Here is a 72,089-nt window from a genome sequence, read left to right on the forward strand (position 1 = left end):
TCTATTGTTTGGGGAAATAAGTGTGGGTGTCTTGAGTTGGCCTTGAGATAGCCTAATTGGGACTCACCCTTCCATTGCTCGTCTAATCAGTTGAGCACATTTTATGCCAACTTATTCATGCTCTCATATCCTTGACTATGATTCTTGCTAGTGTTATTGGGGCACCCTTAGATGCAAAGGCTCTGGCTTGCGCTATTTATGTTCACTTTTACAAGCTCAATTTATTACTTCATACATGTATGTATGGATTACTTGCACAGAATCAAATAAAATTCAGTATGTTATAGAGAGCATCACATGACCCATGACATATGGTGCATGAACTACGCACATGATACATCATTGAATGTGTCCCGCTTTATCACATGTTGTAAAAGCTAAGATTGCATTCACAAACTTCTATTTGTTGTGTTGAGCATCTCATCCACGCTGCACAAACTACAAGCTTTATTGATACAAATAGCTTAAGTACCAAAAGAGAACTGGAACATAGACAGGATACACTGAAAGGAACAGATACTGAAGCCCCCTATACATACCAATAATACTTTCTGCACGCCACATGCACCTTTACCACTAGAGAGAGGCTAGCTTATACACTACTACGCCTCACAAAAAGGCTAGCTGCCCCTGCCTTTTGTCAGGCCAATGCATTGCACAAGCCTTTTAGCACCTTTACCACTAGAAGGAAAATAGCCCAAGGGCTTTCTGCCATGCTTGCTGCCCCTATCTTGTGCTATCCTTTTCCCAAGGCCATGCCTTCTGCCCCTATCTTGTGCTATCCTTTTCCCAAGCCAATGTATTGTGCAAGCCATTTTCCTCCACTGATACACGAACCAAACCGTGTACCCACTATCACATTTCTCATCTTCAAAACACACTCATCAATTTAATGCCAACTACCAATTCCTTGGAATTGCAATGCAAGTATTTGTAAATACAAGGCTTGACATGGAGAACTACTATTGTAAGTGTATAAAAAAGGCTTCCTATCATTTCTAAGCAAGACATCTTAAGAGAATTTTACTCACAAGTTGCTTGCATACACAAGCAAATACAAATTAGAGCTCTCAAAATGAGAAACATCAATGTCATCTATTTGACCACTGAAACTCAATCTGAAGAGTTCGTGAACTGCCATCCCGATTAGTGTCTGGAATAAGTGTGTATTGCCCACTGACTTTTCCAAGCATCACAACACGATCTATCTGAATTGTTACTTTTCCCAATGAGCCCTGAATCCCCACCCCCCCCAAAAAAAAGGTTAGGTAATCTCTCTCTCTCTCTCTCTCTCTCTCGCTCTTGGCAAGCACATTTAACATAGCCCTCTGGCATGGCTTCCCACCCTCTTGTTCTAGTTACACCAACACCACTATCCATAATGCCAGGGGTCCATAATCACGTGACTATTCTTTTTTCCCGGGAAATAGATCCTTCTATTAGGTAACAGAAAACCAGCCACAAAGGGCTAAATACAACCACGAAGGGCTAGATACAAACTCACCACGCTGTACGGGGCGGGGATCAAAGAATCAAGGGGTGGAGAAAGATATCAGGCCTCTTTCCTGAACCTCCAAGGGCAGCTACCTGTGTGCAAGCCAATCTCCAAGGGACCTAGCAAGTCCTACCTATGCTCAACGCTCCCCATGATACATGAGGTCGGGCCCCCAACATATGGCCACAGGGTAAACGGATCAAGGGGTTCCATATTAGTGCCTGCCGAAGACGCTCCTCTGAGGCTACTGGAGCTAGCTGCCTAAGGGTTGGCCTAAGGTGATCCCAAGCTCGGAGTGAGCTGGCTGTAAATCTGTCCTCAAAAGCAGGGCTAAATCTGCGGGCCCGCAACTCTGTGAAGATCCATCTAGTACTCTGCGGTGGCCAGGGGCCCCTAGGCTCGGGGTACACTGAGATATGAAGAAATATATATACCTACACGAACATGCCCAAATTCACCTTATAAGAAACTGCAATTTATAACCTCATGGTAATCATCCACAAGACAATAAACCATCAACTAGATCCATCATGCATAGTATGAAGGAACACAAAGAGCACCACCTCCCTTTGGCATACAAGGCCTAGAATGGTGAGACACCAAACAGATACGAATGGGAGCTATTGTCTCCTCAAAAATATGTGCCATCAACTCGAATACATCGGAAGAAACGGTAATCCACATGCAGCCCCATGATCCTGGGGACTCTAGCGGGAGAGCCCTCACAAAAGCGGCAATGGTTATCTCTACCGGCTCCAAGAATCGATGAATCAAGCAGCGGACGGAATGACACGACTATTCTAATAGGTCACATATTGGCAAAATTCTACCGATATGCGCTAGAGTCAAAAATCAGTTCTCTAGCAAAGAGAGACAGCTTTAGGATGAGGGCAGGCAAGCTTCCAGAGGCCCTACTCCAGATACATTGGTATCTGTCTTGTATAGGCAGATGATTTAGTGCTCATCTCAGACTTGGCGGAGGAGTTGAGGCAACACCTAAAGCATAGTTGCTAGGCGTTTTTTGAAACGCGTTTCAAACACGTTTCTTTCAAATCCCAGACGTTTCAAAAAAGTTTCATACAAGAAAGGGGGGGAGGAGGGGGAGGGGTACTGCGATTGGGATATGAAGATATATATATACCTACACGAACATGCCCAAATTCACCTTATAAGAAAGTGTAATTTATAACCTCATGGTAGTCATCCAAAAGACAATAAACCATCAACTAGATCCATCATGCATAGTATGAAGGAACACAAAGAGCACCACCTCCCTTTGGCGTAGAAGGCCTAGAATGGTAAGACACCAAACAGATACGAATGGGAGCTATTGTCTCCTCAAAAATATGTGCCATCAACCGGAATACATCGGAAGAAACTGTAATCCACATGCAGCCCCATGATCCTGGGGACTTATGCGGGAGAGCCCTCACCAAAGCGGCGATGGTCATCTCTACCGGCTCCAAGAATCGATGAATCAAGCGGCAGACGGAATCACACGACTATTCTAATAGGTCACATATTGGCAAAATTCTACCGATCTGCGCTAGAGTCAGAAATCAGTTCTCTAGCAAAGAGAGACAGCTTTAGGATGAGGGCAGGCAAGCTTCCAGAGGCCCTACTCCAGATACATTGGTATCTGTCTTGTATAGGCAGATGATTTAGTGCTCATCTCAGACTTGGCGAAGGAGTTGAAGCAACACCTAAAGCATAGTTGCTAGGCGTTTTTTGAAACGCGTTTCAAACATGTTTCTTTCAAATCCCAGACGTTTCAAAAAAGTTTCATACAAGAAAGGAGGGTATAGGCCTCAAAATTTACATATAAGTTTATAATATGCAAAAGATATGTTGCCTTGCCTGCAAAACAATATTGAACATGCATCATTACACATTAAAACATGTTTACAAGTTAAAACTAAAGATTCAGGGTGACCCACTTACAGTGGGTACCCAACCAACCAATTGGCATAATTAAACTAGTGACATCAAGAATCAAGATCCGGATTCCATCATGGCAATTGCTCAAAACTCAAGAAACAATATATAAAGCAAGCAAGAGTGGCATAGTCCACTGAGCACTCAAAGTGATCACAAAAAGTCTAAATCCTCACCTGATAAAAAAACAGAAAACTAAAGTTTGAAATACACGAAGTAAAGCATGCTGATAGATGCATGACAAACTAAACGAGCCTGATAGCCCCAAAGGCTAGAGTCCTAAATCATCAATAGCCTCCTGGATTAAAAACGCCCAAATTGTACTGATAAAAAGTGGGAGGGAATGAAACAGGTTTCATTCGAAAGAAACGTTTTTGAAACGTTTCGTTTCATAAAAAATTAATGAAACGCGTTTCTTTGCAACTATGACCTGAAGGAACTGCAGGTGTTTCATGAGAAGCAAGAGCTTACAGTGAACCTTGGCAAAACCAAGGTCTTGATCACACCCAGTGGTATCCAAGCACCAATTAACATATGCAAGAAATTTTGTGGAGATAGTCACACCCTATGTCTGCCTCAGAGTTACTTTCACTGGCTTGGTTTTCACCATGTGCCCTGCAACCCAGGCAAGGTTGATCAAGGGATATGCTGTCCTAGCCCTCCTTGATAGAGTGCTTTCAAGCTTCATCCCAAGAACCCAGTACTAAGGGGTGACTCTTATGACACTTACGTGACTCCTCCGATGATGTATGGGGCTTCATTTTTAGTTGACTCAAAGCAGAAGTAGGGCTAGAGTCCAATGGCCATGGTATGTGATCCTGGGTTCTCTGAGTTGCCCCTCTGTTAGATACTTGGTCCAAACCAGTTCATCTTCAATTGTAACTGCTTGTCAGCTGGATGATGTTTCATGTTGATGAAGGTGAAGCTTTGAAGAGCTGTTATTGGGTCTAACAGTGGGAGGAAACTGGAAGTTTGCTTGTTTTTTTCTTCATTTTCCTTTGTAGCCCCAAATCTCAAGGATGTTGAGACTGTTTGTTTGTTTCTGAGAAGAATATGGTATATGGAGCTCGAGTTTTTGTGAATTGATGAGTTTTTATGTCATGGCGCTATATTTGTGTTGTATTGAGTGAGATGATGGAGAAGGATCCCCTATGAGGGACAATCTGTTGTCTACTGTGTCAGAACTGATTCTGAGTCTAAATCAGAAGAGAGAGTACGTAGAGTCGGTTATGTGTCAGCAAAACGTCAGAGATGTCAGCTGAGAGTGTAGGGATCTTGACTTGACTTGACTTGTCTGTGTTTATGAGAAGAGCTTGTGAGTGTGGTCTGACAATCTGGACTGTTAGGAGTCAGGAGTCAGGAGTCAGGAAGGCTAGTGGTCAGAGAGTGTTTCTAAGGCAGCAGGTTGTCAGCTGCTATCAGCTGAGGGTTGATTGTGATGGATCTTGGTCAGTTTGGAGCGGTCGGAGGTTCTAGAAGGGTCAGCGGACAGAAAGGTGTGTAATTCTACTACACAGAGGTCAGTTTACTCTATTTTGGACAGCTAGGTCTGTCTCAAATAGAACAGTCTGAAGGGAGTCAGAGAAGTGTCACCAAAGGGCTGCCGGCTGATTTTGAGAGCTTCAAAAGCAAGGCTTTAAGGTGAGGTGACGATTGGGGAACATTCTAGGAACTTGGAGAATATTTGTCTGACTGGAAACGAAGATCAAAATTTGGAGTCAAATTTCAGATAGCTGGGGTGTATCCAGGTCAAAAGGTCAACAGGGAGTCAACTAATGGGTGCTAACGAGTGCAGTGAGGCTCTGGAGTAAGGTTTTGAGGGTGGCTAATAGTGGAGGAAAACCTTGGAGTCTGGAGGAGAGGATTCTGATTGGGAACAAGAGGGAGGATTTCGGAAGCAGAATCTGAATAGATCTGTGTCAATTGGGAGTGGATCTGGTCAGCTAGAAGTCTGCTGAGGTCAGGAGAGGCTCATACTTAGTAGATCAAAGCTTTTGGAGGTGAGAGCTGACCTGGAAGGACATTTGTAGGCATTAGCTAAATCTAATAGGGAGGTTGGGAGGATGTAGAAGTGTCCAATTGAGTCAGCTGAAGCTAGGAACAAGTGCAGGTCTGATAGGAGCCCTTGGAGCTGGGATTTCAACATCCCCCAGTTCTGATCCCTTTTGTTTTCTTCCTTGTGTGCCTACTGATGGTGTATAGAGGTCATCACCCAGAGACCACACATTGTTTTGGTTCCCCCACTGAGGTTCAAAAGGTTCATTAGGGCCTTGTTTGCCAAGTTGGAAACCACTTGGAAGTCAGCTCAAGGCTTTTGATGTGATCATGGGCTGTCCAAGGTTTAGGGGAATTGATGGAGAGGATCCAGCTAGGTTTTTGAGGCAGGTGCACTTGTTTTGTCTTGTGAGGAACAGGGACTGTGAAGCAAAATGGTTGAGAAGGCCTTTCCCTTGTTTCCGGAGGCCATGCATGTAGGTGGTTTGAAGATTTGTAGGATGATGTAAAAGACAAGTGGGCATTGCTGGAAACAAAGTTTCTCCAAAGGTTTGCAAGAAAGATGACTCGTATTGAAGCTTGGAGGAAGCTAATTGTGGGTATGCAAGCTGATGAGTGTGTAGCTGATTTCTAGCAGAGGTTTGAAAATGCATGGCATTCATGGGAGAAAGCAATTTTTCATACTAAAGAGCTGTCTTTGCCTGAGTTGTATGGTGGTTATGTGAAGAGGATGAAGTTGCAGACATGGATCAGTCTGTTAAGCCTAGTACTGAGGGAGAAGTTGGAGTATAGGGGACCCAGGAGCTTGAAAAAAGCTCTTGAGATAGCTTGCAGCAAAGAGAGGCGGCTGAGGTTCTATGCTAGCTTGAGTCACCTGTCAGTTGTTCAAGGTTTAGAGCTTGTAGATGCACCCTATGATTAGAGTATTGGAGCCAAAAGTTTTGCAGGTACGGGAAGAAATTACAATGTCAGACTCAGTGAAGGATCATGATATGTCTCATGTCTCTGTGAGCCTGGATACAGTGTCGTGTGATCTGAAGCCTGATGATGGTGAAGTGGCTGCTACTCCAGCACTTGAGTGTAAAGACAATGAGCGTTTGGTTTAAAGTGAAGCTGACCAACTACTAGTAGATATGGGAGATGATGCATGTGTTAGCATGGAGACAAATAGTGTCAGAGATGCCAATGACATCATGCGTAAAGATGTGTTTGAGTTAATTGAGGAAAGTAGTGAACAAATAGAGAAGTCTTTCACTGTGGGTCATGTGGATGCATGTGTTCTGCTTGGTCAAGAAAGCTTGGATGAGACTGAGTATGCTGAGCAAGGTGTGGAGAGCCTTGAAGAGATGGCAAAGTTTTGAAGCAGGAGGTACAAGGAAGTAGCAGTGAAGAGACTGCAGTGTCTGAAGTTGTTGATGAGAGTGATGTTGGTTTGGATATGGCTGACACTTGTTGTCTTGATTTTTCTTCTTTGTTTGATGTTGATAATGAGCCTTCATTGAATAGCTTGGGAGATAAGTCCTTTAAAAGAGATGATATGAAGGATGTTAACTCTGAGCTTGTTGAGCATAAGGATGTGGGTAGCATGATAGTTGATTCATGCGGGCCATACTTTGTTTGTGAGGATGAAGCTGAAGATGCTGTGGTGAATGAAGAGTTTACAGGTGTGCCTCATGGCGGGTTGTCAAATGTTATTGCAACAGAAAGCGCAAAGGTTATGTTTTTGTTCACTAATGGGAATGCATACAGTAGTGTTGGCGGTGTGGGTACTTATAAGAGTCTGGAGATAACCAGAAGAGCAGATGATTGGCCAAAATGAAGAGAAGGATTTGGGTGTTTTTGTGAGGGGTTTCTACCTCAGGTTGAAAAGATAGTACCATTTGACCCTGGGGGATGGGCTATAACAAAGTGTCAGTATGCATGGTGGATAGTTGTTTTTATTGTGGCTTTTTGGCATGTTGTCTGGAAAGATGGAGGTGCAGGTTGGTTGTAGGAAGACAAGTTGCAAGAAATAATATATGAAAACATGAATGTTTTCATTGGGGGGGGGGGGGCGGCGCCGCTAAATGTGAGGAGAATCCAGAGCCCTCTCCAAACAACACATGTAGATATCTGAAGTGTACATACTATCGTGTGAAGTAAATCCAGGGTGGCAAAATCAACATGGCCGATGAGTTGATAAGCGCGGGTGCGCAATTGGAAAATAGAAAGTGTATGGAGCTAAAAAGTTGGACGGCGCGGGTTGAAGAGGCACAAAGGTGACCATTTCACGTGACTCTCTAGTGGCGGTGGCGAGAGAGCACCAGAGAGAGTGGAGAACATCGTCTGTAGCGGAGTGGTCTCCTGCAGTATCGATTTTCCTGTTTGCAGTTTGCAAGCCTGAGAACTTCCATATTTTGAAGATTACAATGAAGCGGAGCAAAGCAATGAGAGAAGGCTGGTTGAATCAGAGCAGAGGTAGGACTGAGTCTAGAGAATTGGCCATGGTGTGTGATCCTGGGTCTCTAAGTTGCCCCTCTGTTAGTTACTTGGTCCAAACCAGTTCACCTTCAATTGTAACTGCTTGCCAGCTCGATGTTGTTTCGTGTGGATGAAGATGAAGCTTTGAAGACCTGTTGTTGGGTCTAACATTGGAGGACCTTGGAAGTTTGCTTGTTTTTTTCTTCTTTTTCCTTTGTAGCCCCAAGTCTCAGAGATGTTGAGACTGTTTGTTTGTTTCTGAGAAGAATATGGTATATGGAACTCGAGCTTTTAGTGATTTGATGAGTTTTTATGCCATGGTGCTATATTTGTGCTGTATTGAGTGAGATGATGGAGGAGGATCGCCTACGAGGGAAAATCTGTTGTCTACTGTGCCAGAACTGATTCTGAGTCTGAATCAGAAGAGAAAGTACATAGAATCGGTTATGTGTCTGCTGAACGTTAGAGATGTCAGCTGAGAGTGTTGGGATCTTGATTTGACTTGTCTGTGTTTGTGAGAAGAGCTTTTGAGTGTGGTCTAACAATCTGGACTGTCAAGAGTTAGGAGTCAGAAAGGCTAGTGGTCAGAGAGTGTTTCTGAGGCACCAGGTTGTCAGTTGTTGCTGTCAGTTGAGGGTTGATTGTGATGGATCTTGGTCAGTTTGGAATGGTCGGAGGTTCTAGAAAGGTCAGCGGACAGAAAGGAGTGTAATTCTGACACAGAGATCAATTTACTCTATTTTGGACAACTGGGTCTGTCTCAGATAGAGCAAGTCTGAAGGGAGTCAGAGAAGTGTCCACAAAGGGCAACTGGCTGATTTTGAGAGCTTCAGAAGCAAGGCTTGAAGGTGAGCTGACGATTGGGGAACATTCTGGGAACTTGGAGGATGCTTGTCTGACTGGGAACAAAGGTTAGAATTCGGAATCAGATTTCGGACAGTTGGAGTGTATCCAGGTCAAAAGGTCAACAGGAAGTCAGCTAATGGGTGCTGACGAGTGCAGTGAGGCTCTGAAGTAAATTTTTGAGGCTGCCTAACAGTGGAGGACAACCTGGGAGAACGGAGGACAGGATTCTGACTGGGAGGCAGAATCTAAACATCGCTGATGTGAGGAGACTCTACGTAGAAGAAGACCAATGCAGAAGCAAAGATGATGTCGGAGCTGAAGCACGGTCAATGACGAAGCCTTGCGTCAATGTTAGGCAAAGGCACTCCGTGAGGTGGTCGGTGTCGAAGGCTCGTGTCGGTGGATGCACAGGCACTCAGTGGTGGTAGTGAGCAGCGGAAGGGATGCAAACTCTGGTGACAAGGGTGCTGCGGTACCTGAGTGGTGATGAAGAGCAGAGAGGGCTGCCGTTGCGAGTGGTGCAAGCTATGGTGACAAGGGTGCTGCGATACCTGAGGGGTGGTGAGGAGCAAAGAGGGTTGCTGTCCCGAGTGGTGGTGGTGCAAGCTCTAGTGACTAGGGTGCTGCAAAACCTGAGTGAAGTGAGGAGCAGAGAGGGCTCCCGTCCCGAGTGGTGTCGATGGTGGGCAAAGAGTGGGCTGCCGTCCCGATGGTGTGATGTAGCAGAGAGTGGGCTGCTGTCCCATAGAGTGAACTGAAGATAAACGCTGATGTGCTGAAGTGTAGTAGAGAGTGGGCTGCTGTCCCATGAGCTGAGGTTAAACGCTGGTATGCTCTATTGTGGCAGAGAGGGCTGCTGTCCCATGAATAGATATGTAACGCTGATGTCATTTATGTGGCAGAGAGGGCTGCCACCCCAAAGTGTAGCCAAATGTAAAACGCTGAAGTACTGTGCTGTAGCAAAGGGGGCTGCTGTCCCAAGGTGTGACCTGATGTAAAACGCTTAAGTACCGGAGCTGACAGGCAATGATGAAAAGCCAGATGTGGTGTAGGGCCCACCACCACCACCACCACCACCAGCAGCAGCAGCAGCAGCAGCAGATGGTACCTAATATGATATATGATGTGGTACTACGTGAAGAGGCAAGGCAATATATAGTGTGTGGGGCTGCTGGTCGGCCAGGCTAAAGGCTGTCAGCCAGCAGCAAAGACCCACAAAACAAGAAATAAGACCTAAAAATCCAGAAAAAAACCCTTTTTAGGGCTGGACAAAATACTGTTTTCACACAGATAAATACACACACACATGTGTTAGCAGTCATCTCCTGTCTGTACACTATGTCAGGGCCTCTGGTGTGGGTGTGCCCGCCCAGTTTTGGTGTTTCCCCATTTTTTCCTCACTTCCTGTATTTTTCCCATTTTGCTACATGTGGGAGGTTGTCTGCTACCTCTCGGCTGTTCCATTTGCTGGCAACTGATGGTTGCATACCCGACTGCTGTCCAGCCCTGGCCGACTGCCCTTGTGCTGGCCGACTGCACTCTGTGCTGGTCGTGGGCATCTAGGCTGCTGTCGGCTGTTTTAGTGCTGGCCGACCAGCAGCTTGGGGCCATAGAAAATGGCCCCATGCCCCCCACACTTGTCATTGAGCACTCCGGGATTTCTTGGTGTATTTATAGCAGAGTTACACTATCTTCTCTCTCTTGCATCTGTGTATTGCTCTCTTCAGCACTTGTCTTCATTTCCGTTGAGCATTCTGACATGGTATCAGAGCCCCAGGTCGCTTGAAGCTTGGAGACAGTGGGACGTCGAGGGTTTGCTGATTTAGGTGCTGATTGGACACTGTTTTGGGCTGGACGGGACTTGGAGATCAGGTAGAAGGCGGCCATCACCATTGGACAGCCACCTTGCATTCTATTTGCAGCCTCTTCTTCTTCTTTTTTCGCACCCACCCTCCCTTCACAAGACCTTGTGAACCCATGAGATGGCAGATTTGCTTGAGATGGCTGAGAAGCACGTGAAGATCCGGACACTCCCCACGTTCCCGGTGGACCACCAGTTGGACGGGAACAACTACGGCATATGGAAGGTAATGATGGAATCTGTTTTGGAGTCTAATGACTTGGCTGATTTCATTGTTGTTGGGGTTCCAAGGCCGGAGTTAGAGGACGGGGAGTTACCCTCTATTCGGAAGGAACGGGAGGCACAGGCACAGTTATGGGATCATGTCAATGCCAGAGTCCATTCTTTCATCTTCCTCAATTGCACACCACAGGTGATCAATCATATAAAGCATATGACGCTGGCCAAAGGTATTTGGCAACATTTGGCTTCTCTCTATAACAGGGTATCACCCATGAAGAGAATCTCCTTGGAAGTTCAGATGCGGGTGAATCCTGCAAAGTCGTCAACGATGCGGGAGCACATCAACAAGCTGCAGGCTCTTCAGTAGGAAGTTCTCCAGGCAGGGAAAGAGATATCATCAAAGGATATGGCCATAATGTTGCTGTCAATGATGCGGGAGCACATCAACAAGCTGCAGGCTCTTCAGTAGGAAGTTCTCCAGGCAAGGAAAGAGATATCATCAAAGGATATGGCCATAATGTTGCTGTCACATTTGCCCTCTCAATACTCAGCCTTTTACTCTTTGTTGATCACCAATGGTAGGCTCAGCACCATCACATGGGAAGAGCTTGTGCCCATGGTCTTGGACCAAGAAGAGCGGTTCACTAATCCTCCACAGGGCGGAGGTTCTGAGGCCTTAACTGGCCAACGGTCGAAAGGCCGTAATAACAACAACAAGGGCAAAGGGAAGGCTTCATCGGAGAAGTTTTGTGAGAAGAAGCCTGATTCAGACCGAGAGAAACTGAAGGCCGAGGGGACTTGTAATGATCGTGGCGAGAAAGGCCACTATTGGGAGAAGTGTCCCAAGCGGACTGGGAAGAGTGCTGATTCTTCAGCTTCAGCTGCAAAGACTCCAGCCTTTGTGCACTTGGGAATGTTGGACACGGATGCTTCCTCTTCTTTGAGCGAGGAGGCAGTTGGCTTCACCCCAAAGGATACTCAAGAATGGATTCTTGATAGTGGTGCTTCCAGGCACATGACTCCTTCCCGTGACTTCTTTCAAGGTTTGAAACGACAGTCAGGTCGCATCTTCATTGGCGACAATTCCACCATACTGATACACAATGAGGGCCGGATGGAGATCATTCCCGATGGAAGAGGGGGGAAGCATTCCTCTCGTGTTTTTTATGTCTCCGCACTTGGTTTTCATCTATTGTCAATACATGAGGTGTGCAAGATTGGCTTCCGGGTGGAGTTTGAGGAGCATTCTGTTGCTCTACGGGACCACGAAACTGGCTAGGCTGTTTGGGAAGGCGGCGTGGAGAATGCTATATACAAACTCTCTGCACTCTCCTCTTTGCACTCTCCTCTTTGACAGGTTCTCAGATTGGTGATTTGTGGCACTTCCGGTTCGGCCATTTGAATGTGGATGTGTTGCGGGGCGAGCTTTCCAAGACAATGGTGGTTGGCTTGCCAGATGTTGGCAGCAAGCAAGGACGTTGTAGTTCTTGCATTCATGGTAAGCAGCACAAGGAATCTTTTCCGAAGCAAGTTTCTAGACGGGCTTCGAAAACTTTGGAGTTGGTACACATTGACTTGTGTGGATCTATGCAGAGAGCATCCTTGAGAGGTTCTTTGTACTTTATGCTACTTGTTGATGATTGTTCCAGATTCACATGGGTTTATTTCCTTTCACAGAAGGACCAAGCTTTTGCTTGGTTCAAGGAGTGGCATGTGATGGTGGAGAAAGAGTATGGCTTGCAAATTAAGACTCTTCGGGCTGACAAAGGAGGTGAATTTTCTTCCAATGCTTTCGTGAGATTTTGTGCGGAACATGGCATCAAGAGGGAGCTGGCCAGTACAGGTTCGCCATCAGAGAATGGAGTAGTTGAACGTAACAATAGGACTATGGTGGAGATGGTGAGAACGATGCTGGAGCATCGTGATCTTCCTCGTCCACTTTGGGGAGAGGCTATGGCTACGACTGTCCATATCCTGAACCGTTCTTGATAAAAGTCATTCAGCGAAGCTTTTACAAGTGAACTGTGCTTTGATGTCTCGTATCATGTGGACAAAGAGCCCACTTCCGTCAAGGAAGCCCTTGCACAGGATACTTGGAGGAAAGCCATGCAGGTGGAACTAGATGCCATCGAGAAGAATAACACTTGGGAGTTGGTACAAGGCCGTCGAGATGGTCTGTCATTGGTGTCGAGTGGGTCTTTAAGACCAAGTATACGTCAAATGGGTCGGTGGACAAACACAAAGCCACACTTGTGGCTAAGGGTTATGCTCAAGGCCTGGCATCGACTATGAGGATACCTTTGCACCGACAGCGAGGATGACCACGATTCGGACCGTTCTTGCCCTTGCTTCTTTTCAGCGGTGGCCTGTATATCAGATGGATGTTAAATCTGCATTCCTTATTAATGGTGACCTGCAGGAGGAGGTGTATGTTGAGCAGCCTCCAAGCTTTGAGGTTCCAGGATCCAAGGGGATGGTTTACAGGTTGCAGAAGGCCTTGTATGGTCTTAAGCAAGCTCCCAGGGCTTGGAATCAGAAGATTGATTCCTTCTTTCTACGGACTGGGTTTCAGAGATCGGTTGCAAATCCCAACTTATATCTCTTTCGGGAACGTGGCATGGTCACATTGATCATCCTTTATGTGGATGACCTCATTCTCACTGGCGGTCATATGGAGCACATTATAGTGACGAAGGCTGCCTTGTCAAAGGAGTTTGAGATGACCGCTTTAGGCTTACTCCACTTCTTCTTGGGAACAGAGATATGGCGGACCCAGAGGGGGTTTTTTGTCTCTCAGCAACGGTATGTTCGTGAGTTGCTTGAGGCCTTTGGGATGGAGAACAACAAGCCTATCACATCGTTGATGGACCCGAACACTAAGCTTACAATGAATGATCCTTGTGAGCCAGTTGATGTCTCTCTGTACCGGAAGCTGGTTGGTTCATTGATCTGGTTGCTGAACACCAGATTGGACTTGAGCTTTCTTGTAGGGCTGTTGAGCTCATTCATGCAAACGCTGTTGAAGTCTCATTGGGACGTAGGATTGCAGATCTTGCGGTATCTACAGAGTACGAAGGATCTTGGACTCTTCTACACCACTAGAGATGCGAGTTCGACTCCAAGGATGGAGTGACTCGGATTGGGGAGGAGATCTAGACATGAGGAGATCCACATCAGGCTACAGTTTTTCCCTCGGCTCAGGAAAGGTTTCATGGAGCAGCAAGAGGCAGCCAACTATTGCCTTGTCGTCGACAGAGGCAGAGTACCGGGCTGCTTGTGGTGCTGCTTGCAAGGTTGTGTGGTGCTTAGCGAGATTGGGTTTCCATAGAAGGAGCCCATAGTCATCCAGTGCGATAACCAAAGTTGTATCGCTATTGCTCAAAACCCGGTCTTCCATGCCCAGACCAAGCATATAGAGATACAATATCACTTTGTTCGTGAGAAGATTTTGGCTGGTGACATCTTGCTTCTTTATTGTTCGACGGAGGACAATGCGGCGGACCTCTTCACGAAGTCTCTACCTCAGGCTATGCTCCGGCGGCACTCCAGCTCACTGGGGTTGGTTCCATATCCAGGAGCTGAGAGGGGGTGTTAGCAGTCATCTCCTGTCTGTACACTATGTCAGGGCCTCTATCGTGGGTGTGCCCGCCCAGTTCTGGTGTTTCCCCATTTTTCCTCACTTCCTTGTATTTTTCCCATTTTTTGCTACATGTGGGAGGTTGTCTGCTACCTGTTGGCTGTTCCATTTGCTGGCCGACTTATGGTTGCATACCCGACTGCTGTCCAGCCCTGGCCGACTGCCCTTGTGCTGGCCGATTGCACTCTGTGCTCATCGTGGGCATCTGGGCTGTTGTCGGCTGTTTTAGTGCTGGCCGACCAGCAGCCTGGGGCCATATAAAATGGCCCCATGCCCACCACACTTGTCATTGAGCACTCCGGGTTTTCTTGGTGTATATATAGCAGAGTTACACTATCTTCTCTCTCTTGCATCTGTGTATTGCTCTCTACAGCAGTTGTCTTCATTTCTGCTGTGCATTCTGACAACATGTCACATGCCATGCGGATTGTGATTGTGATTGTGCAGATCCACCTCACTTCAGAGTGGAGACAAAGGGCAGATGGCATTGCCAGGAGGACAGGATCCATAGTCTGCTCTCTAGAGATCAGTTGGAGGAGCATTTCATTTGCAGATGCTTAGTGTATAATGAGATTAACCAGAACTTCCACTGCCACTACAGGGAGGGATCACGCCCATTGTTTGAGATTATTGACTCTACTTGATGGAGCTTTGCACACATTAGATATCTTCTTCTCAAAGAGGGTAGAGCCTAGATTCAGAATAGCTCACGATCATCCATCACGAGCTTCTCTTGTAACACGAAAGGGCATCACCAAGCAACGACCCCCAAGACCACTGGATTCAAAGGATCCTCCCAGGCCGACCAAACGGCACACATCAGGAGGTGAAACGCGTTTCAGGTTTTGAAACATTTCTGGTGATGTGATATGGCACGTTTCAGGAGTGAGACGTTTCCTGCATGTCAATTCTGCCTTCTCCCACGCTTTTCGAAGATTGGCGGCATATCGTTGAAGTAAAAAAGACCCCAAAAAACATATATATATAAAAGCCACCCACTGATCCATGTCCTCGGCACTCTTATGGGTGCCCATTGGGGTGTCAATCTATCCTGCCTCATTGCAGCTGGTTGCATATATACAGAGAGTACACCAGCACTTTGGAACAACGTTACCTATGAATTCATATGTCACATGCACTTAGAATCTTCATGGGCCAGCTACATGTGTCATCACACAGACTCCTACAAGTAAGAAACAAGAGCTGCAAACACACACAAAGCCTGTGAAATGCATTAAGTTGAGACTGAGGGGCACGCCTTCCTTTGATGCCCAGCGTCGTATGAAATTACAGGCTGTTTTCATTGCCTATTCGGACACGTGGTTTTGATGCCAGGAAAGACACACCGAGTTCTCAAAACACCTATGAAGCAGTTTCCATCCCTGCAAGGTCACCTTCTTTCCATGGTTGATAGCAAATTGCAGCATTGCAGTGGGCGCTTAAATGGCTAAGGTGATAGGCCAGCAACATGCTACAGATGGGCTGCCCAGTAGCACCAGCACAATATAGATGGCACAACATACTGCATCAGTTCAACCAAGACTGCCTCAATGTCACACGAGTAGTAGTAGCTTTGCACTGGATACAGGCACCACTCTTCACTTTCAGGATGGCACTTGCTTCGCCTTGCACCCAGACCAACATCAGATAACAGCAGCAGACCACCCCAGCTTACTTGAGATCCAGCCATGCCTTGGTACTCCATGTGGGAGTCGGGACATGATCAGCAGCCTCAGGGCTTGGCATGTCTCGATAGACACTGCTGGGAAACTAACAGGAGCTTCCAGCCTTCCGCACCTCCCACACCGAGCCCACCTCCCCCCACAAAGGCAAAGTATGTCACTGTCATTGGGGCAGAGCTTCTACACACTCTTAAAGCCCATCAGGAATGGGTTCAGGGTACATTCTGGCTATGTGCAGCTTTTCTGCACATCTAGAGCACATGAGTAATCTACAAAAATTTACTAAAGAGAGTTTTTGGTCTTAAAGCCTGAAAGTATCCTGTACAAGCATAGTAGGCCCTTGCATGTAGAGTTTTACTAATCTCAAATGCAACCGAACAACTTGATTAACAGCATGTGTGGCACAGTGGCAATATCCCAACTGCTCAAGCTGACATGGTGGTTAGAAATATAAGAACAGTACATACTAAAAAAAGCATGCACGAGTAAGGAAAGTACTCATCAGGACAATGTTATTGGACAGAGGAGGCCTATGGGCTGCATGGAGGAAGCGGACAGGCTGTGCAGTAAGGTCCAGGACATGAGCTTCAAAGACAAAGATGCACTTGACAAACCAATGAAAACAAAATGGAGCAGAAAGCATTTGTTATTGCCACTTTTGTTACCTTCCCGAAAGCATTTTTGCTCTTGCAAGATATACGAAGCTTCTGGCCCTTTGGAGGGGTATCAAATGCCCAAGCAAAGTCTTGGTTCCATTCTGGAGAGCTGCTGCTGGGAACAACCTGCCACAAATCATGGTCTTAAACTTAGTTGATTGTAAACTCGAGCAGATTCATGTAACACATCCTTTTCGAATACAGCTGAACATCAAGGTGTTGAGAGAGTCTGAGAGAGAGAGAGAGAGAGAGAGAGAGAGAGAGAGAGTTTAATACCTTTGTTTGCCGTGGAGCACCATTGCCCAGTGTAAGTTTGCAAAAAGCATTGGTGCTCCCCATCGATTGCTTCAGATTATGGCCGCGCTTGATAGTGACCACCAAACTTCCTGGGAGACACTGCAACAAAGCATCTGCCTTTTCCTGGAAGGGCTCTGGACCTGATCTCATCAACAACTGCAGCACAGGAATTGCATCAACCATAGCCATAGCCTGTGTTTTGCCAATCTCTGTTGCGTTAGCAGTGGACGACCACGCTTGCCTCAACAGTAACAGTGCATCCAATGCTGCTTCTTGAGCAAGTTCAGTACCAGCTTTTAAAGCACCCACTAATTGAGGTATGCACAATGTAGCCGCCTCTGTGCCACGAAGCCGTGGGAAATTATAAAAGAGAATATCGATTGCCTTCAGCATATCTTCGTTGACTGTCCCCGTGGCCCAAAACTCTCGCTCCAGAGAAGCTAAAATCATTTAAAAGGAAAAGTAAGCTCTCTCTCTCTCGCTCTCTCTCTCTCTCTCTCTCACGGTGATACTAGACAGACGCACCACCTGACGGTGCGAGACCTATGGGACCAGTCTGAGACTTGCAGTATGAAACTGCAACGGAGCATTGAGACTGGATGTGGGGGCCTTTGAAGACAGCTTCAGAGATTGGGACATCATCTTCTACTCGGAGACACGTCAGGCCCCAGGCAGCACATTACCGAGAGTGACGGGATACAGAAGGGAGACGACTTGTAGACAGGAGGCCCGTTCGAAGCATGGTGGTCGCAGATCTGGAGGAGTTGCAGTTCTTTTTAGAGAGGAGCTTCAGCCACTCATCCATGTTATGCGCCGTGATGAGAGCGCGAGGTACATGTGGGTCAGAGTGAGGGCAGATGAGGGTAGACCCCTATACATTGCTATATGTTACTTTCCACCCAGCACATCTCATTATGCAGCGCCCAAGGGGCAATCTCCATATATGATTCTAAATGAGGACATATGGGAGTTCTCCAGGGAGGGAGATGTTATCATACTTGGGGACTTTAATGCTCGAACGGCTCAATACCAGACCTCCTTCTTTGACACTTCGGAGGAGATGTTGAGAGAGATAGATGTGGAGGAGATGTGTTTGACCCGGAGATCACAGGATGAGGTGGAGTGTACTGAGTATGGGAGATACCTCTTGGAGATGGGGACTGCACATGGGCTGGCCATTTTAAATGGCCTAGAGAGGTATCCACTTGCCAGTGGCTTTACTTGCTTTCCACACAGACATGGGGCCAGCACAGTGGATTATGTTTTAGCCTCGCCAACTTTCATCCCGAGTATCCAGGATTTTGCAATTGGCCCCAGACCCATCGGAATTACGGTGGATCATGCACTTCTCTCCTTTACGGTGGATTTCCACTACAGTACCCGCCAGGTTGGGCAGTCCTCCTATCGCCCGAGATATACCTTCTGTAGAGAGGCTGATGGAGTATACACCGCAGAGATCTACAGCTTGTTGAGTGCAGAGGATCCACAGAGGCCATTAGCAGAGCTCACACAGATCCTGACAGAGGCTTTACATACAGCTGCAGCGCGGCCTTCCCACACGTAGCCCGCAGTACGACCACGTCCTGGGAGCATGCCCCAGAATAGTTGGTATGATGATGATTGTAGGGAGCTCAGAGCCCGGCTACAGAGAGAGGTGGCCACAGGTGTTACTACATATAGACAGTCACGCATCATCTTCCGATCCCTCATTCGGCGGAAGAAGGGAGCATTCTTAGCTCGGCTGGAGAGAGACATCTATCAATTGTTTTTGAGTCAAGATTCTGGGGAGGCCTGGAGATTGCTTAGAGTGCACCCCTCGCCTCCGGCCATTACCTCTCCAGATACATGGGGCGAGTATGCAGCCTCCCTCTACACAGTACCAGAGCAACCACCACTACCGAACCCTCCAGAGCCTTGTCCACCCACTTCTACCTTCTTCACAGCAGAGATGGTGAGGAGGGCCATCAACAGATTGCATACAGGGAGGGCACAAGATCATGAGGGCATTGTAGCCGAGCATTTCATACATGATAGAGATATGATTGCAAACTTGCTAGCTCTCATGTTTAATAGAGCCATGTGTGAGGGGTTTCCTGGGCCTTGGAGTACTTCCACGATTGTGCCGGTACTCAAGTCTGGAGATCCGAGCCTGCCGACTAACTACCGCACCATTATGATTGGTCACTCGCTGGCCAAGCTATATGCCTCTATTCTTGAGCAGGAGTTGAGCAGATGGGCAGAGAGACAAGGGATCCGAACTCGAGGACAGGCCGGTTTCAGGAGGAGATTCTCTACTTTGGATCATATCTTTACCCTCAGGGCTATCATTGAGGAAGGCAGAGCACATGGGAGGAGGATCTACTGTGGCTTTGTGGATTTCCGCAAGGCCTTTGACACACTGCCCAGAGCTAGACTGATGAGCAGGCTGCAAGACTTGGGGGTTCCATGTGAGCTCATTTGGGGTATTATGGCACTTTATGAGCCAGTAGTTGGGCAGGTGCAGACTTCAGAGGGTCTCTCCCAGCCAGTACACTCCACTGCAAGGGTGAAACACGACTGCCCGCTCTCTCCGAGTCTGTGGACTATTACATTGATGAGATCTCTGATTATATTGGGACACGAGGGGACATAGGAGCCCAGTTGGCTGGCACTTGGATACCTCTGCTCTTATATGCTGATGATATTGTACTTATAGCAGACTCACCAGAGGGTCTGCAGAGGCACTTGGATACTATACATGCTTATGCACAGGACAGTGGGCTCTCAATTAACCTTGGTAAGACCAAGGTTATGGTGTTTAACACTAATCCCACTCTTTGTCCACAGCAGCAGCAAAACCCACACCTCTAGTTACCCCCGACTTCGTCTCCCTCTTCTTCCAAATGGAAGAGCAAAGATGAGAGGATGAAGCTAGACGGTTGGAAGAAAAAGCACATAGACGGGATTATGAGGAAGCCCAACGTAGGATCGACGAAGACCAACGTCAGGCTGAACTCGTCGCTCGGGAGCTCGATCGAGAGTGCATGTTACTCAAACGCAAAGGGAAAAGGCGGCTATACATCTGAGGTATCAGTACCTCTCTTCAGTTTCCCTAGCCAGCAACTCGCGATATTGACTACCGTCATCTGAACTCAACCGAACTTAAGTATGATGGTAAGTGTGATCATTTAGTAGTTAATCAATTTATTCATCAACTTAATGCTTATTTTCCTTTAGCTAGGATCACAGACCCTCAAGATAGAGTCTACGTAGCAGCTCCCCATCTTACTGGTGAGGCAGTCACTTGGTGGTAGCATTGGTCTAGTCTTCAGACAAACCAGACCACATGTGTCAGCTTTTAGCTCTGATACATTTGTCCATGACCTAAAGACCAGATTTCTCCCTACCTAGTATTTGACCTAGATGAGTTCTATGGACTCAAACAGAACGGTTCACCCGTGCCTCAGTTTTCCGGCAAGGTTATAACTTTAGCACAACGGGTTATCTGAGCAGGCCAAGATAGATCAATTCATTTGTGGATTAGATCCTAATATCCGGTTGACAGTTCATAACCTTGAACCCAACACATATGACCGGGCTTTGAATTTGGCTCAAAACGAAGAAATAAGAATGAACGGAGGCAAGCCTAAACAACCGCAGTCTAGTACCAAACCCCAACCATGGAACGGTAATTCGTCTTCTAAAGACGCTAAGACAGACAACAGTCTTAGCTCTAGTTCAAGGGGTAAGGAACCCAAGCCTAAGAAAACCCCGGAGGAAAAGACTAAAGTAGGCATCTGTCAAATCCCCAAAGGATCACCTCATGGAACGCTCCTGGTACAAGGCTCGAAACGTGCAAACAAACACGAAGGGGATGCAAGCCTGACTCACCTCCCAACCTTGACAGCCGTGGGCAAGCCCACAAGTCTTGGCTGTCCCCACCGAGCCACGAGCTGAGCTAACTAGTTGGACGTGCCGACCAATCTCTACCTCGTGACGTCCCATACCGCCACGAAGCCACCCTCGCAGGCCTCGAGACTACTGCCGACCTTGGCTGCAAAAAGCAAGTGCACGTCTGCACTAGATCCAGGCTCCTGACCATAGAGCTCTCACAAAGACACGCGACTCTATGAACTATTGACTAACCTTGGCCACCCTTTTATAGGCTCTTGGTCGGTCACCGGGCGCCCACCCATCCATACTTGGGTGCCCGCTCGTTAGTCTATCCCTACGTGTCCAACCTGTCCAAATGCACTCCCCGGCTGTTTGACTAGTGCATCTCAATTCTCCAGCTATCTGGTTTTCCTACCAAAAACTACATGCCCAGCTCCCGGCAATAAGCTGCCTGGACAATCGTACATACCTGAACTCCAGGTGGGTTACAAAACTGTGCAGGACTTCGCATTGGCCAGCTGACTACTGACTAGCCTATCCTAATGGCAATTGGCCCCTAGACTAGGCTCACCAAATGTTGTGCACAACCAGCCTAAAACTGACACTTTGCTGTACAGATATGTCTGCATGCCACCCAAGTGCAGTGAGTGCACGTGACAACAAACCCGCTCAAATGCTGAAGCACATCACCATACTCAATTTCTTCTGCTCAACAATTCAAACCTTTCAGTATCAAATCCACCTAGAAGCCTCCTATCTGATCTACTTCCCATACTGACATTCAATGAAGAAGTATGCCAAGGACATCCTCACACACATCAAAGGGAGCACTAGTACACACTTGGTTTTATGCAAGAAGCATGCATTCCTGAAGCCAATCAGCATGGAATACTTAAGATACTACTTGTAGTAATGGTTCATAGGCTAGCAACTCCAGAAATTGCTTCCCTGGTTCAATTCCTTCATTATAAATCTCAAGAAAGACGAAAAGAAACTACACACATAGAGCACATAGAACTTGGCAATTGAACATGAATTTACCTGTCAATGCTCTGATTATCTCGCTGGTTGCATACTCTTGAATGGTGTGGTTTGAAAACAACAATTTAATTAAAGCTGCTGCTTGTCCAGCAGTCTCAGTATTGCTTGAATTGAGCAGCTCTTGCAACACTTGGACCCCACCAGCCTCAGCAACCGCACGTTTGTTAGACCTGCTATGCATTACGAGATTTTGTAGAGCGCATACTGCTATCATTTTCATTTCCTCTGAGGGCTGATCCTCCAGCAGGCTCACTAATGCACGGCATGCTGACACGGCATCAGTTGTGCGGGCTAGGCCATCATGTTGGAAAAGGTCGCCCAAAGCAAGAGCTGCCAAGAGTCGAGCTGGCTGAGCCCGTGTTTGAGGATCAAGAAGGTACTGTGAGAGAGGAGAGATGGCAAACTTTGCACCTTTCATGTCTCGAACCTTCACATTGTTAAACAACGCTTCAAGAAGACGTGCTGCAGCTTCTTCACACTGATGGCACCTCAAGAGTTCAAGAAGTGCTTCTACTGCACCAGCCTGAGCCATTTCTTCTGCACTTGAGGCGTCGTCTCTCTCCAAAACAAGCAAGGCATTAAGAGCGATGACCACACTAGCTTCAGAGGTTGACTTTAGCAGCCTCACAAGCACAACAAGCGGCACTTGCAGGTAGTATTGTGAACTAAACCGCAGAATGTTTGAGAGCACATAAGCAGCTGACTCCCACAAGGCATGGGGTGGTAGGGGATCAGCTTGAACAATGACCTTCGAGAGCTCGATAATGCCACCAGCATCAGCTACAGCATTGGGCCAGCTTTTGGAAGCCCTCTCCAGAGCCTTGATTGCTTTCTGCTGTAAACTGTGTACTCCTAGTCCAGTTATCCGCACTAGAGGAACAATGGCCTGCTGGGTGGTGATATCCCGCTGGAATTGTTCTTGCACCAGGAGATGTGAAAGTAATTCGGCAGCAAGTTGTTGCACAGTCTGAGAGGGGGAATCAAGTAATGGAACAAGTGGCTCTATGGCCTGATTTGGGGTCAAATTCTGAATTGATAACCGCTGAGGCTTTTCAAGAATATTAACCAGTACTTGCATGGCACTATGCTGTCCAGACGTGCTTAGTCCTGGTCTGCCTAAAACATTGAAAAGAGGCTCAACTACTTGTGCTGCTGATGTTCCTTTTGCAATGCTGCTGTTGTTAGTTAGTATTCGGAGAAGTTCAGCCATCAAAGCGCACAAACTATCCGGTGCAATCAGAATGATCTCGATTATACTATCTACAATCCCGGCCTTGACCATATCTAACTTGCAGAGAGGTCGATCCTTCCCCAGCTTTGTGAGTGCACTGATTGAAGCCTCATGTAAAGCATAGTTATCACCAACAACTAGACCAACAAGAGGAACCACAGCACCTTCCGCTGCAACTATCTCAGCCTGCTGTTCATCATCCAGTAGATTGTCCAATGCACATGTACCTGCAAGTTGTGCTGTACTCGAATCTGCACTCAAAAGTGCTATTAGAGGTTGAATGCAATTTGATGCCCCTGGCATTGTTCGAACTCTCGAATTACCAAAAAGAACTCTGCAAAGCTCTGCAGCATCTTCCTTCAACTCTAGAGAACTATCAGAAGACAACACTCGACATAAGCCCTCTACTGCATTTGCACCAGCATCTGCAATTGCCAATGCCTTTGGAGGATTGTCTGCAGATAATCTGATGAGTGCACCAATCGCAGCACGTTGCTCCTTCTCAGAGCCCGAATTCAGCATCTCTACTAGTGGAGGAATAGCTTGTTTACCTGCTTCTCCAGACCTGATATTCTCAGCAGTAAAAAGTCCCTGTAATGCCCTTGCTGCATTATACCTCGAACCCCTAGTTCCCAAGCGGAGCACTGCAACAAGTTGGTTTACAGCTCCAATTGCAGATTCATGTCTTCTAAGCTCAGCACTACTGAACAAAATTCTGAGTAAATCAGCTGTAGCTTCTTCTATTGCATCTTGAGGACCCAATGAAAGATACTTTGTTAGTGCATCAAGTGCTCCAGCCTCAGCCATTGCCAATTTATTTGTGCTGCTTCCTTTGGCAAGCTGTGTCAGTAAACCGAGAGCCAAGGACGGTGCACCAGGCCGATCTGGGATAGGCTTCAACAGATCCACCAAAAAAGGTATGGCTTTGCGAGCAGTTGCACCAACTCTGATGTCATCCACTCTGAAAAGCCTTTCAAGGGCTACCTGATCTGGATTTGGAGCAAGAGAGAACTCTTCCGATAGAGCAACAAAATTTGCTATATCAGACTCCAGACTTCCAAGGAGAGGTATCAACCCTCCCGCTACTCCTGAATTCGCAACAGCAAGAAGAGTCCCACGGCTTCCGTTGCATATAAGACTGGCAAGAGCTTGTGCAGAAAAATATCGATCAATAGCTTCCTCAGATCTAAGAAAAAAAGCAAGAGACGGAATTGCACGCATAGTCCCAGGTGACCGAGTGACATCTCGATGCTGAAATAGTATTGCAAGCAACAGCATGCTCACCCATATACTTCCATTATCCTCCAAATCTGCCTGTACAGAGTGACCAAATATTCAGCTTAGTGAGTAATCATTCAACTTCCATATAGCACAAAAGAAACAGAATGATACAAATCAAGTAGAAATATATAGCTAACCTTGACCAAATATTCAGCTTAGTGAGTAATCATGAAACTTCCATATAGCACAAAAGAAACAGAATGATACAAATCAACCAGAAATATGTAGCTAACCTGAGCTGAGTTAGAAACCACATTAGCAAGTTTCTCTGTGAGAAGCTCAATAGCTCCTGCTTCCATTATTGCAACCTTGCTATTGTCATCATGCGATGCTATAATAGACAGCAACCATAAAGCAGCTGTGCCTCCTAGCATTGCAGCTGGATCATGATCCAGATGAATTTTGAAGTCATCTGTTTGACCTTCAATAGCCTTATCCACTCTCCTCATGTAGCTGCCTTCTTGCAAATCATTATGGCCCCTCTCTGATTGATGTTCTAATGCCTTGATACCAAGCATGTCAACGAGTGACTGAATCAAAAAAGTGAAAGATCCCGACTCGTGTAACCCTTCCATAGCTCGCTGCCTGTGTTCCTTGAAGGCACAAATCAAAAGAGCAGTTCCTCCAACTTTCACCTCAATCCTTTTGGAATTAATAACATGTTCTGCAAGGGCAGCAATACACCTGGCTGTACCTGCTATCAGGTCACCTAACACAATCGGCTGATCACGACATAGTCTGGAAAGAACTTCTATCGCTTTCTCTTGCATGAATGGTTTTCCAACGGCTACACAAGTGACAAGAGGGCCTAAACTGTAAGGTACTTCTGCTAAAGCTGACCAAGGAGGCCTGCTGCAAGTCCCAGCACACCTTGCCCTAGCAAGAGACGCGAGAGCTTCTAGAGCCTCTGATTTTGCACACTCTTCAAGATTGGTGGCTGCCAAGAGAGCTACAAGTGCAACAACAGTGTCACAGTTCTGGATGCTCTCAGAAAGGAAATCATCAACATGGCGGAATTTTAGGAGCCGTGCCAATGCACCCGCAGCATACTCTTTTCCCTCATGTGTGCCTTCCCGTAAGACCCCAGTTAAAGGCATGATCATATCCTCTGCAGGGACCTGTTCAGATATGTCTGCATCCATCAAAAGATTAGCCAATGCAGTTGCTGCCATCTCTGCGACGGCTATGTCAGATGATTTTGTTAGCAAAATCAATGGCAGCACAGAACCCTTTGCAAGGTGGGCAACCTCTTGGTTCTTCTCGATAGACACAAAAAGGGCAGCAAGAGCTTTAGCAGCTTGCATGGCAATTTGTTCATTTTCCACACTTAATAATCTAATAAGTGGCTCAAGACCATCTACAATAAGAGGGCTCTCTCGAAGGTCCTTTCTAGCATCAAAGACCTTGGCTAAAACTGAGGCAACATGCTCTTGAGTTTCCCCACTTGCTGAGTTTAACAGCCGTAAAACAACCTGAAGTGCATCATTAGCAGCTGCTCCTTCCTTTAAAATATCATCTTGAGATGCAACACAAAGCAGGCACCCTAAAACATTCAGCACATGAACTTTTGACTGTGGCAGATCCCCTAGGAGTAAAGCAGCCAGCTGGCTAATGGTGCTGGCATCTGAGTCACGAACCAGCTGTGTCAAAGCCTTTGCCGCAATCTCCTGGCCCTTCAAGCCAGCATTCTTTAACAGCCACAAAAGAGCTGGAACAGCATCCGCAGTTTCAACACATGCTCTTATGTCTTCACTGTGAGTACAGAGATTACCCAGTATAAGGGCAGCATCCTCCTTTGCTCTTGCCGAGCCTGTCTCCAGTAGTTGTACTAGAGGTGGTATTCCACCTGCAGCTGTGATTGCCCACTTGCTGCCATCAACTTCTTCAGTAAGGATGGAAAGTAGAGCTACAGCGTATTCTTGTTGCTGTTCAGAAGACAACCCCAATAAGGATATAAGAAGTTGAACACCCTCACGCCCCCGTAAAGATTGCCAAAGGTTCATATTGCCATTGCATAGGTTTCTTAGAGACTTTAACAGGTCTTCTTGAACATCTGCATTGGCCATAGTGACCAACCCAACCAACATTTTTTTTCCTTCTGCATGATTCAAACCTTTCTGCAAAACAGCATTTCCATAAAGACTAGCAAGAGCTTCAATGGCACGTTCCTGGACCAACTGTGGGACACGAGATTTGAGTTGTTTCACAAGGATCTGTTCAATCATTTCAGCATTTACAACATCAGAGGACTTCTCGCGGTCATCAAACACCATAAGAGCATATGCAAGTGCACCAATGACATCAGCCATCTGAGCATCTGGATTGCTAGATTCAATATTTTCCGCTATGCTTAGTATTACTGCAGACATTCCATTGAAAATATTTGCTAGGGCACTCATAGCATTCTCTTGCAAAGCTTGGGCAAACCTCCCCTGCATGAATTCCTTAGAAGGTGCCACTATAGCACTGATCAAGATAGATATTGCACCAGCTTCAGACAGAGAAAGCCTGGCTTCCTTAAAAGTTGATGAGAGTGCCCTCAATGCACCAGCTGCCTCTGCTCGGACCGAAATGTCATTACCATTGCCTACAAGCCTGAGAAGTGGTTCCACAGCTCCCATGCTTAATACGTGCCTACTACTTGATTGAGAAGCCATCATGAGATTTGCAAGAAGAGAAGATGCATTGGCTTGCGCGATTGAGCTTCCATGATGCAGTAACCTAACAAGGATCTCAATACCCCCCGCTTCTAGAGTTGCTGGCCAAAAACCTTCAGTGTTGCTGCACAAATTCTGTAATGCTCCTGTTATAAGGCCCTCAACAGACCCATCTAGCTTTTGTTTCGGTTGCAGCTGTTCCCACAATTTAGGTACAACACCTTCTGTCGCAAATATTTTACAGCCCACGTGATCCGTAACCCCTCCCTGTGAAACTGCATAGATTGTTTGTGCTGCTGCAAGTTGGGCATCCGAGGAGCTTGTTTTCAGGAGAGCAAGCAAAGGAGGAATGCATCCCCCAAGAAGCACTTTAACTCTCAACTCCTCTTCTTGGCATAATGCCCCTAAGATGGCTGCAGCATTCATTTTGGCAGCCAGTGTTCCTGACCTGACTAAAGCTACCAACAGAGGTATAGCTTGAGAGTGGGTTCCAATGGCAGTCCTGCCTTCCTTCCTGGTCTCTGTGAGCTCAAGAAGCTGCCTGGAGATGAACTCTTTCTCACTGGGAGTTGAGGCATTCGTGCGCAGTTGCTCAATGCTCTGGGCAACACTTGAAAATATTCCATCTGGATCATCCATACCTTGGGTGGCATTCCAATCCCTGTAATCACAACAGAAAACAAGTAAAAACCTCGTATGATACAGAAAAAACCTACACCCCGCGTCTCTCTCTCTCTCTCTCTCTCTCTCTCTCTCTCAGATCCCACGATCAAGCTACCTTTCCATGTGGCATAGCTGAGGGAGACCTCTCGGCCATACTCATTAGCCCCATGCTTGATATTTTGGAGAGTGGTATACCATTTATTGTGGGCTGATGCTCAATGTTCCTGGTATTCCATGAACAGTTTTGAATCACCCCAGGGAGATAGCTTTGTTTTGTTTCTATTTTATTTTCCTTTCATGATGAGATACGGCGCTACACATCCAAGATATCCTTCGACGATATGGCAGCTCTTATCACACGGGAGATGCTGTGGCTGTCACGTGCACAAGCCGTGGGCATGGCATACTCTGAGCATATATTCAGTAATCCCTGTTTAGACAATGAGTTAGGCTTAGCTTAGGCACCATTCAGGTCAGTTGGCAGCAGACATCAGTTGGCAGCAGCCAAAGGGTTCACACGTGTGAAAACGTCAGCATTAAATGCTGAAAATCATCAGTCGTGGACAACATAAACAGGCCGACAACAGTAAAAGTGGTCGACCAGCTTTGATGAAGTCTAAATATAAAGCATCAGTCATCATTGTATAAAATGGTCTCTTCCCTCCTTTGGGATTAGGTCATCATGTAGTCAATAGAAGTGCGTCAGCCACATTTTGGGCAGGTCAAAGACCTCATGCAGTTGTAAAGTCATACATCTTTTTGTAACATAGTAATATACTGAATACCAACAGCCAACTCTCTCTCTCTCCTCTGTCATCATTTCATTAAGCATCTACAGGTGTTCCATAATCAGGCTTAGGGCTGGATCACAGAAGAAGGCTTCCACGCATGCAACAATGGCTGCTTTGCGTTCTATTCTAGAGGTGGATTGTGTCAATGTATGATCATACATTGTCATCATGTAGCATCACATGGATACTTTAGCTTATGTAGCTAGTTTCTTACAGTTTTTTTCTTTTCCATGGTTCAGTATTTATCATGGATACATTGTACCTTTTTGGTCTCAGACCCTCTGGGTCTCTCTCTCTCTCTCTCTCTCTCTCTCTCTCTCTCTCTCTCTCATAGTATGGCCAGGATCTATGGGGCAGTGCTTGAGGAATAATCAGCTCTGTGGCAAAGCAATTGGGTCACAAGGCAGTTGGTTAGGCAGGTTTCAAGAGAAATATCTCCACATTGGATCATATATTCACTCTACGGGCTCTCATAGAGGAAGCATGAGCACGACGGAAGTGTGTATTGCTGCTTTGTGGACTTCCGCAAAGCTTTTGATTTGGTCCCTTGATCCAGCCTCAAAGGATGCTTGCAGGAGCTCCAATTGCTCCAATTACCGCATGATGCAATTTGTGCCATGATGTCACTATATGAGGCAGTAACAGGCTGAGGTCGTTTAGGAGGGACATGTAACACTATTGGGATTAAGCAAGGCTGTCTGCTCTCATCACTGACACTATTTGGGCTATATATCAATGAGATTGCATCCTTTGTGGACAGCTTTGGAGGTAGAGGATCACCTTTGGCTTTGTATTGGGATCAACTTTGGCATTTCAGCTCTTGTTCCTTTCTTTTATTTTTAGTACCCATGATGATGTATTTCATGGACATGATGTAAGGTTTTGGTCTCATAGGTCATTTTGGCCTTTTGTAGACGTTAATATAACTCTCTCTCTCTCTCTCTCTCTCTCTCTCTCTCTCTCTCAGCCACCAAGCTATGCAGAGGTCGACGACCTCGACCCAAAGGCCCCTGCCCACGTCTGCGCCACCATAGGAGGATCAGGGAAATCATCTTACACCACAGGACTTCCTCACACAAGCTCGGCTTTACCACTTTGAGTGCCATGTTGCGGCTCCCCATGCACGATAGCTTAGGATAATGTGCGAGCCTTATTCTCTTTGTACAAGGATCAGCCCTAGCATCTCGGCTTTAGCATTTTAGCTTTGTCATTTTATTACCCATAATGATGTATTCCATGGACATGATGTAATCCTTTTGGTCTCATAGGGCATTTTGGCCTTTTGTAGACGTTAATATAACTTTCTTCCTTTCTTTCTTTCTCTCTCTACAAAGACAATTTCCTGCATATTCTTCCCAAAGACTTCATACGCAAGCCTGGTTATCTTCAGAGGCAACAGCAAGAAGTGGGGAAAGGAGAATTACACTTTCAGAGTAGGGCTTTCACCCCGTATTCCCAAGGATTGCTTCTTGGCATGTCCTTCAAAGGGTTCTTCACTGTAGCACCTTGGCCACCTTCAGTGGTCAAGAACGGGATGGCTGCTAAGGTGATTCAGATAAGACATCCACTGAGGATTACACACAGACATGCAGTCAAGATCAGGAATGACAGAAACCTAGACCTTAGTTTGACCCAAAGGAGCTCATTGCAGAGGCACCTTACAAAGACACCACAGACACCACTAGGATCCACAGGAAGCACGCTACTACACTTGACTTTGTGCTGGATCCAGAGACTCACTGCACAGAAGTACATGGGCAGTGGATCTATGGTTGTACATGGAAGGTACTCTTGGCTCCATGCATATACTCTAGCGTTTATAGTGTCACCTTTTTGCCCTACCTTTTTGCCCTGTGTGAATTGCATGCTTAGACTCTCAATATCTGCATGCATGGTTCCCTACATTACTTCACTTTTTCCCTCTAGAAATCCCATCTCCCTGCGCCAAAATAAGCTTTTTGGCCTTATATAACTTTATAAGATTGGACTATATCCGAACTTACAAATTGAGTAGATTAGTACTCTTATCTAACAGCAAAAAAACACCGGAGAAAGTTTTGCAAAGGTATGCAAAGGAAGTATACAAATCTCTCAAAAAAAAGTAAAAATTTAATGTTCAACTGATAGAGTAACTACTAGAACCCAAAAGTGTTACAATGGGTCCATGAAGTGACAAAAAAACATGATAAAAAGCAAAACCCAACTAGAGTTGAGAAGAAACAACAGCCCTGTAAGTGCCATCGGTACAATGCTACAATGACATAAAGTGGGGTCCTTGACATCTATGACTGTATAGAAGCTTTCCACATCCACTGCCTGTCTGGAGGATCTCTCCGATCTGAAGCTGTGGGGTGGAGCATCTCTTCGGACCAGTGGGTCTTGGCCATCTAGCCTGCTGCACCTGAATCGCTGTCTAGGGAGACACCTTTAGGCGGGGTGGCCTCTGTGGGACATGTGCTGTGGTGGGTCGAGTAGCAGCATCCAGGTCAGGGCTCTCATGGTCATCTGCGAGGGCCTCCATCGTAGGTCGGATGAAAGAAACTCATGATGGTGCGCAGAGAGGTATCTGGGGTCTGCCTCCGTGCCTCTCTGCATAGCTTATCTCTGTGGCAGCGCAGCTCAATCAGATAGAGTCCCAAGCATCACTGGTCCACTGGTCTGGGGAAATCAATGACCCGAGACAGTGACCCAAATCCCTCCTTGAAGAGGCAATGAAACCTTCCTCCTATCTCATAGTACACTGGGCATCTGCAAAGATAGTGCTCCTCTGTCTCAACTTCTAGCAAGCAAATCGGTAAATCCTGTTCTCTCTGGTGCACACCCAGTGTCCACCCTCAAGCGATGTAAGAGAGAGAGAGAGAGAGAGAGAGAGAGAGAGAGAGAGACTAAAGCCTCTTAGTAAGCCAATCAATACCTCTCTCCTCATAGCACCCAAGAGTAACTTGCTCACTTGGTTTAAAGAGTTTGGACTCTCGGGGGACCCAAGGCTTACTAAGAAGTCAAATCCAAAAGTGAAAGATAAAGCAAATAGAGAAAAATTTTGAGAAAGGAAGAGGGAGGAGTTTTGGGAGGGGGGGGGGGATGCAAACAATAATAAAACTATTGTGGACATTTAAAACTGTGGCATCTCATTTTAGCATCTTTTCAACTATAGTGAATGCGTAGCTAGTTTCAGTATCAAAGATCAAATTCATTATCTTTGAAATATCAATTAAAGCATTCTCTGAAACTGATAACTTAAGAAAACGGTGGACCACTATCACAATATCATAACGTGGCACCTTGATCTTAACCCCAAGGCAGAACGGGGAGTTGGAGGCTCTGTTTTCGGAGACTTTGAGGACTGCATTCTTCAAATACCTTGCCCTGTAAACAGAATCTGCAGCCAAATTTTCATCATGTTCAATTCACATGATTGTGGCAATATAATAGCATTGTCTCAATAAATGATGTAGAGTAACAAAATCCAAAGTACAGTTTTCAGTGGAAAAACCTTGACTTCATCAGACACTGCTCAAAGCTTCATCAACCTCATAATGCCCCCTGCCACACACACCCCCGCCCCCTTCTAACCTGGCCCCAAGCAGGTAAGATTGGCACATCAAAAGTAAGTGCAAATCTCCACATAAAGATGTATCAATTTTAGTGTTAAAGATATAATCCACATCTACGTGGGACCTCCCCCACTCAACGCCTTACCCACTGCTTGCATGTGGGTGTGTGTGCGTGTGTGCAAGCCTCCAAAAAAAAAAAAAAAAAAAAAACATCCACAGCTTGGAAGGAGGTGAAGAAAAGAACCAAGCTATAGTATTTCAGATAACTAGATCATGTTCAACGTGATAACTAAGTTGACTGCCACACAAGGAAAGCAAGATGCAAGGTTTGCCAAGGAGCCCCAAAAAATGGCGTTTTTCTTGAGTGTGCCTTCAGTGCTAGTGGAGGTTTATTTGTAAGCGCTAATTACTGATGCATGCCCCATCACCGATCCACCCCCAACGCAACAATAACGCTCAGGCAAAGAAGGCGGTGGGAAAAAAAATCCAAACACAATGTTACTGATATCTATTTACACTATCTATGGGAATCAGAGAAACACTTCACCAGGATGCTGTTAGGGTAGCACCTCTTGCATGTTAGTGTGAGCTCTTTGGTGACATCTAACTTCAAGTCAGTTTCCTGATGTGAATGTGAATGTGTAATGGGATGATGGGAGGACTCTTGCAGCGGCGTGACTGCACCAATTTGAACTATAGGATTAATCAAGATTGTTCACCACAAAGTGTGGGAACAATGCAGTAGAAGGATGCCGCAAAAAACAAACCTAAACGCATCAAAGCTGCTAAAACGCACATTTTTCCATCTAATGCCTGATACTGCAATTGCGCATGCAGTCTCGTACGGCCCTTGTGTCGTACTGCCAGTAAGGCCATTTTTTCTAATGTGTTCCATCGCATCTGCTGAAAAACTGTGCGAAATGTGAAGATTGAAAAATGCTGAAGCTTGCAAGTAAGTTACCTCTGTAGAGATCAGCCGTCGAACCCCATCGCAAAGCAAAATGTAGAAGCCAGCTTGCCGATTACGTATCTGGATCGATAAATTCTGCCCTGCGACAAGCTCGATCTTGCAGAAAAGGCAGAAACAATAAAGGAAATCTGCAGTGATCTTCGCCCTAGTGTTTACTACGAGAAGAGGAAGAAGAAGAAGAAAGGGTTCCTACAAGGAGTTCATTGGACGCAAAGCTGGGGGAAAGTAACAACAGACCTTCAGTCCAGAGAGCCATTACGTTATAAACAGGGAAAGCTGCAAGCTATGGTGCGTGATAACTGTGCAAGCTTGGTTGGGCAGTGGGTTGAGACTGGTTAATCAATTTTAATTGCAAGCTATTGTGCGTAATCTTAATTAGGGGGGCCCTTGTTGATAGGCCCCCTTTGTTAGGTGAGTTGGTAATGTCATTCACATAGACACCTTTGTCCATCTCTTTCATCTTGGGAATCTCGCTTGATTTTTTACGGGCTGCCTTGCCATCCAAAAATTAAGAAACATACATGTTTTTAGTGTGCTTTTTTTGAGCGTGTATTTGGAAAAATGCACACGCCAATGCCCAACTTGGGTAGGGCAATCTCTACCCAAAAAATCTGCCGAGTATACAAAGTTTTTAGTGGGTGCACCACGTGGCAAGTCCCAAAGTACCTGGGCTCCTTCTGGAGTACTTGGTCAATGTCGTGCCCATGTAAGAAACATTGAAAATGGATTGGTGACATAAAGGAAAAGTGCCCTTCCTTGGAATGGTTGGTGACATAAAAGAACTACCTCGCGCACCCTTGTCAAGAGGTGACTTCACATAGCACATTAGCATCTAGGTGTACTAGAAGTGACGAGCATGATGGGTGGGGCAACAAGAGGCCACCCTGCAAGCCTTTGTAACAATGATCTCAAGCATGAGGGATGGGTTCTAAAGCCCCCATCCAAGTTAAGGAAGGGCTATTGCTGCCAAATGGCTACAAAGTAGGGATGGGTGCTAAATCCCCCCTTCTTTCCACATCCAAGTTAAGAGAGGGACTTAGACAAGCTATTGCTACCAAATGGCCACAAAGTAGGTTTCTACCTCACTTCATATCCACATGGTCTGTGTAAGAATGATCTCAAACATGAGAAGTGGGTGCTAACGGAGGGCTATCATTGCCAAATGGCCTGACGTCATAGTAAATCTCAAATCTATCTCTCATATTTGCATCGTGGTGACATATGAAGAAGAATTCTCATCAATCTCAACCTCAAACCCCATTTATTGTCATCAATCTCGTATGCATCATGGTCAGTTGACATATGAAGAGGGATTCTCATCAATCTCAACCTCGAACCCCATTTATTGTCATAATTCACTCTAGAATGAATCACATTGTGTGTGCAATTCATGGGGATGAGCCATGCAACAAGATTAATTCCTTACATTTTTGTGTCGTCATACGTTGGCTTAACTATCTCATCTAAAAGACTATCTCTATCACATTGTGAAATGGATACTAATTGCAATTGGATGTGTAAAAATCATGACATGCAAATGACAATACATTGAGAGGGGCATACTAGGTCATGTTGGGTTTATTCCATCTACTAAAAGGAGATTGTATATGCAAAGAACTTATGTAAAAGAGGACCAATGGAAAAAGTAAATAGATGTTGTAAGTACATAGGGCAAGTACTCATAACTAGTTGTGAGGAAATTTAGGTGGCTTGCCATTTTGAGTACTATATTAATGGTGTGACTATTGGGATTGGTGGTTGTTTATTTCTTTTCATCATGATGTCATGGAGGTAGGATTGCCAATAACATGCAATCAAGAACCTAGGGAGGAGCAACCCAATGCATAAATTGCTACCCCATCACTCAAGAAAGCAAGTTCCAATGCATCACAAACAAGGATGAAAAGTAGATCTAGTGTCTTCCATATGTTCACTGTGAGCACACTTAGTGTGATCCTTAACCTACTAGGTGCAACTAACATCTACTCCTAACTATTGTGATGGTCACATTAACATTCTCAATAAATCACTCTCATTCTTCACATCAATATGGCTTCTAATTGTACTCCACTATTATCCTCCCCTTTCCCTCTCCATGGTTCCACGGATTTTCAGGATATTTTTCACCCTTCTTTCTCCATGGTCAATTCTCCAGCCCTTACAACTCAATACATAATGGCTTGAACTAATAAGCTATGCTATGAAGATTTATGAACTCTATACTAGTGAAGGCTTCCTCTACTCATCTCTCCTTATATATCTCAATGCATGCTTCATTCACTTTTGTCACTTTCGTATGCAATTGTTATCCTTACGAATGGAGCATATGGCTCTATTTTATATTTTCTTTAAATTTTTCCACCTTTGCTTTCTACTCTCACCCAAAGTCACTTTTTAGGTGAAATGTCAGGACAAATCTCATGATCCCATTATTGTTTAGTACTTAACTCACTCTGCAAATGGTAATTCCCATGCTTTTAGTTATTAAAGTTAAATAAAGCATTGAGAAAGTTACCAATTCTTATAGCACAAACTCTCTCTCTCTCTCTCTCTCTCTCTCTCTCTCTCTCTCTCTCTCTCTCTCTCTCTCTCTCTCTCTCGCACATACACACACACACACATGCATGCATGCACATGCACACACGAGCACATGGAACCACATGAGTTTTAAATGTGCATGCATACACAAACACATGCACACAAGCACTCACATACATTCCCTTATTGTGTTTATCTAGAAAACATCATAATTTCTTTTTCTTGTAGGTGTAAGGCCCCCCCTCTCTCTCTCTCTCTCTCTCTCTCTCTCTCTCTCTCTCTCTCTCTCTCCAACTTGGTTTAACACTAGTTTGGATAGGACAGAAATGTGTCTGTGGACATATTTATGTCCTCATTAACTGACCAAACTGTATGGAATTATTTGGACCATATGGATAGTGAAAAGCAAAGGTTTTCTTTCTTCATATCATCAGGTCTATAGGGAAGAAAATTTGAGATTGTTTGGAATCACATTGGTTACCACTAGGTATTTCAATTCCATATGAATTCATAGGCCAAATTATAGTCGGAGCTATTTGGGATATATTTGGATCAAAGGCTTTAATTAGCCAATTTCTCATTACTTTCCAAAGTTTTTGGATATGCATTGGTTCACATACATATAAATGGTGTAATTCAATCCATCTTAGGCTCAAAAATCAATTCGAACTACAAAATTTATGTCTTAAAGAAAATTCTAAGGTATTTAGCTATCTCAAAACAAAATAACTTTGAGGATTTTTATAGCTAATTAAACAATAATAAACTAGGACCAAATCTTGCACACATCTTTTGTACAATGTTATGCTTTGTCGGTGCATTTTGTGAGACCCAATCACATATACACTATCTTTTGTACAATGTTATGCTTTGTCGGTGCATTTTGTGAGACCCAATCACATATACACTATCCTTTTAAAAGCACTAGTTTAGATGAAAGTTTACAAATTTTGAACCATATTCATTAGTATAGAATAAGAGACTACTTCATGCATTGTTAAACATTGCATAAGGCTTTAAGTGGAGTTTGTAGTCATTTTATATAATAATAAACACTATTTTCAAAAGTTTCTCACTAGATGATCCAAATATAAGCAAGGGTTGATATATGCTATTTTGCTATTAATGCAGTTTTGAAAGTTCAAACCATCACCTTGTCTTCTAACTAAATTGAAATGTTTAGATATCAATTACTTTAGCGGAAACATTGATTTATTAATATAACTAAAGTAAATCACCATATAAGCTCACACTATTGCCATATTTTGGGTGTCAAAGACTTAATAACTAAAAAGAGATTTTAAGAAGAAACTTTCATTGAATTAATTATTAATGCAATAAATTTTTTTGTCATGAAAAATATAGCTCTCATCTCTTAAGAAATTTATAATAAGTTGAGACCATTTTTTTCTTACATGTAGGAACCTACTTTGTAAATTCGTAACCTGTTTACATTATAATGCTGGGTATACCTCTACTTAAGGTGATTTATCAATTATATTTAAGGTTAATTTTATCATTTTAACAATTTTCTAAGGTTTGCCACATTCATAAAGACATGCCTTAGAAGAGAAATGCTAAAATACTGCTCCCATTCACAAGATATGATTTTTTTAGTAAACCCCTAAAAAAGACATATTTATGTCTTGTTGAGCTACCAAACTAGTGTTAATCACATGCAACGTATACTCCAAATGCTATTGCCATAGGTTTTCCCATGACCCATACTCCAAACTAGTGTTAATCACATGCAACGTATACTCCAAATGCTATTGCCATAGGTTTTCCCAAGACCCATACCCCTTAGCTTGATAATTATGGTTTTTTTTGTTAATACATACTTTCGATCTTTATACACCCTACAATGAACTAGTAAAAAAGGGGTTAAAAATCTAGAGAGCTAGCAATAAGGCATTTGCATCCAAACAAGACATGAAATGTTTCCTTTTATCATGGTTTAAGTCTTGCCAAGAAACTATTTGTTTCCTTTCATCGTTACCAAGACATGAAATGTTTCCTTTCATCATGGTTTAAGTCTTGCCAAGAAACTATTAATGAACAATATAATGAATAAATATTGATATTTCAAACGTAGATGCTTTGATAAGGTTAAGGAGCTTGAGAAATGTCTAAGAGAAACAAAATATTGATATTTCAAAAGTACATTCTTTTATAAGGTTAAGGAGCTTGAGAAATGTCTAAGAGAAACAAGACCCATAAGGACAAGGAATTAAAAGTAGAAGTAGATCAAATGAATCTGTCTTTTCAAAAGTGGTAGAAATAAAGCACACCCTTTATGAAAGCATTGGCAAACTTAAGAAAGAGGTGGAGAGCCTAGTTAGTGAGAGTTAGTGTAATACATAAAGGGTTCACCATTGTTAGTGATTATTTTTGGGCAAAAGCAAGAAAATTTGGCTATAAATAAGAACATAATTGTACATCAAAAGGGTAATTCCAAACGTTTTCCAAAAAAGATTTTGTTTAAATTATCCTTGAAAGACACATGTTTATTAAAAAACCGCGTTGACAAAAAATATATTCTCTCTTTTTTGGTGAGCCTTGGTAAACTACTATGCAAAAATAGTCATAAAACATCAGACTATATTTGAAGAACCCTATCAATGTTGTACAAAACTTTATATATGCTGAATATATAAATTGTATAAAGTGAGCTTAGCTTGAGTTGACTACTATTGGTACATGTATGCACACACAAATAAAACTCTCTCTCTCTCTCTCTCTCTCTCTCTCTCTCTCTCTCTCTCTCTCTCTCTCTCTCTCTCTCTCTCACACACACACACACACACACACACACACACAAGGTTAATAATGCATTTACAATCACCCTCACCACCATGCCTAAGAAAACATAAAGACTACCTCTCTCTCTGTCTCTCTCTCTCTCATGGAAATAATATCTTACTAAGAGGTAAAAGAAACATTCTTTCCCAAAAATATCCAGAAAAATAATCTCCACCTTAGGTTGCTACTAAAAGTGTGCAAGTGTTGTGTATGCATGGAGCTTCCTTTTCCACCTCCTCTTAAGAGGGCATTTCTAGTTCTTTGGTCCTTATCTCCCCCTTGCACAAGGGAACTTCTTTGGTCCTTATCTCCCCCTTGCAAGGGAACTTCTTTGACCTCTAATGGTTGGATTTATACTTGGCTAGCATTCTCCTCTCGGGTGTTCCTCTCTTTTGCATCATGGGCCTTCTATGTTTACATGTGTAAAAAGAGGATGCAAAAAGAGCAAATTCTAGAGCCTTTCACCTCCTCTAGAACCAATATAACCACACCTAACAACATTGCTAGATGTAGTGAAGGAGGACTTAAGCGGTGAAAGTTGGCCTTCAATGGAATATCATAGTCACCATGATTGGAGACATCTTCATTTGATCTTGTAATAAGAGGCACTACATCCTAGGACAGATTGAGTATACATCCCTTATACATTAGTAGTGTTCAATCCCATCTCCAAGTAAGTGTAAACCAAGTGAGCACGAACTACGTGAATGCAAGTATCACTTGTGGGATATAGATTTCCTCACAACCTTCTTATCCTTTAAAGTTCAAGTGTCTCGATAAGTTCTCTTTTGCAAGGAAATTCTCAACTTTGGAGAGACTTATTGGATTGGATTAATGAGAATCTAAGAGCCAGGATGAGCCATACCACATTGAGCACTCTCCTTCCATACCAAAAAACCAAAGGACAATCGAAAGAGTGCCCAACATGAACAAGTTGAGCTACTACTTTGAAAGTGATGAAATGAATGTCATGTTACCTATCATTTATAAAATGAATGTCATGTTACCTATGAAATGAATGCCAAGTTACCTATCATTTATAAAGGAACAATAGTCTCTTCGTGATCTTGGATGGTGGTGCTGGTGTCAACATAATCCCTAAGGATTGCTAAGATAAGCTTGGGGAAGCCCCCACCGCTTGTGAGAATAAGCCTCTTTTTCAAGATTAGGAACACAAGTAAATAATTGGGCATTATGCAAGGTGCACATGCTATGTCCACCACTCATTCGTGGTGATAGATTTCCACAGAAGAGCGCTTATCACATTGTGAGAGGAGTCCGGAGTTGAGATCAAACATGGTGTAAAGGAACATATAATGTATATAGGATGGTGTGAAATGGATCCTAGGTGGCAAAAACATGTGGCAGCCAAGTGGATAAGCACACGTGCAAAAAAACAGTTGAGATCAAACATGGTGTAAAGGAACATATAATGTATATAGGATGGTGTGAAATGGATCCTAGGTGGCTGATAGATGTGAAAGGTTGTAGAGTGAGGATCAACGCATCGTGAATGGAATTGGATGAGTCGGAGCAGAGATTGTGTCGAGGATCCGAGAATCAGTTTATTAGGAGGTGGTTTCCCTAGGGTCTCTGTGTGGCGTCTCTGGTAGAGACTTGACTTAGTCTAATTCTTGTTTAACTGCAACTGCTTTGTCAGTTAGTTAGTTGAATGCTAGTTTGTGTGTGTTCGGGAAAGATTTGCAGTTTGTGGTTGTAGATTCATTGCAGTTTGAATTCGTGGGTGAAGTTGATGCTTGGGAGAGTAGTCATTGGGGTCTACCTGTGAAGGATCCTCAAGTTTTTTTAGTGTTTTCTTCTGTTATCTTTAAACCCATGTCTTAGGGGTGTTGAGATGAGGTCTGGCTTTGTTTTCATGTGAAGAAGACTAAGATTTCAAAGCCCGAATCTGTGTTGGAATTGATGAGATTTTATGATATGGAGCTTTTTTTGTGCTATTTTGATTGATTTTGTTGAGATAGAACAACTATGGGTGTATGTGTCAGCTATACTACAATCAACTGTGCATCAAGGGTGATTAGCTGAAGAGGTAGAAGGGTTGATATGATCATTTTGGGTTGAAGGGAAGTAGTTTTGAGTCAAGTTTCAGAAGACTAAGAGTAGTCAATAGTTAGATAGTCGGGTTTATGGACTGATTGGTCATTCAAAGTCAGCTGCGAGTTGGTTGTAATCAGATAAGTGTCTATAGGGTTGGATCCCTATGTGGATTAAGTGTTGTGAGGGTCTAAAGGTATCAAAGGACACATAGCAAAGAAAGTCTAATCCAGCTCAATTAGCTAGGTCTAATTTAGGCAACCGAGTATGTTTCAGTTAGATACAATTAGATAGGTGTCAGTAGAGAGTTTTGATGCGACATCTATTTGAGATTAGAGCAGACTAATGGTCATGAGAGTTGATGCGCAAGTAAGAGAAAGTTTCTCATTCAATTCAGGTAGTTAAGTTGGCTGGGTCTGTCTCAGTTAGTTGAATCAGTATCTGTCAAGATCAATCGGATTGGTGTCAAAACAGAAGGTTTGCATAGCATCTAGAAAGTGTTCAGCAAGGTTCTGGGATTGAGGTAAGTTGAAGCTGGAGGACAATTAAAGCACTTGGAGGGCTAATTTTAGACTGGAGTTAGCGTCAACTTTTCGAATCAGCTTACAGTCAGCTGGGGAGGATTCAGGTCAGTAGGGTGTCAGAGCTGAGGTCAAGTGAGTCTTATAGGTCCATGATTAGAGGCATTGGAGGTCAAATTTGAATCAAGAGGATAGTTGGAGGAGTCAGCCGAGTTAGTTTGGAGTTTGTATAGATCATCTCCAAAGGAGTCAGCAGCTGGAGGGTTGAGGACAGGAGTTGGGTTGATTGGTGCCCTTGGAGCTGGGATCGTAGCGTCCCCCAATTCTGATCCCTTTTCGTTTACGTATTGTGTACCTACTGATGGTGTTATAGAGGCCATCACCTAGACACCTCACATGATTTGGTGTCCCCATTAAGGATCAGAAGATTCTTCTTTACGGCTTTGATCAATAGGTTGGAATCCACTTGAAGATCAACTCAGGACCTATGGGGCTGGTGCAGGATATCAACCGTTTTATATGGAGAGAGAGGTGAAGATGTGGATCACTTCTTAAGAAGAATTGAGTTAGTAGCTTTTAGCAGCAATAGGGAGGATGAAGATGCTTACAAACTAAAGATGAAAGGATTTTGTGTAGAAACCTTGATTGCTAGATAGGAAACAACTTGGGAGTCAGCTCAAGCCTTTTTTATGTGATCATGGACTATCCAAAGTTTAGGGGAGTTGATAGAGAGGATTCAGCTAGATTTCTGAGATAGGTGCAAGCTGTTTTGTCTCTTGAGGAATAAATATTGTGAAGTAGAATGGTTGAGGGCATTTCCTTTTGTTTCTTGAGGACCACTCATGCATGTGGTATAAAGATTTACAGGATGATGTGAGAGAAAGTTGGGCATTGTTGGAAGAAAAGTGTCTCCAGAGGTTTGCAAGAAAGTTGACTCCAATTGAAGCTTGAAAAAAGGTAGTCATGTATATGCATGATGATGAATGTGTAGCTGATTTTTGGCAGAGATTTAAAAATGCATGTAATTCATAGGAGAGAGCATGCTAAAGAGATGTCTTTGTCTGAGTTGTATGGTGCTTATGCATGCTAAAGAGATGTCTTTGCCTGAGTTGTATGCATGCTAAAGAGATGTCTTTGCCTGAGTTGTATGGTGCTTATGTGAAAATGGTCAAGTTGTAGACATTGATCAGTCAGTTGATCCCTGTCTTGAGGGAGAAGCTAGACTATAAGACACCTAAGAGCTTGAAAGAAACTCTTGAGATTGCTTGCATAGCAAGGAGAAGAAGTTGAGGTTCTATGGTGGTTTGAGTCGCCCATCAACTATTCAAGGTATTGAGTTTGTAGATGCACCTAGAATATTGGAGTTAAAAGGTTTGTAGGTACAGGAAGAAGTTAGAATGTCAGACTCAGTGTGGTGGATCATGATATGTCTCATGTTTTTGTGAGCCTAGATGTAGTGTCATGTTTTTGTGAGTAAAGATGTAGTGTCATGTGATCTGAAGTTTAACGGTGAAGAAGTTGTTTGCTAGCACAGTGCTTGAGTGTGAAGAGAATGAAGGCTTGGTTGAGAGTGATGGTGATCAGCTGTGCTAGAGCTGATGTGGGAGGCGATGCATGTGTTGATATGGAGTCAGGTAGCACCAATGATGTCATTGATGCCATGTGTGAAGGTGGTCAAATGAAGAAGTCTTTATATGTGGGTCATGTGGATCCATGTGTTTTGCCTGGTGAGGAGAGCTTTGACAAGGCTGATTATGCTTTGCAAGGTGTGGAGAGCCTCAAAGAGATGCCTAAGGTCTTGAAGTAGAAGATGCAAGAAAGCAACATTTAGGAGACTGAAGTGTTTGAAGTTGTTTTTGGGGTGCTGAGAGTGATGTGAGTGTGGACATGGCTGACAGGTGCTATTTGGATTTTCCTTCTTTGTGTGATGTTGATGATTTTCCTTCATTGGATAGTTTAGGAGATGATTCCTTTGAGAGAGAGAATATGGAGGGTGCTTTTTCTGAGTTTGTTGAGCATGAGGATGTGTGTGGCATAATGGTTGACTCACGTGGGCCATATTTTGTGTCTAAGGATGATGCTAGATATGTTGTGGCTTGTTTAGGTGAAGAGTTTGCAGGTGTGCCTCATGGTGGGTTGTCAGGTGTTGTTGTAGCATAAAGCATAAAGGATTTGTTTTTGTTTGATAATGGTTAAGTATATAGTGGTGTTGGTGGTGTGAGCACTTATAAGGATTTGTAGGTACAAAAGGAGCATGTGATTGGCCATGATGAAGAGGAAGATTTGGTAGATTTGCTTGGTTTTAAGGGAGCACATATCATTGGTAGATTTGCTTGGTTTTAAGGGAGCACATATCATTGGTGGATTTGTTTTTAAGTATGTGGCATCCAACATGGTTTTAACACCACCATCTTTGTGATATTATGGCCTATGTGGTCACTATGGGATTCTTTGTGTTACAACTTTGGTGGTACAATATTTATCACTGTCATGTGAGTCTAAGTGGGTGGGAGAGAGATTTTATTGTTTGTTGTGTTATTTAATGGAAGGATTCTTTGGTTATTTAATGGGAGAGTTCTTTATGGGTCAAACTATGAGTACTTGTCAATATACCTTGTGTGGAAGTGTTGAAATTATATGCATGTGTGATCAAGTGTCTTTATAAAAGCTTGTGCTATAGAAGTAACCCCTAAAGTTAAGGTTAAAATCCTTTGTAGTTAAAGGTAATTAGGTAATCTTTTAGGTGGACTCTCCGCAATTTTTAGGTAAAAGCCTTTGTAGTAAGTAGGTAAATTTCTAGGTTGACTCTCCTTGATTTACGAGAATTAAAATTAAGAGAAACTTTTTGGAATCATGTGATACAAGATGGTCTAAGTGAGCCTATATGTAAGTGCACTCCAATAAAACTTTTTTGGTTGAGAGGTTTGTATAAATGATGACTAAGTTATAAGCTTTATAGGATGCTTATGTTAAACTTTTTCCTATGAACGTGTATGCGCATGTGCATAGAGAGAGAGAGAGAGAGAGAGAGAGAGAGAGAGAGAGAGAGAGAGAGAGAGAGAGAGAGAGAGAGAGAGAGAGAGAGAGAGAGAGAGAGAGAGAGAGAGAGAGAGGACATAATAGACGCTTAATACGGTGCTAAGATTTGGGTTAAAGCTACATTTAGGGTTAATATGGATAAGGTTGGTTTAGGGATATGGATAAGGTTGGTTTTGGTGCTAAGATTTGGGTTAAAGCTACATTTAGGGTTAATATGGATAAGGTTGGTTTAGGGATATGGATAAGGTTGGTTTCAGGGTCCTTATCCATATCCCTAAACCAACATTATCCATATTAACCCTAAATGTAGCTTTAACCCAAATCTTAGCACCAAAACCAACCTTATCCATATCCCTAAACCAACCTTATCCATATTAACCCTAAATGTAGCTTTAACCCAAATCTTAGCACCGTATTAAGCGTCTATTATGTCCTCTCTCTCTCTCTCTCTCTCTCTCTCTCTCTCTCTCTCTCTCTCTCTCGGATAGGGAATATTAAAACACCATGGCGGACACAATGACCTTTAGCTAATGTGAGATCAATGATGTTAAATCTCCCTTGAGAAATGAGAAAGTTTAACTGGGCGAGGAATTTCTAATTCAAAAAGTTCAAGTCCATTGAATATCCTTTTCAACTCAAGTTCATTGTGGCAGTCATAATCAAATAAGGAGACATGTGTTATCCTTGTTTCACTTTAGTAATTGGAAGGCAGAGACTTGTATATGCTTGATGGCTCATTATCTTTCAAGTACTCTCATATAAAAGGTAGTTCTATCTCCCAATGTGAGCTTAGTAAGTTCCCTTAAGATGATATGAGATATGAGATATGAAAAAAGAATAGTGGGAAATGTCATGAGGAGTAATTCATGGAATTTATATTCCCATGTTTTTATTTATTATGAATTCTCTAGATTGGGATGTATTTCTAAATCCTTTAGAAATACTTTAGAATGTAGCCTACTTTGATCGTACACGTGAATCCACATATGTGTGACATTATATTTGTTGCATCGTTTTAATTATTTTATGTGGGTATTTATGTTGGTAATTTAATCAATTAATTTATTGATTAATTGGCGTAGTTGATGTAAGTGCAGGGTTGGATGATGGAGACGAGCTAGTGGGGTCAATAAGACTTTGAGTCGCTTAACTTTGGGCGTCATAGCATATTATTATTTCATTATGTGGAACACATGTCATTTATTACATTTAAGCAGCATCCATATTATTTTATGGCAACAGATAATTATTTATATTGGATATGTGAAATCTCTCTTATAGATATTTGATTTTTGGTGTAAAGCTATTTTTGCTTGAGATATATTTTGAGCACCAAAAAGCTATTTTGAGTATAATCGATAAAAATACACCAAGAGGAAGCATGGGCTCACTCTTGTGTGGGGGCAAATTCGTTGGACACCTCATAGTTCCTAGTTTTATACACTGGGATGGTGACCAAATGTGGCCAGATAGTTAGAAGATTCTTATGTAAACTTGGCACTTAGCACTCCACCAACAAGTAGGCACACTTAGCAGTCTACTTGGCACTTAGCACTCTACCAAGTAGGCACACTTGGCAGTCTACTTGGCACTCTTCCAAGTAGGCACAAGCTACGTGATCACATTAGTGAGTGGTGCAGGAAACACTATTCTTGGGTTGCAAGGCCCATTTGAGGGTCTAGATGGTCTTAGAGGGCCATGAGAGCTATGCAAAGTCCCTCTAAAACATTGATGTAGTCTTATATGGTCCCAATTGAGATGAAATATGATCGATTGGTCATTTTTTATGAAGTCGTTTGGTTGACATGGCCAAATGTCCATGTCGACCATAGGTTCTATATATAGACTAGTTTGGTAGTCTTAGTTCATCATCGAGTTCATTGTGTTCAAACACTCTTGTAAGCAAAACATCCCCTATTGAGAGTCTGTCTAGATTGCCAATCAATGCTCCTTATTGAGAGTACATAATTGGGTGGATAGCCAAACTTTTTCGTGTAATTTAGTGCTTTGTATTGTGTTGATCCCAGTTTTGCCATTGTGTTTTCTTACACAAGAACATGCCCCTAGTTTGTGAACAACTGTTTGAATAATGACAACTGTTTGAATAATGACATTGTTGTTTGTAGAAACCATTTTCTCAATGCTCCACCCCCCTCGCATTGTCACTAGAATGATGGATGCGCTCTATTTTGCAATTCCCCCCATATGAGGGGCAACCATTGCTGTGAGCACTTAGGCACCAAAAATTTCCAAATCTAGACAAATGTGGCTAGATGATTAGGAGATGGCTTGTGTAGATTTGGTACTGATCTGGGGTTTTCACACCCACCACTTAGGCATCTAATTTTGACCAGAACCCTCGAATATTCTTGTATGTACTGGCTTGTGTCCTCATTTTTTCCTTTCTATTTACGTACTTGTATGCCCTACGCTTGTTTGCAAACTTCATGGGAATGGTTGTTTGGGGTTTCAATACATCATCTAGTTCATTGCCTTATTAAGGTAGATGAGTATTTACTTTCCCTATAAGCAGTGAATAAATGGCTAGGAGTCTATCTTTTTCTTCCCTTTTTCACTGGATGGCCCACCAACTCTGTACCTATGCTAGAGCTTCCACCTATTTTTATATATATGAATATGTGTACATATAAGTATAGGGTCAGTTGTTTTTTTTAGTGTTCTTCCAAAGCTGAAAGGGCCCCCTGCATTAAAGTTATCTTTGACTCATACCCCTTGGGCATATCACACTTCATATATAAATATATTTTATGGATGCCTTGACCTCTCTCTTGGGTTGTTTTTTTCCTCCATGGGACCACCCTCTTGTGAGGGGGTGAGGTCTCATATATATATATAAATGGAAAAAATCTACATGGGTGGTGGCCTTTTGCTAGTCGCCAACCATGATGCATAAATGAGGACCATCCCTTGTGGCCTTGGTGCATCTAGGGGCCATCATTCTCACCCTCTCTTCTCTCTACTCTCACCCCCCCTCTCGGTGTCATTCTCGGGGGGGGGGGGGGGGGGGGGTCACTCATAAATATGTAAGCATAGCACGTGGGTTCAATAGAAGGGGTTTTTAAAGTTCCTTTTTTACACATTTTTTACATGCATTTGTGACCACCTACACTCACCATTCTCTCCGATGGACACTGTGAAGAAAGCACCGACACGAACATATATGTATATGTATTTACATAAGTGCATCTATATTCTTAAGAATATATATATATATATATATATATATATATATATATATATATATATATATATATATATATAAAGTGCATCTACATTCATGTAAATATATAAAGTCATCTTCTATTTCACACACACACACACACACACACACACACACACACACACACACACACACACACACACACACACATATGTATGTATTAAGGGATGTTGAACAAGAGAGAGCATCCATGTATGGATGCCCCTTAAATTTTATAGCACATAATGATGAGAGTTGACTATGCCAAGAATAACCTTACTCCATGCAATCCAAAGATGAGCTATAATGCATGCTACTCCTATGAATTTGAGGCATCCATCCACCCATGCATGAAAGGATGATGTACTCTAGTGCACAATAAGGCCATGGTAAAAGAACACTCTCCAACAGCAAAAAGCAAGTGAAGTAGCACCACAACTACAAAACTAAAAGTCTCTTCCATACGGGACCTCTTGAGAGTAAAGACGGCATGGTATCTTCACATTGACTTTTCCCCTCTTGAGAGCCTTATAAATCCACCCGTGTAGTTTACATGTCTAGCAAATAAAATGCCTATGCATCACCTTTGTAAAAACACTTCACTCCTTCTTCCTCGCCACGCTTAGCTCTATCACGAGGGCTTTGGGTGGGGGCACTTGTATTCATTTTAAAGTTGACTATTATGGCCCCTCCATGGATTCCCCCCAGCCATGGTTAGGGGCTCAAACCAAGCCCTGACCCATGGATCCATGGAGCTATAAATACCCCCCTCTTTCCCAAGAAGAACACACAAGCACACCACATATCCCCATAATCTCAACAAACCCCCTCCCCATAGGCTCACCCTAAAGTAGCCCTTCAGCACACCAAATCCCACTCCCAATAACACACAATCTCAACACCAAGTCATAACCCTCTCACTCAATGCCATCCATAGCACACCCAAGTACCCACTACTCTTGGCACTTTGCACATCATGGAGCTTTCATCAACTATGTATTCATTTAATGATTCAGTAGGATGTGAGTAAGGGCACCATGGAAGTCTTACACTTAGCACCAATGTTTTGATCATTCCATGCACTCTCGCCCTCACTCTCTCCATCCTCTTCCCCATGATAACCTTTGTACATCAAAACTCTTTTTAGTAAGATCACTCCTATTAGATTATATCATCTCCAGACGGTCTACATCACCATTTCCATGCTTGTATTGGCCATTTATTGAGGCCCAGCATTGGCATATCTTAGCAGATATTGTTCAGCATTTTTTTTACCATTTTAAGGTATTTTACAACATTTTTACAGCATTTTAAGGCATCTTTACAACATTTTATGCTATTGTGTTGCTGTCGACGTGCTACACCTAGCCGACCAGTATCCTGGGGGAGTATATAAGGGTTGACCCCCTTTCCCCCAGTTTATCTCATTTTTCAGCATTCTCTTGAGGTCATTTGGCAGCTGCTTCTACTCCTTATCATTGTACAACACCTATGGGCTTCCCTCGTGCTGAGTTTTTAGTAATAAACATCAATTTCTAGCATTTACAAGTCTTGTACCTGGGCCTACATTTGTGTTTTCTATTTGCTTCACTTTCTTTCATGGTATCAGAGAAAAACGTTGACTTGTGAGCAGAAGAGAGCTGCATTTTTTTTATTTTGGAGCAGAGGCTTTGACAGTTTGCTGCGTTGTCTGCAGATTTCAGCGTAGAAGGTGTTGTGTTTTCTTCTGGGAGCATAGGCTTCCTTAAGATTGTTGCGTTCTCTTCATTTGACACTTGGGACTATTGTATTTCTGAATTTTTAGCAAAGATTGCTGATTGGATTGTTGAAGCCCTCTTTTAGATGCTAAGGACATGGATCTACATCTTGGAGAGATCTTCCATCTTTCTCTTCTTTAAGTTTTCCACTCTCCCTCCCTTTCTTCTTGTTGTGCACAGCTTGAGAGGAGGACATGCTGATTTTTTCAACCCCTTTCTTTAGAGAAGGTTTCTTGTCAGAGGACATGGCTTCATGAGGTTTCTCTACTATTGCTCCTTCTCCTGTTGATTCTCCAGCACCATCACAGCCTACTCTTGCCGCTCCACAGGTGATTCCTATTCCCAATATTTCCTCTCTAAGTTTCTCTCATCTAGGTCTTGCTCCCACCCCTACCCATATACCATTCTACAATCCTCCCCAAGTCAGTGACTCCATGAAGCTTACAGCAACCAACTATCATACTTGGTCTTTCTACACTCAGTTGTTGTTGGAAGGAGCCGGTGTGTGGATAGCTATCTCCACACCTCACTTGGTGGACCCTACTTTGAGAAGCATATTGGATGCTCGAGCTCATCTTATCATCATCCATTGCATGACTCCATCTATACAGGCACAATTTGTCTTTACTCGAAGTAATCCTCATCGAGATCCAAAGGAGGTATGGAAGAGTTTCAACAGTGAAGATTGCCAAATTGGAGTCAGATTTAGAAAAGATTGCAACAATCGATGAGTCAGATAACTTGATCAAGAATATTGGAGAGTTCACCCGTATCAAGCTGCAGCTTGAGGAGTACAAGAGCACCATCAACAATCCCATCCATAAACTTCTTGGTAAGTTGCCTGCTTCCTTTGACTCTTTTAGGGATAATATTTATTTTCGTGATCCTCTCCTCCCCTTTTGAGGAAGTCATGAGTTATCTCCGTGAGACAAGTGCATGCTTTGAAGAAAAGGCAAGTCGGAATCTGCCTTTGTTGCCTCTGACAAGGGCAAAGGCAAAGGCAGAAAAGGGAACTCCAACAACAACAACAATAAAAACAAAGGCAAAGGCAAGGGTAAACATGATTCTAAGGAATTCAAGGACAAAAGCAATGAATGTGATTACTGTGTGGTAGGTCAGGTCATACTGAGGCTCGCTGCTTTGCTTGTCATGAGATGATTCTCGAGCAGCCAAAGCCAAGTATAAAGCCCAAGATGCTTCTAAAGCATCTGACAAGGACAACACAAAAGATAAAGGCAAAGTTTCAGAGGAGGGATCTGCCAAAGTTGCATACATGGCAGTCTCACAGATTCATCCACTTCTTCACAGGATTCATTCCTCATGAGTGATCACAAATATGACTTCTCTTGAAGAGGTTAGTGACACACTTGAAGCCGTGGAATGGGTTAGGCATAGTGGTGCTTTTTCCCACATGACCAATTAGGCCCATATCTTGGAGGACTACCAAACTCTCTCTTCTTCAGTTCGTATCAGTGAGACAACTCTTTGCTTCCTCACCAGTGTTGATAATGTTTCTTTGGGTTCTTCTGCCACCTTACATGATGTTCTACATGTACCACGGATTTCCAAAAATCTGTTTTCAGTATACAAATCTTCTCACAAGGGACTTGGTGTGTACTTTGATGATGAGGTCATCGAAGTAATTGACAAGAAGACTCTCTCGGTTGTTGCCAATGGAGTTCGTGATGGGGGTCTCTACAAGATCACCAATTTTTCTTCCCAGATCCCTCACATTGATTCCCATATTCATAAGCTTTTCTCCCCCTCGATGGCTTTGGTTTCTGAGGTAGATACTTCTCTGTGGCATTCTCGCTCTTCAGTCACGTACCCATTTTTGCCTTATAAAAGTTCCATTCTAAGCAGGTTGTTAGCGGACTACCTTAGCTCAGGTCTCTCTCACACATATGCTCATCCTGAATGATGGGCAAGCATCATCGAGATGCATTTCTAGAGGAGGCCACTTATAGAGCAACTCGAAACTGGAGCTTATACATGCAAATCTTACAAGACCTATGGAGGTTGAGTCTCTTGGCGGGGCTCGATATTTTCTTCTTCTTGTATAGATGATTTCACTCGCAAAATCTAGGTATGTTTTTTGGCTCGCAAGTTAGATGCTTTTTCCAGTTTCAAGACTTGGATCGCGATGGTGGAAAATCAGTATGGGGGTAGGGCTTCATTCCTCTGGACCTGATAATGGTGGTGAGTTTGTACCATTTGATGGCTTCCTTGCTTCGAAGGGCATTCACCAATAGACTATAGTTCCTTACACTCCTCAACAGAATGGAGTTGTGGAACCAAAGAATTGGACCGTCAAAGAGATGGCTCATGCTTTGTTGCATCATCCAGGTCTCCCTCCTACTTTTTGGGGTGAAGCTGTGGCTACCTTAATTTATCTCATTAACCGGTCTCTCACAAAAGCGGTTGCACAAAAGCGGTTGAGGGGATGACTCCGGAGGAGGCTTTTACAGGCCACAAGCCTTCTGTTTCTCATCTTCGTGTTTTTGGTTGTGTTGCTTATGTGCATGTCCTAGATAAGAAATAGACCACACTACATCCAAAATAATATTAGTCAGTGCACAAGGCCGATTAATCACATTAATATTGACTACATCATGCCAGCACACACAGCTCCTTAAACGCATTAATCTTGAAAAATGATATAAATAAAAGGCGCATTCCAAAATAAAATATCCTCGACACATACACCATGTGTAAGTAATGATTGCATAGGCATCCCCACTTGACCATAGAGGTTAGGACTAACAATATCCCCAAGACATACACCATGTATAAGTAATGATTTCATAGGCATCCCCACTTGACTATAGACCTATGGTCAAGTGGGGACACCTATGCCATCAGCATATAGTCATGATTAATATGGTCAAGTGGGGACACCTATGCCATCAGTTGTGTGCACTAATATGATATAGTCATGATTAATTTGTTTAATTGCTCAAGTGGAGAAAAGTTGATGTGAGGATACCATGTCATCTTTGCTGTCAAGAGCTCCTGCATGGAAGAGACTTTTAGTTTTTTCGTTGTGGTGCTGCTTCACTTGCTTTTTGCTATTGGAGAGTGTTCTTTTACCATCGCCTTACTGTGCACTGGAGTAGTACATCGCTTGGGTGGTTGGATGCCTCAAATGCATAGGAGTAGCATGCATTATGGCTCATACATGTACATCTTTGGATTGCATGAAGCAAGGTTATTCTTGTCATAGTCAACTCTCATCATTATGTGCTATAAAATTTGAGGAGCATGCATACATGGGTGCTCTCTTTTGTTCAACATCCCTCAATACATATATATCTGTATATATGTTTTTTATGAAATAGAAGATGACTTTATATATTTACATGAATGTAGATGCACTTTATATATATATATATATCCATAAGAATATAAATGCACTTATGTAAATATATATACATATATGTTCGTGTCAGTGCTTGCTTCACGATGGCCATCGGAGAGAATGGTGAGTGTAGGTAATCGCAACGAATAATGACAAGAGGGGGAGTGAGAGTAGAGAGAGGAGAGGGCTAGAGGGAGAGTGATGGCCCTCTAGATGCACCAAGGCCACAAGGGATGCTCCTCATTTGCATATGAAAGGTAGGGGGGCTCAAGGTGACGCAAGAGGAGATGATGGTAGAGAAGGGGAGGGGGCCTTAAGGTGACGACTGTTGAGATATCGATCTCATCTAGTGAGGCGGTGGACACTGATGACCCGCCTGGGGGATAGGCCCCACACTTACACCACTGGCATGGTTGGTGAGATCATGGGTGATATGCGCCCAGTGGGATGACAGGCTGTGTGACAGCCATTCTAGAGACTGGCATAGTTATAGTGCCAGCTCATTTAGTTGGGTTCACACTATAGAGAACCCTAGTATAAATTTGGTTGAGTACCTTTTCATATGTGTGTACTCTTATCTTTGTATATGGTGTGTTGAGTGTTGAGTGAAGAAGAAGAAGATTTTCAGCCTCTCACCTTCTCTTTTAGGGTTTTGAGTGTGTAAGTGCTTGCAAGAGCTCAAGCTCTCTTCTCCCCTGTATCTTTTCATGGTATCAGAGCCTGGTTCATGCTAAGGGCTGAGCTGCAAGGAAGAGAAGCACAAGAAGCGATACGAGGGTAAGAGCTTCATCTACTCTTCCATATTTGTGTTGGCGACTATACCCTTGTCGGGAGCTCTACGGGAGGCACCGGCAAACGATCTCTGATTGAGGAGCTTTCTTCGCAGGAGTAAAGCTATAGGGCAACTATACTATCCTATCGGACCAAATTTTTTGAGCCGAAAACGCGTTTCGGGCGCGTTATGACCTTCGTTTTTCAGAAAGCAGGCGATTTCGAGCACTGCGGGGTAAGTCATCGATTCTCTGTAGAACTCTGTTTTAAGAACTGCACGAAGACAGATTGGTTGTGCAAACATTGTGTGTGCTACAAGGAGGTCAATAGTTGCCATTGGGTGTATGAATGCACTCAAATGTCACTGGTTGTGACATTTGAGTGTACTACAATACCGCTACAAAAAATATAGCAGTTTGTGTAGGACAAACCAGAGTGCTGTTTCTGGTAAATTTGTGTGTCTGTCAAGATGTCAAATGATGGCATAAACCATATTGTCGCTGAGAAGCTTGATAAGAACAACTTCTATGCTTGGAGGTTCAGGTTGACGAATTTCCTGATGGAAAAGGGTTACTGGGACTATAGAAGGTGAGCATGAAGAGGCACCGAAGATACCGGAGATTAATCCGACTGCTACAGATGTGAAAGAGTTCAAGGATTGGAACCAAGGAGCTAGAAAAGTTATGTATTGGCTCTCTATCAGTATACAGGACACCATGATTGGGCACATACAGGATGCCAAGTCCCCCAAGGAGGCATGGGACACCTTGGTAAAACTCTATGAAACAAATACCAAGGCACGAAAGATACAGTTGAAGAATGAACTTCATACTGTGGAGAAAAAGAGTATGTTTGTGAATGACTATGCATTGAAGATCAAGAATATTGTGGAATCCCTTGCATCTATTGGCGTTTCAGTGGTGGATGATGAGGTGGAAGTCTGTCTACGTGGTCTCGGGCTACAATACAAGGTGTTCAAGACGTCTATTCAGACTTGGGAAAACATTCCCAATTTCAGAGATTTAGTGTCTATGTTGATTATAGAAGAGAAGAGCTTGGGTGAAGACCAACAGTCTTCACAAAATAAAAACAGTTCAAAGCAACAGGGGTAGGCCCAAGACTTGATAATTGTAGCTTGCTATATCTTTGGAAGATCTTGTATGCTCAAAATTCAAAAAGCTATTATGCTTAATTTTTGGAGTTGTCCTTTTGACAAGAAAGCTTTGAGCTTGTATGCTCAAAAACTCAAATAAAGCTATTATGCTTTATTTTTGGGGTTGTCATTTTAAAAAGCAAGCTTTAATACATATAAATATGGGTGAGTGGTACGACGGGCCACACTTATCCAAGAGAGATTGAACTGAATCTTGCATCGGTGATCTGTCTCTTATTTTCAAAGGCTCATGTTTATTTTATTTTGTTTATGTAACATTCATGCTTTTAATTTGTTCCAAGTCTATTTTTCTCTAATTTTTGTGTTTGAGAAATAGAATTCTTCTCTAATCATAATCATAGAAGGTTGGCATCATGGTAGTAGAAAAAATTGAAGCTTGAAGATCCCTTTTCAAACCATTGGCCCAAGGGGTGGGGTGGGGTGGGGGTCAAGGTCAAGGAATGAAGATGGATTATCAAACAAAGAGAGAGAGAGAGAGAGAGAGAGAGAGAGAGAGAGAGAGAGAGAGCATAAATGTGAAAATGATCATTGTTGAAATTTCTATGGATGTGCATTGTCGATCTCCTTTTTACTGGGGAATCTAGAAAAGGACCAGATAAAAGGGAGATTTTCCAGCCAGGGAGGATTGCCACATGGTCGAAAACAAATGGAGGGATGGATAAAAAATATGTACCCCGAGAGATTTCAAGAATTAATTGAAGGGGAAAGAGAATTGAATAAAATGAATGAGAAGGAAGCTCAAGAACAAAAAGCATGGGCAATCAATAGTACCAAGTGATCAAGAAACTCATGAACTAAATTTGGGTTCCAAGAAAGAGCCAAAAAAATATGATTATGATCCAAAAGATTTTGAAAAGGAGGCGATAGCTTTGGTTCAAGAATTCAGAGATATCTTCGTTTGTTTGGGAGCACATCAACCTCAAGCGTGTAGACTCCAAGATGCACCAACACTAGATTCCTTTGAACGCTAATGCTAGACCAGTAAGAATGTAGCACTACCGAATGAATCCCGACTATGTTAAGAAAGTAAAGCAAGAGACTATGTTAAGACATATAATCTACTTAAATCAAGGTTTATCTTATAAGTATCTATATTAGTGAATCGTTTTTTTCTATAGTTGTAGTACCCAAGAAAAATGGAAAACTACTTAGGGTATGAAAGATCCCTGCCCCCTCCGCACAACGAAATTGGGGGTGCTAGCAGCAGTAGAAGTAGCACTTCTTACACGCAAGGTAGAGCCTCTCACTTGGGGCCTCGCCCACGGATATCCCGACAAGAGACTAATCCCTCAGTTCTTCCAAATCCGAACCCGGAAAAACTTCCCTCGCCCAGAAAGCACGAGCGATTCCTCAAGGATATTTTTGTTATAATGTAGTCAAGAGCCTTAACTTACCAGACTGATCCGATTGAACCCGTAAGTCACATGATCACATCAAGGAAAAGACTTGCACTTGGATCATAGAGACCAATGCTTTTTTCCTCATCGAGAGGCACAACCGTTGATTCTTTTCCATAGAACAAGGACTATCCGAGATTTACTTCATCTATTGTACCATAACAGAATTGAGTCTCATTTTAGGGATCCATTAATCCAGCCTAGCCAACCGCCCACCAACCAATGTAGTGATAGGATCCATTTAGGAATTTGGTTATGTTTTGCCCCGGGTACCAGGGAAAAGATTTCTCAGGCCCCCTAGCTGGCGCTTTAAGCAAAGTTCAAGATAGTCACACCACTTACACACCCAATATGAAATTGCCTTTTTCACAGATTCAGCTGCCTTTAAAACAATCTTTTAATGAAACCATAGTATCACTGATCATAATCCTCTAAAATATCTAGCTTGAATTCTAATTTCCAAATCATTCCTTCATTGGTGTACCTATGGCATCATTGGCAACCAGAACGCTCACCACTTGTTCACTCAGGGGCCTTTTCAATAGTTCCTAGTTCATAGTACTCGGAAATATATTCACTTATAAAAATCCAGATGGACTCTCTGTTGAAGATCAGCAAGATCAACCAACAGATTCATATAAAAGAGCCATGGAGGACCAGCACAAGGACAATCAACCAGATCCATGTCCGAGTTCAGAAAACAACTCTAACTCCTTGTTCCATTTTCTTCCTCTACGCACGTGGGTATCTTCGGAAACCCCAGAGCCCGAGCACCGTATAGTTAGCACCCTCTAGGCTCCTTCGCAAGTCACCTAGCACTTCACTTATAGGCACCTTTCTTAGTCCCTCATCCACCGTACCGCTTCGTCAGCTGTTGCAACTTTATCACTTGGGTCTCCACAACCTCATTCACAAGATGGTCAAAATGCTTCCCAAGCATTCTTGACAACAGTCATTTAAAAACAAGTCATGAATACAGTTTCTAAACGAGCTCTCATCTTTCCACATTGTTCCACATCATTTCTAACAAACTCTCATCTTTCCACATTGTTCCACATCATGAATACAGTAATGAATACAGTTTCTAACAAACTCTAATCTTTCCACTGTTCCACATCATTTCTCGTTATTCCACATTCTTCTACATCAATTCACATTGCCTTATCCACATCCAATCATATGTATTCCCATCGTCCTTTATTCATTCTCATCTAGTCACATCATATTACATCTCATCACATCTATCCTCATCACATCTCATCCATTTACATCATATTACATGTCATCACATCTATCCTCATCACATCTCATCCATTTACATCTACCCATATCCATATCACATCACATCATATCCATTCACATTGCATCTTATCCATTCACATCTATCCCGATTCACATCGCATCACATCACATCTCATCCATTCACATCTGTCTCGATTCACATCACATCACATCTTATTCATTCACATCTATCCTGATTCACATCACATCACATCACATCCATTTCACATCACATCACATCCATTCACATCACATCTCATCCATTCACATCTATTAATATCCATATCACATCACATCACATCCATTCACATTGCATCTCATCCATTCACATCTATCCCGATTCACATCACATCCATTCACATTGCATCTCATCCATTCACATCTATCCCGATTGACATCACATCACATCACATCCATTTCACATCAGATCACATTCATTCACATCACATCTCATCCATTCACGGCTATCCATATCCATATCACATCACATCACATCCATTCACATTGCATCTCATCCATTCACATTGCATCTCATCCATTCACATCTATCTCGATTCACATCACATCTATTTTTTATCACATCACATCTCATCCATTCACATCTATTTACATCACATCACATTCACATCCATTCACATCTATTTACATGTCACATGTCATCCATTCACATCTCATTGCATCCATTCACATCCATCTCATTCATTACATCCATATCACATCACATACATCCCATCCACATTACATCACATCACATACATCCCATCCACATTACATCACGTCCACATCACATCACATACATCCCATCCACATTACATCACGTCCACATCTCATTCACATCCATTTACATCACATCACTTCCTTTCACATATCATTACATCTCAATCTCATCTCATCACATTCACATCCACGTCCATTTACATCACATCCCATCCCATCCACATCTCTTCACATCCACATCCACATCCATTTACATCACATCACATCCCATCCACATCTCATCACATCCACATCCATTTACATCACATCACATCCCATCCACATCTCTTCACATCCACATCCATTTACATCACATCACATCCCATCCACATCTCTTCACACCACATCCATTTACATCACATTCACATCTTATCACATCCACTCACATCCTATCACATCCACTCACATCCTATTACATTGCATTCTCATCTTATTCACATCGTATTCACATCTATTCACATTTAGTAACATTTTTTACTTTTTCTAAATTTTTACCAATTGCTTGGCCTAGTTAAAGGTACTTTTTCTCGATGGATATTTTCATATTCTTTCTCAAATTTCTCAAGTGAAATATATTCAATATTCTTCTTTTGAGTAAAAGATTCATGGGATTTACAAAAATCAATTCTACCCATATTCCCAATAATGCTCAAAATTCCACTTTTGATAAATACTCATAATTTGAATTATGCTAAAAATTTCTCTTTTTACATTCAATTTCTTGGATCTCAAATATCATGGAAATTCCTCTCTTTGCATTTAAATGATTGAATTCCAAATATCATGGAAATTTCTCTTTTATTATAACATAAATTTATCTAAAATTCCTCTTTTCTTTGATAAAAATATCCATTATTTCAAATATGCCAAGAATTCCACTTTTACCATTTAAATGATTGAATTCCAATTGTCATGGGAATTCCTCTTTTATCATTTAAATTTTCTCATACATAAAATAAATTTATTTAAAATTCCTCTTTAAATTAAATATTCATTATTTTCATATACCAAAATTTCTCTTTTTCCATTTAATTCCATGGATCTTCATTATCATGGGAATTCCTCTTTTTGCATAAAAATAAAAAATACGTTTTGATTTGGTTTGATCTAAGAGAGGAGAGATAAAAATATCATAATTTTTTTGAATTAAAAACTCATCCACATGTGTGAATTAGGCGTCTACCTCAAGAGTCCCCCCCTCCTTATCAATGTGTAAAAAATGCATCATTATTCCAAAATATCTCATTTTTTTAGTAATATCTCATAGTTTTTAACTAATAAACCTTGTACTCAGTCAACTCTTCATCTTATGTGAGCATTTACTCATTTTTGGGTATTTTCTTTTATTCTTTGGATTTATCTCATCCCAACACTTGGATTAATCCTATTGGCCCATAGGAATCTTAATTGGACCATAATTTAAAAAGTTCTGAAAATCTAGACCCTTAGGCTAAGGTCCCCTATATCATTTTTAATTGATTCCTAATGCACATTGGAAAGTTCATTTTGAACTTTTGTTTAAGGGAAAACCATTTTAGACACTAGGAGGATTTTTATATCCAAAGATATCTCAATTTTGGACTATCTCTCTCTAGATATTTTCTCTCTCTAGGCCAAAAAAGGGTAAAACAAGATCTTTCTTCTATTTCAAAGAGGGGAATAATTACAAGAATAGAAGGGGAGGTACTTACACCTTTACACCTCAAAAGCTGGAGGGAGGAATCTTACATCCTATCCCACTTAAAAAACACAAGATGTCCTCATCTCGCACGTGGAGTATAACCTCGTTCATCATCTTCTTCTTCTTCAATCACTTCCAGCGTTACTGCCTTGGAAGTGGACGGCTGATTTGGGAACATCTCTCTTTGACTTTTCCTTTTCTGAGGTGGAGGTCTTGCATTACTTTGGATTGAAACCGAGGGTTGGTTAGAGGGTCCACCTCTGGGATTTCCCTGATTTTGACGAAAAGGAACATGATTACTCTGGAAGGAAGGAGCTGGAGTTTGGAATCTTGGTCCCTAATTTTCCCACGCCCGAAAACCTTGCTCCAAAAGGAGCTGGGCAATCCATACTGGAGATGTCCAAATCCTTGACAGTTATAGCATTTCGCTTCATTGTTCAAGGGTGGAACTCCTGAAGTTAAATTCCAGGGGATTGAGTTCCGGGAAAAGGACCTTTCTTCCATTCTGGAAATTTTCATATCTTGAGCTTGACCTTGTTGCCTCTTAGGCGATGGAAGGATGGAATCACCTTTTGGAGCTAGAAATATTTTGAAAGATGATGGTGCTAGATTTGGTAGGACTTTGACATCAAAGGCCTTGGTGAAATCCTTCGCCATCCGCTCTGCCCTTCGGCCATGGAAACTGGCTTGGCAGTCTTCACTAGGATATTCAAAGGTTTGTTCAGTCCTCGAATGAACCTTGCCAATCAGCTGTTCTTCATCCAGCGGTGTGGCGAGTACTTGAGGAGGAGAGTGAATGCTTGGTGATACACTTCAATAGTTTTGCTCCCTTGGGTTAACTCTAAGAATTCGTTCATCTTTGTTTCCAAAAAGCTGGGAGGACATAATCTCTTCCTTAGGTAAATCTTGAGATCACTCCATGTTTGGGTGTTTCGATTCCAGATGGTTTATCTCGCAGTGGTTTCTCCATGCCACTCTAGCTGTTTCTACTATCTTCAGTCTTGCAAGAGCCATTTTACTCTTCTCATTGTACCCAGTGACATCGAAGTATTCTTCCATTGCTTCGATCCACTTCTCCATAGCCTTGCCCAGGTTTTCCCCTTCACCCTTGAAAGGTCCAGGCTGTGATCTATGAAGAGTTTTACGAACATCTGGGTCGAGCTCTTCCTCATCGAGTTGGGGATTAACATTCCTACCATGACGACTTCGATCCATGATCCTATTATCAATACAAAAATTCTTGTTAGGTCTCTTTTTCCCAAATTAACCTGATGCTTATGTGAAAAGATCACTTTATTTATAATTCAATTCTGACTTTAGATCAAACTAAATTCTGGGGTTCCTTATAGTCTGGTCAACCCACGCAAAATCCTGGGATGAAGATCCCTTCTATGAGAAGAACACACAAAACTAATTATCAAAGAACAATTCATTCATCATCATCAGAACATATCATTCATATCCTTAACACAATAATGGTCCATCATACTTAAAATTTCAATTGAACATTCCTCCACGAGAAAAGCTTTTCTTATAAAACCATATTTTTGCCTTTTGGATAAATCTGCAGGTGCATGACCTGTGTGTAGAAAATCTTCAATTTCTTGTAAGTTCTCTCTTCCAACACAGTTGGGATGGGCAATATTGACAGCATGCACCTCTAGGTGTCCTTGCCCATCCCCCTTTTTGCTAATGCATCTACAACTTGATTTAGCTCCCTCTTCACATGCTCAATCTGTACTTCCTAGAATCTATGTAACATCTTCCTTATTTGAAATTTCCATTCTCTCAATTTAGGATTTTTAGCTTTCCAAACAGCTTGAAGCTGCCTAATGACCAACAAACTTTCCCCTTTGATGAGATCAGCCTTCTAATTCCCTTCTTAATGCACTGATAAAGCCCATACTCCAAGGTAGCATACTCAGCTTCATTGTTGATCTGCACCTACAATTTAATCCCTTTTTTAAATACTTCTTTACCCTCTGGATCCAATAGGACTATACCTCCACACTAGCCATCCATGTGGTCCTTCTTAAAGTCCCATTAAAGAACATAGTAAAAGCATCTGATAGCCCTGTTTCTTGATCCTTCCATCTAGGCACTTTCTTCTTTGTTATTGTTTCCTCCTTCAACACCACAGGATCCTACCTCTATGTTAGAATATTAGCCAATGTAGCTATGGTGTTGTCCTCCACCACACAAGTAAACTGAAATTCCACCAACCACTTGGACAATCTCTTGGAAGGAATGTTAGACTAGATTAGATGAGGAAGCAAAGAATAATGGGTCAGAATGGTTAAAGGCTTTGCGAGACGAGTAGGTAGGACCTGAATTTTCTAAGAGAAAATACAACCACCACCATCGCCTTCTCTGTGCCTCAAAATATGTCCTCTCCCCTTGTTTCTTAGTTTTGCTAACAAAATACGCAGGCCTCATATCCTTAAGGATGTTCCTAGGAGCATTGCACCCACAGCATCCTCACCTACACTAGGGTTCACAAAAAACTCTCTACTCTAGTCAGGAGGCATAATTACTCGTAAAATGCTTAGGATCTCTTTCACCTGCATCATAAAGGCCTCTTCCTCCTTGTCTTTCCAACTAAAAGGATCCCTTTGCGATGCTTGTTGTAATTGATATAAAGCTTAGGACAAGAGAAATATGAACCTGGCAAGATATCTTACCTTAAGAGTAAAAGTCAACAGCTTCACATCTTAATGACCCTCCAATAAAAGCAAAGCTTTCACTTTTTCAAGATCAGCTTCTTCAATCCCATTTTCAAAAACCACGACCAATAAGAGTGACCTTGGTTTAATCCAAATGACACTAATCTAGATTCGGTTGACCACCCAAATCATCAATTCTCTTCAAAGCCAACCCTAGCTTCTCACAATGGATCCATTTACCACTGTAGATACAAAAGTCATCAATAAACACTCTGATGAAGGACCCCAGATAGGTCTCAAAGACTAGATTCATAAACCTATGAAAGGCTGCAGGGGCATTTATTAGCCTAAAGGACATAACCCTATAAGCAAAACATCCCCAAGGGGTAATAAAGGTGGTTCTCCTCTACTCCTCTGGAGAAATTGAGATCTGAAAGTATCCTAAATATCCATCACACACACTATATCTTTCATGTCTAGCCACACTATCCAGAATCTCATCATCTTGGAAAGGCAATGGGTAAGATCTCTTTTGGTTACAGTATTCAGAGGTTTAAAATCAACACTCTCCCTCCATTTACCATTCTTCTTTGGAGTGATTACTACTAGAGAAGACCATTTAAAATTATCAAAATTGGGAAAATAAACCCTGATTTCAACATTTTATCCACCTCCTCTCTTAAAACCTACTCATGTACAATTCCCAATCTTCTCAACCTTTGTACAACTCGTTTAGACCCTGGCTTCAGTTGGATCTGATGTTGCAATGCAGACCCCTAACTTGTGTATAAGAAGAGATGAACAGGTCTGGAAATTTTTGCAACATATCTATATACTCCTTTCTCATCATCACGGCCTCAGTCAGATCCTTGGCCAGCATCTTTTGTCTTTGAGAATTACCAAAGAGAAGGATGATTAGAGGGGACTGAGAGGAGAGCTTATACATCTTTTAGGGCTGAGGAGGAACCTTACATAGCCCATTACGCTAAGTATAGTAATGAGTAGATTACTAATGTGTAATATGTAATTTCTACATGAGCTCTTGTACAACCTCTCCTCTGACTTCAGGCCTCTGGTATGTCAATAGCTCCAAAGACATGCCAAATCTGGCACATATGTCTTCAAATAAAAATTTGGCCACTTCAGTTATATTCTTCACACATTTGGCTTTAGCCCATCTAGTCAAATAGTCTACTCTGATCAAAATGTAGGTCTTACCCCTAGTAGAAGTGGGCAGAGGACCAATTGCATACAATCCCCACTTTTCAAAAGCCCCATTGATACAATACTCTTCATCAACTCATATTGCAAAATCCTTCTGCCTTGTTTTTGACATGGCTCACACCAATGATAAACATCTCTTCTCAAACTAGGCCAAACATACCCAGCTCTGTCAAAATCTTCCGTAGTGTCAGCTTCATGATGGCAAACTTCCCTCCACAGAAACCTTCATGGCTTGAGGCCATAATGGCAAATATATCCTCCCTATTTGGAACTCTCCTCAAAATCAAGTTCTTTCCTTTCATATACAGTTGCCCATTGAAAATAATGTAATACACAGCTTTTCTTATAAAACCATATTTCTACACACAAGTCATGCACCTACAGATTTATCCCAAAGGTATTTGGAACTCTCCTCAAAATCAAGGTCTTTCCTTTCATATACAGTTGCTCATTTAAAATAATCTAATGCAAAGCTTTTATTATAAAACCCATATTTTTGCCTTTTAGATAAATCTGCAGGTGCATGACATATGTGTAGAAAATCTTCAATTTCTTGTAAGTTCTCTCTTCCAACCTCTTCCAACACAGCTGGGATGGGCAATAGTGACAGCATGCACCTCTAGGTGTCCTTGCCCATCCCCCTTTTTGCTAATGCATCTACAACTTGATTTAGCTCCCTCTTCACATGCTGAATCTATACTTCCTAGAATCTATGTAACATCTTCCTTATTTGAAATTTCCATTCTCTCAATTTAGGATTTTTAGCTTTCCAAACAGCTTGAAGCTGCCTAATGACCAACAAACTTTCCCCTTTGATGAGATCAGCCTTCTAATTCCCTTCTTAATGCAGTAGTGATAAAGCCCATACTCCAAGGTAGCATACTCAGCTTCATTGTTGATGTGCACCTACAGTTTAATCCCTTTTTTAAATACTTCTTTACCCTTTGGATCCAATAGGACTATACCTCCACACTAGCCATCCATGTGCTCCTTTTTAAAGTCCCATCAAAGAACATAGTAAAAGCATCTGATAGCCCTATTTCTGGGTCCTTCCATCTAGGCACTTTCTTCTTTGTTATTGTTTCCTCCTTCAACACCATAGGATCCTACCTATATGTCAAAATATCAGCCAATGTAGCTATGGTGTTGTCCACCACACAAGTAAACTGAAATTCCACCAACCACTTGGACAATCTCTTGGAAGGAATGTCAGACTAGATTAGATGAGGAAGCAAAGAATAATGGGGCAGAATGGTTAAAGGCTTTGCGAGTAGGTAGGACCTGAATTTTCTAAGAGAAAATACAACCACCGTCATCACCTTCTGTGTGCCTCAAAATATGTCCTCTCCCCTTGTTTCTTAGTTCTGCTAACAAAATACGCAGGCCTCATATCCTTAAGGATGTTCCTAGCAGCATTGCACCCACAGCATCCTCACATACACTAGGGTTCACAAAAAACTCTCTACTCCAGTCAGGAGGCATAATTACTCGTAAAATGCTTAGGATCTCTTTCACCTGCATCATAAAGGCCTGTTCCTCCTTGTCTTGGCAACTAAGAGGATCCCTTTGGGATGCTTGTTGTAATTGATATAAAGCTTGGGACAAGAGAAATATGAACCTGGCAAGATATTTTACCTTATGATGAGTAAAAGTCAACAGCTTCACATCTTAATGACCCTCCAATAAAAGCATCACCATTACCTATCTTTCATGTCTAGCCACATTATCCAGAATCTCATCATCTTGGAAAGGCATTGGGTAACATCTCTTTTAGTTATAGTATTCAGAGGTTTAAAATCAACACTTTCCCTCCATTTACCATTCTTCTTTGGAGTGATTACTACTAGAGAAGACCATTTAAAATTATCAAAACTGGAAAAATAAACCTTGATTTCAACAGTTCATCCACCTCCTCCCTCAAAACCTACTCATGTACAATTCCCAATCTTCTCAACCTTTGTATAACTGGTTTAGACCCTGGCTTCAGTTGGATCTGATGCTGCACTACTGCACACCCTAGCTTCAGTTGGATCTGATGCTACACTACTGCAGACCCTCCGCTAACTTGTGTATAAGAAGAGATGAAGAGGTCTGGAAATTTTTGCAACATATCTATATACTCCTTTCTCATCACAGCCTCAGTCAGATCCTTGGCCAGCATCTTTTGTAAAACTTTTGAATAAGCTTTGAGAATTACCAAAGAGAAGGATGATTACAGGGGACTGAGAGAGGAGAGCTTATACATCTTTTAGGGCTGAGGAGGAACCTTACATAGCCCATTACACTAAGTATAGTAATGAGTAGATTACTAATGTGTAATATGTAATTTCTACATGAGCTCTTGAACAACCTCTCCTCTGACTTTAGGCCTCTAGTTTGTCAATAGCTCCAAAGACATGCCAAATCTGGCACATATGTCTTCAAATACAAATTTGGCCACTTCAGTTTTATTCTTCACACATTTGGCTTTAGCCCATCTGGTCAAATAGTCTACTCCGATCAAAATGTAGGTCTTACCCCTAGTAGAAGTGGGCAGAGGACCAATTGCATACAATCCCCACTTTTCAAAAGCCCCATTGATACAATACTCTTCCTCAACTCATATTGCAAAATCCTTCTGCCTTGTTTTTGACATGGCTCACACCAATGATAAACATCTCTTCTCAAACTAGGCCAAACATACCCAGCTGTCAAAATCCTCCGCAGTGTCAACTTCATGGCAAAATTCCCTCCACAGAAACCTTCATGGCTTGAGGCCATAATGGCAAATATATCCTCCCTATTTGGAACTCTCCTCAAAATCAAGTTCTTTCCTTTCATATACAGTTGCTCATTCAAACTAATATAATGGAAAGCTTTTTGTATAAAACCATATTTCTACACACAGATCATGCACCTGCAGATTTATCCAAAGGTTATTTGGAACTCTCCTCAAAATCAAGGTCTTTCCTTTCATATACAGTTGCTCATTCAAAATAATGTAATGCAAAGCTTTTCTTATAAAACCCATATTTTTGCCTTTTGGATAAATCTGCAGGTGCATGACATATGTGTAGAAAATCTTCAATTTCTTGTAAGTTCTCTCTTCCAACACAGCTAGGATGGGCAATAGTGACAACATGCACCTCATATCTTCTTATTTTCGGCATCGAAATGCAGTTATCCAAGGGTCATTCTTGGGGTTTTGAGGCATGCCGGACGCGTCTGTGATGTCAAAACACCAAATTTCAATCACAAAAACTATTGGAGGAACATCATGCAGTCTTAGAGTCTCTTGTACCCTTATCTTGAATGAAATATTATATTTTTGGAGGAGTCCTTTAATTATTAATTAACATTTCAATGCATTCAAGCACTAAAATGACTAAAATGAGGTTATTCTAAATCGGTCATAATAACACGATATGAGATATTACATCCCATGAATATCCCATATCTCATTGTTATGGTCTTTTTTATATAGCAATAAATAAGATAAATGGTTAAAAGGCGGTTTCTTCAATGTAAATGGACTTTTTGAAGAGTGGTGTACATTCCTTTCAAATGATTGTACTCCAACTGTGCTACAAAAATGATTGAAAGCTCTCATCTTTTCCTTCTCTCTTCCATTGATTGAAAGCTAAGGCTGATTTCTTTTCTTCAAAGGTGCATATTCTTCTTCAAGATCAATATGGATATGATATGGCTTCCTCTTCTCTCCCATATCAACGTGATGCAACTACATCACAATGTAGCACAATGATAAGCTCACAATAGCCTGAGTTCACAAGAAATGCACTTGAATGTCTAAAATGAGAGAGAAAAGTCACTAGAAGGGAAATCCTTCACTAAAGAGGAAATTAACACGCTCAAAAAGTGCATTAATGGGATCTCGTTTACCTATAGATACATATTGCGCCTTTATTCCTTCGATATTTATTATGCACCCATAGGACGACTGTATATTCTCTTGAGCATATAAGAAGGTCTGGACCATCGTGTTAATTATCTCTCTCTACAAAAATACATAAAAGTGTCGAAAGTCCTTCCTTTTTTCAATTTTGGGCCACAAAAAATAGGATGACGTGGATTATCTTACAGGGCCCCAAAATGAGTCCTGATTTTCCCTAATGGGAAATTGCTACTTTTCTCCTCGTAAATACCCTTAGTGTCTTGAATCAAGGCTAGTAAGTGAAGCTGTGAGTGAGTAATCTTGCTCCCAAAATTCTTTAGGGTTCTCTTTGACAAGGACTATTAGCTAAGAAGATCATTGTTGTCTGATGTTACTTTCTATATTATCACTCAATGAATTATTAAAAAAGAATGCTTAGAAGAGGATCTTCTTAGTTTCAATGGATATGTTTGGAGGTTTCATTAGTGATCTACAGATACATCTTCTCCCCACCTCAGCTAACTCCGCTCTTACTTGTGTAGCCAAGTAGAGATAGTAGCAAGGCTGAGAGGAGTCAGCCCAAGGTAATCCCCCTATGTCGCTAGGAATTGGATTTTCCCCCCTCTGAACGGTGAACATGTGATTATGGGTGCTGCCTAGTTTTATGGGCCCAGACTAGTGCAGTGAATTAGCCCACCTCATGAGTAGACGTCCCCTTTGAGAAGCGGGAGGGTTTGGTACAAGCAACAGTGTGCCTGAGGGTCGACAGGCTAGCTTGGCTATCGTCGATTGACCGACGACGAGGGAGTATGGTCCGTAAGATATTGGTTGAGATTGGAAGACCGAATTCTAGATCATCGATGGGGTTTGGCTTTTGTTTGGATAGGTCTATAGACATGGATATGGTTGTTGACCCAATTTCAGGGTCTCTTTTGTAAATATTTTTACTATAAGTATTGTTCTAACATAAATATTGTTGCTTTGCACTAAAGACTATGTTTAAGGAACATTGTGGAACTTCTTTAGTTAAGGAACGTGTTTTTATGTGTTTCACAATGTGGTAAGATCTAATTAGAAAACATAAATGAATTGGGTAAGTGGGTGGAAAGTGGGTGATGGGATGCCCCGACACTGCCAATCCTATGGATGGGTGGACCCGCTGATTCACGAACTTCCAACATATTTATTTATTATAATCCATATTAAAAGTAGGGCTCGAACAAGTTTCGTTTTAGGGGACCAAGCCAATGGCCAAACCTCATTTTTAAAAAAAGGGAAAAAAGGCATCGGCTTCTATGAACCAAGTGCGAGACTTGTTCCATCTCGATCATGCAACATTGGGTACCATCTGATTCGAGAAATAGATTCCTTTGAGAATGACTATGTTTTCCTTGTCTGCTGTGAGATAGAGTTAGGTCTCTCCATTTTCTCGTATCCTTATATTTCTAAGATATTGAGGTGTCATCAATTGGAGACCTTGAGACTTAGCCGCCTAACAAAAGGATTCCCTTGGCTCAGCTAGGGTGGCGACAGCTTTAACTTCTCAAAATATTTGTTTGTTTTGAAGATATAAAGGTGCATAATATTATAGACATCATTTCTATATCTTTATATTTTCTACATCTCCATATCATCATGATAGTACATGCATAGCTTAGATCTAATATACACTATATATATGAACCAAAAATCAAAGAATAGGGAATGCTAGAGACATCTTTATTTTTTTACAATTTTCTTAAGCTCTATCACTTTAGTCTCGTAAGAAATTTTCACATATTTACAACCTTCTTACACCGCATCACTTTCGACGCGTAAGACATGTTCGCATTTTTAATTTCTCTTGTCATCAATTTCATTGAAATACACTTTAGACATGCAAGGTGTTGGTATACTCAAATGAAACATGTAAAGTGTATTTCAATTTCATTGAAATACACTTTAGACATGCAAGGTGTTGGTATACTCAAATGAAACATGTAGAGACACCACCATTCAAAATTTGAGCTCAATTGGCCTAACTCATAAGCACATGGGAGGAAAAAAAACAGAGAGAATGTATTCATTGTGGATGGTTAACAAAGAGGGATGCATCCAGATTCTCATGGGCATCCAGATTCTCATGGCGAGAGAACTGTGAGTGGCCCCTTCAAACTGAGCTGCCCCTGCCTTTGCCCTCTCTCCTCCTTTCGCACTGCCCCTGCTCCCTTCAAATAGCCTACGCCCCCCCCTCGCCTCCTTTTTCTGCATACGGCCCCTCGCCACCTCTCCTCCTTTCACTCTGCCCCCTCTCTCTTCGTGCTTCCCTCGCCTGCGCCCCTCTCTCCACTTGCGTCCCCTCTCCTCCCTTTGCTCTGACCCCGCCTACGCCCCCTCTCTCTCACCTGGGCCTTGTCACTCCAACTTGCCACCCTACCCCCCTCCCTCGCTTCCCTCCTCCTCTCCCCCCCCACATCCTCTCCAATCCCTCCCCATCTCCCTTCGGCTCTAACTCTCCACTCCCGACTCGTCCTCTTCATTCTCATCTGGGCATTTTATCCTTAGGCAAGCTTCGGCCTCCTCTGGTCTTCACCCCTCAAGAGGGCTCCATGGTGGCAGCTGCTCGGTCATCCGCAACTAAGGCCACCGTCCCTTGCCTATCCTTTTTAGAAGCGGACTTCCAGCTCCTCACTTCAATAGTTGCATCCATAGAGGCCTCCACTCTGGTGTGCAAGATTGTTGGTAGCCGCCCTCAGAGATCTTCTACAAGCTAGCTTCCTTGGAGTGCTTGTAAAGATCGTTGTTATTCACCCCTTTGAGGTGCGGTTACTATCAGGTTGAGTTTGACTTGCCATCAGCATCAGATAAAGTCACATAGCTGAGCCACATCGGACTTCATACGGCCCAAGTCTTCTTGCGAGATGGCATCGTGGCTTCAACCCTGCATCTAAGCCACTGGTTGGCATTTTAGGATTTCCCATTGATAGTCTACTTCCCACGCCTCAAAAAGGCATACCCTCCTCTTCTCCTAGTGATTGGTGGAGACATTAGGAGAGTGATGGAATCCCACCTACTGCCACTTCAGCCCTTGCATGGGCAGTCGAGATTCCATCCCTTCGCATCTGTATTGCCTCATAAGAGACAGTGCCTTATGTTCCATACCTTCAAGGATACCCCATTCTACAGAGAGATGGGACATCTCGCTAGAGCTTGTCCTCTTCAATAGTCCAAGAGATTGTCTCCAACGGTTCCCCCTTGGTCCTAGCTTAGTTCATCCTCAAGAGGCCGAGAGTGCAGGCCCTCAGGCAGTAGAACACTAGGACATGACCACGCATGACTCTATAACTATTGAGTGGCAAACCATTGGCCCACGTCAGGGTTTTCATCCGACTTCCATAGTTGAGCACAGCGTTGCCATGCGCGCTAGGCTGGCAAAGTGTAGGAGGATTCAGTTCGGTCAAAGAACCATTTCGAGCATTTATCGCAGCATCCAACTATCTACAATGGGGCCCCAGTCACTTTGAGGGTCCCACCTCCAGCCCATCCAGTTTAGAGATCGTTACCTTGTCGAGATTCCTCCTCAAGTTCTCACATTCCACTGAGGCCAGTCGGTCCCATTGAGCCCTCATCAAGCCCCTCTCTGCACCCTCTCTCTCTAGTGGATCACTCCCAGCCATTTCCATCTCCCTCTCCCCATCTCCTCCGCCTCCTCCCCCCTTCTCCTCATCCTCAACCCTCGCCTCCAACTCTTCCCACAGCAATCCCCCCTTTCCCTTCCTCTTCTTTTGGGCCTACACTCCCCCTTCCCTCTGCCTCTCCTGAGCATTCCCACCACCCTCAGGCAACCGACAAGTTCCATCTACACCGATTGATTTAGGTTTTGGGAGGGCCTCTGTGCTTTCAAAGGCAAAGTGTCCTTAAAGGAGAGCCCCATAAAGCAACAATTAGGGGGCCCATTCATCGACATTCTTTTCCTCCAGCAGCACCATCTTTTTGAGGGACATACCCGTCTCGTTACATGAAGTCCTTACCAAGTAGGAGCCACACTTTTTGGTCTCCCTCTTTTGGCCCCTCTCGGATGCAGGGGGAGTTTGTATTTCTATCTTTGAGAGCAACTCTGGTCGATAGTGGTTAGCTCAAGTGTCATAGTCATTGGGCGAGCTCAGTGGGTTACCATTAGGATTGAAGAGGACTGTGTGGGCTTCCTCAATGTTTATGCCCCGAACGTTGCTGCACAAGTAGAGCCACCTTTTGGAGTACAGTCTGTCAGTCCCTCCCGCAGGTTAACTTTTGGTGCATGTGTGGAGACTTTAACATGATCGAGTCAACAGAGAATAGATTCGAAGGAGGCATGGCTGTAGTCTCAGGTGTTTAGAGTAATCTTCTTGAAAGGAGTTGATCTTGGAACTTAGGGCACATGAGCCTTGGTACTTGCCAGAGTTTGGGGCAACCCCAAGAGTCTATGCTTCTCACGGTCTAATAGGAGGAGCACCAGCCCCAATCTCTAGCAACTTGATAGATTCTATGTGGATGAGTGGGAACGAGGGCATGATTGGTATCTTGGTGGTAGGGCACTAGTTTATTTGATCATGCTCCGATTATTTTGTCCTTGGAGGAGGCAAGACAAGCACTTGGGTACTAGGATTCCAGACAGCCTCATACAAGACTCTAAGATCAGTAGGATAGAGTAGATATAGGAGGGACTGATTTTATCTTAGGTTTCGCCACATGCAAGACAAAAACTTGAGCACTAGGATTCTAGACAGCCTCATACAAGACTCTGAGATCAGCAGGATAGAGCAAATATGGGAGAGACTGGATTTTATCTTAGGTTCTGCCACATGCACCTTGGATG

The 72,089-nt window shown here is 42.9% G+C and overlaps 1 protein-coding gene and 1 pseudogene across 2 annotated transcripts; one reads left to right on the top strand and one right to left on the bottom strand.

The window, feature by feature from the left end:
* Positions 1-888: 888 nt before the first annotated feature.
* LOC147603269 (protein CELLULOSE SYNTHASE INTERACTIVE 1-like) lies at positions 889-33,480 on the bottom strand. 2 transcript variants are annotated; one of them, XM_086796727.1, is made up of 8 exons: positions 33,139-33,480; positions 32,117-32,196; positions 31,905-32,002; positions 24,746-27,830; positions 22,001-24,545; positions 17,066-17,526; positions 16,799-16,915; positions 889-1,235 (listed from the first exon to the last, which is right to left on the bottom strand). In XM_086796727.1, the coding sequence occupies exons 3-8, from the start codon at positions 31,970-31,972 to the stop codon at positions 1,092-1,094; spliced, it is 6,420 nt and encodes a 2,139-aa protein (XP_086652853.1). In that variant the 5' UTR covers positions 31,973-32,002; positions 32,117-32,196; positions 33,139-33,480; the 3' UTR covers positions 889-1,091. The 2 variants fall into 2 exon arrangements, with proteins under 2 accessions (XP_086652853.1, XP_086652852.1); XM_086796726.1 differs by lacking the exon at positions 32,117-32,196.
* On the top strand, positions 17,631-19,833 carry LOC147603270 (uncharacterized; annotated as a pseudogene).
* Positions 33,481-72,089: the final 38,609 nt, after the last annotated feature.

Source organism: Cibotium barometz, chromosome 64 (genome assembly GCF_041138505.1).
Source record: "Cibotium barometz isolate CiBa-2024 chromosome 64, ASM4113850v1, whole genome shotgun sequence".
NCBI classification, from domain to species: Eukaryota; Viridiplantae; Streptophyta; class Polypodiopsida; order Cyatheales; family Cibotiaceae; genus Cibotium; species Cibotium barometz.

Excerpts from the sequence above, each read along its gene's own strand:
- LOC147603269 (XM_086796726.1), bottom strand. The coding sequence starts at position 31,972 with ATGCAGTCCTCAAAGTCTCCGAAAACAGAGCCTCCAACTCCCCGTTCT. Across the intron at positions 27,831-31,904 it reads GCCTTGGGGTTAAGATCAAG|GGATTGGAATGCCACCCAAG; the intron begins GTGCCACGTTAT and ends TTGTGATTACAG. Across the intron at positions 17,527-22,000 it reads GATAATCAGAGCATTGACAG|CTTCTCTGGAGCGAGAGTTT; the intron begins GTAAATTCATGT and ends AAATGATTTTAG.